We start from the raw sequence: 70007 nt of genomic DNA, 5'->3' as shown, positions 1-70007 counted from the left end.
TGGGGCACATCACACACACGCGCGAGCACACACACACACACACACACACACACACACGGGCGCACACGCACACGCACATCACACACACACACGCACACACACACACACGGGCGCACGCGCTCACGCACATCACACACTCACACACACGCGCACACACACTCTCTTCCTTCTGTCTGCCTTCATCCCTCTCCTCTTCCAGGTAGCTCTCCATTCTACCTTTCCATCCTACAGAAACGGTGTTTCAGCTGTGGGCAAAGTGAGACAAGGGGCCGCCTGTGGTGATTCCTGTCTCTTCTTTCATCTTCACGCTTCCATTTAAACTGCTCCTCATGTGCTTTTAGAGCTGTCTGTTGTGCTGGCGGTTTTCTCTTTTTTACCCAGAGCCTTCCTTGGTGGCTGTGTGTGTTTACCCTCTCGTATTGCTGCTGTCTGGGGTGTTTGCAAAGCAAGTAATCTGCCCAGAAATACTTTTCTTTTCAGGAATGCTTCAAAGGCCTCTTTTTAGTGGATGACTAGGCTCAGCTTTGTGGGGTATTTCACCCGGGGCTGCATCTTAAGCTCCTTTACTCTTTGGAACATAGTATTCCATTCCCTCCTATGGTTTCTGGTGGATGCAGAGTAATCTTGTGCTATTCAAATTTCCTTTCCTTTATATTTGATGGTCTACCCTCTGCAATGAAAGATACGTTTCTATTTATAAGCATCTGGGTTGCACAGTGGAAAGAGAGCTGGGCCCGGAGTCAGGAAAATGTGAGTTCAAATTTCAGCCTCAGACACTTACTAGCCGTGTGGCCCCGGGCAAATCACTTCATCTCCGTTTGCCTTAATCACGCTGATGTCCTTGGCAAGAGAGCCCCATGGACAATGTGGTCCTCAGGGCAATGAAGAGCCAGACACTACGGAAAGACCAAACAACAACATTTGTCTTTTTATTTTTTTTATCTTTTTTTAAAATTAAGATCAATCAGTTAATTAATTAATTAATTAAGAGTATTTTCCCATGGTTGCATGATTCGCATTCTTTCCCACCCCCTCCCATAGCTGATGCACCATTCCACTGGATTTTACATGTGTCATCGATTAAGACTTTTTTCCATATTGTTAATATTTGCACCAGGTTGATCATTTAGAGTCATCCTCAATCATGTCCCCATTGACTCATGGGATCAAGCAGTTGTTTTTCTTCGGTGTTTCTGCTCCCACTGTTCTTCCTCTGGATGTGAATAGCTTTCTTTCTCATAAGTCCCTCAGAATCGTCCTGGGTCATTGCATTGCTGCCAGTAGAGAAGTCCATTACATTTAATTGTACCACAGTGTATCCGTCTCTGTGTACAATTTTAATGGAGCAGAGAAGACTAAGAAGTAACAGAGCCCCTCATGGGCCCCTCCCGGGAGCCTAGCTGGGTTTTCACCCAACCTCTTATCTCACTTCCCTTCTGTCCACTTGCCTGACCCTCCCTGGTTGCTAACACATTTGATTCTGAGAAACTGCTTGCTTGCTTAAGGAATGTATATTTTTGAACACACCAATCCTATCCTTTGAAATGCACACCAAGGAAAGTTCCCACCAACTTATTTTTCTATACATGTTCTGTGCATACTTATAGGGGTGCAATTTTCTCTCATGTGAGGAGGACGCCCCAGTCAGCTGGTTATTAAAGGTCCCTAAAACTTCTAAACCTGAGTATTTGGCATTTTTCAGTAGGTGTCCCACTTCACAATGTTCTCCTGGTTCTGTTCCTTTTGCTCTGCATCACTTCCTGGAGGTCGTTCCAGTTCACATGGAATTCCTCCAGTTCATTATTCCTTTGAGCACAATAGGATTCCATCATCAGCAGATACCACAATTTGTTCAGCCATTCCCCAAATGAAGGGCAGTCCCTCATCTTCCAGTTTTTTGCCACCACAAAAAGCATGGCTGTAAATATTTTGTACAAGTCTTTTTCCTTATAATCTCTTTGGGGTACAAACTCAGCAATGCTAAGGCTGGATCAAAGGGGCAAACAGTTTTTTAAAGCCCTTTGGGCATAGTTCCAAATTGCCATCCAGGATGGTTGGATCAGTTCACAACTCCATCAGCAATGCATTAATGTCCCAATTTTGCCACAACCCCTCCAACGTTTATTACTTTCCTTTGCTGTCATATTAGCTAACCTGCTAGGTGTGAGGTGATACCTCAGAGTTGTTTTGATTTGCATTTCTCTAATTATTAGAGATTTAGAACACTTTCTCATGTGCTTATTGATAGTTTTGATTTCTTTATCTGAAAATTTCCTATTCATGTCCCTTGCCCATTTATCAATTGGGGATACAATTGATTTAGCCCTTTGTATATTTGAGTAAATAGAGTAGACCTTTGTCAGAGGCTTTTGTTATAAAGATTTACACCCAATTTGTTGCTTCCCTTCTAATGTTGGTTGCATTGTTTTTGTTTGTATGAAACCTTTTTAATTTAATGTAATCAGAATTATTCATTTTACTTTTTGTAATGTTCTCCATCTCTTGCTTGGTCTTAAATTCTTTCCTTTCCCAGAGATCTGACAGGCATAGTATTCTGTGTTCACCTAATTTATTTATAGTTTCCTTCTTTATATTCAAGTCATTCGCACACTCTGAGTTCATCTTGGTGAAGGGTGTGAGATGTGGATCTAAATCACCCACACTGTTTTCCAATTTTCCAGCAACATTTGTCTTTTTAAAAGCCCTCCTACCCTGGCCTTCTCCTCCCTTTCAGCCTTCTTGGCCCTCAGTGTCTCCTCATGTCCTTGGTGACTCGGTGACCCTGGCCTCCTGGCTGTTCCATGAACAAAATCTTCATCTCCTGACTCGGAGCGTTTTCTCTGACTCTTCTCCATGCCTGGAATGTTCTCTCCTCCTCTCTGTCTCCTGACTTCCTTCCAGGCCCCACTAAGTCTCACCTTCGTCGGGCAGCCTTCCTCAGTCTCCCTCCATTTTAGAGACTCCCCCTCTTTGTACCTAGCCTTTAGCATATAGTTTCCCTCACGAGAGTGAGGCCATTGGGGCAGGGCTTCCCTCCTTCCCCTGGGCAAGGTGGGGGGTGGGGATGGGGGCAGGGGCAGAGTTGAATTCTGTTGCAAACCTGCTTCCTGCTTTCCCTGGTGCACGGTGGTAGTGGGGCCAGAGATGGGTTTGTTTGGAGGCCCAGTGGGTCGGCTTTATGCAACCCCGTGAGGGTTGTGGCCTGTGGGGGAAGGGCTCCGGAGTGAGTTCTCTGCCGGGCCGTCACCTCCTTGGTGTTCTTGGCGTCCCAGAAAATCACGGAACTTGCTTTATCGCTTCGGCAAAAATGCCCAGTCTTCCGCCATGGTGGGCATAACAGAAAGGTGGGCTGAACCCAGGCTGTGATGGGCTTTAAATGCCAATAGTTTGCCAAGAGCAGTTTGGCGAGGGGGGGGGTGAAGGGAGAGAGGCGGAGACAGAGGTTTACCCCTGAGACTCGCACACCCGCAGGGACTTGGTACCTTCGATGCAGGAGTGGGTAAAACGAGGCTTATGCCGGGAAGTCTACTGGACAGTGTGGGAGCCATCAGAAGCCTCCCACCCCAAGGGGACCAGTGCCTTCTGAGAGGCCCTGGGCGTGATGAGCGAGGACAAAGAAACTCGTCTCTACACTAGGAGATGTGGGTTCCGATCTAGCTTGGCCACAGAAACGCCTCATCTTCCAATAAGGGTTGGACTGATGGCGTCAAAGGTTCCTGCCAGCGCCAGGGCTGTGGCGGAAGTTGATGATGAGGCCTTAATGGCCGAGGCCAGTGGCCTTTTCCCCTTGGGCTCTCGGCAGCCTTCGGCCCAGCGGATCCCTCTCCTCCGGGAGGATGCTCTTCTCTCTCTAGGTTTTCAGGACACGGGCCTCCCCTCTCTCCCGATTGCCCTCCTTCCCCTCTGACCTCTCCTTTGCTGGACCCTCCACGCCTCTTCCTCTAGCCGACTTCACTTGGGGACCTCTTTGGCTCTCATGGATTTGTTGAACGCCTCTGCACTGAGCACTCTCAGATCCACCCTCTCTGCCCATTTCCAGCTGCATCTCGTATCCTCAACTGCACGTCCAGAAGACATGTGGGATCTAAGCGTGCGCCAACCGTATGATCCTTCCCTACCACTGGCAAGGGCAGCAGCCTTCTCCTAGGTCCTCGGGCACACAACCTAGAGGACATCTTGGGTCCTCGTGCTCTCTCCCCTCTCCCCATCGAAGCTGGCACCAAGGCTCGCCAACTTCACCTTTGCCTCATCTCTCCGATACCCCCTTCCATCTTCTGACACTGTCGGCCCACCGTGTGAGCCCTCGTCACCTCCTGCCTGGACTATTGCAATAGCTGCTGGGGGCTGGGGGGGGGGCTGCCTGCCTCAAGCCTCTCCCCTCTCCAGTCCTTCCTCCATTAGACCTCCAAAGCACAGCCTGCCAGGCCATCCTTTCCCTCCCTCCTTGCCCTCTCCTCAATCAGCTCCATGGCTCCCTCCCAACTCCAGGATCAAATATAAAATCCTCCGGCTTTCATCCCTCGCCTCCCCACTCCCCCAACCCTCTGCCAACAGAGACGCTGGCCTCCTTCGTATTCCTCAGACGGGTGACCCTGCTGTTCTCCTCTGGAATGCCCCGACCCTGACACTGATCCTCATCCCTGCCTCCTGGCTCGCCTGGCTTTCTTCAGTTCTCAGTGAAAATCTCCTCTTCTGCCAGAACCCTTTCCCCAGCGCCCCTGTCTTGTTTGTCTCCAACTAATCCTACCCATAGCTTGTTTGACCCTGACTGTATGCTTGGCTCCCATCAGCCCGGGAGCTCAGGGTGCTGGCATGTAGCAGGCACTAAAATGCTTTCTGATGGACTGAAGGGTCACGAAGGCCCGACCGGTTATAGTTTAATAAGCAAGAAGACTGTAGCCCCCAGGGAGGGTGTCTGTGATCACAACTGGGAAAAACCAGAAGAATGAGGAGAAAAAGATGCAGCCAAGCAGACTTGGTGCAGAGAAAACCTAGTGGGGAAATTCCTTCCGCCCAAGCAGCTGGGCCACTGCTCCGTAACTTGTAGTATTCATGTCATAACAGAAATCGTCCTTTCTCTTCCACGATCATGCCCAGGGAGTCCTTTCCCTAGCCAGAGCGGTGGAGAAGGCTCCCCTCTCTTCGTTCGGGTTGTTTGTTTCCTTTTGTTTTTAGGGCCCGACCCTTTAGATTTAGGCCACACCCTCATGTGGAACTGGTGGCACATGGGGAGAGCTGCTCAGCTAACCTGCTTTCCAGACAGTTTCTGTCGAATCAGGAATTCTTAGCCCAGTGCTCCGTGTTCTAGCATTTTGATTTACACATTTAACTACTTCCTCAGCTGCGGTTCTCTGAATTTAACCTAAGAGATCATTCGCTTTTTGATGGCCTTTTCCAACGATTCATTGATAATAATAAACCGATAGTCCAGCTACACACACCCATGGACACAGACTTCGAGTCTAGCTGTCACCTTTTTCTGATGAACTCTTGGTTCATTTCCATTTTGCTCTGACTTTTTCAAACCCAGATGTAAGACTTTGTTTTTGTCTCTGTTCGTTTATCTCTTCTTTCGTTCGGTCTCACGTTCTGACCTATTAAAAGCTTCCTGGAGCTTGACTGCCTCCCTGCTGTATATTAACTGAAAGCTCGTTTGTGGTCCTCACTTGTCTGTTGGCAAAGATCACCTGGAAAAGCGATACCCCTGAGGAGTTGCTGCTACATCATGACAGACTTTTGTCCTCACCCGCCATTATTGCGTTTCTTCCATCTTCTCTGTATCTTTTAATTTACAAATTAAACATGAGGGGCATCTGGGGGGGCACAGTGGAGACAGTGCCAGACCTGGAATCAGGAGAACTTGGGTTCGAATTTTCTTCCTACTTGTGGGACCCAATTGCCTAGTTTAAAATGTTTTTTAACGGTTGGTTAGTTCCCTCTGCATACACGTTGGTTTCTTTAGATGATTTCATTGCAGTCGCTTCTTTTTTTTGTCTTCTTTCTTTCCTTTTTTGTGAATGTATCCCGCAGGAGCGCGGCCTCTAGGGATGTTAGGCAGAGAGAGAGAGAGGAGCCAGGGAGATGCCGTCCCTCTAATAGTCTTTGGCAGAGGACCCAGAGTGCCGTAGACTTTCAGGTTACAGGGGTTTGTGGGAAGAAAAAGAGGGAAAAGAAAGGCACAGGATGAAGGAAAATTCCAGAGGTGCTAGAGCTTCTGGGGGTCCTGAGAGAATGAGCGGAGCCCTGGTCTGAAGCTGGCAATGATGGGGATGATGAGAATGGTGGAGAGGGAGCCTCCAGGTGGAATTCCGGGCTAGGTAGGGAACAGTAGGATAGCGAGGGTGCACTCTTGGAGGGCTGCTAGCATTTCTTCACAGGCGAGGCTCCCCTCTACCCCCCCAAAAAAAAACCTTAGGCGGCCTAACGATCTCTTCTGGGTGAGCACCGAGGCCCCGTGGAATTGAGAAGAAAATGCCTCCCCGACTCCTAATGTTCTCTTAACGTGCCCCTTATGGGCAGAGAGTCCCAGGAGCCCCACTTGGCAGGGAGGCAGGCCTTTGGCCAAACAAAATGTGGGCTCGCTTCCAGACCAGAAGGTCAAGTCTATTTTTTTCTAGGTGTTGGGTTACCGGCTTTTATAGCTGGTGGTATCGGGGACTTGGCAGATGTCTAAGCAGGGGCCAATCCCGGGGATGCCTCCCAGAGCTTCGGTTTCTTCCTTTGGCTCGTTGCTTCCACCTGGAGTATTCCAAGAAAACCTCCAACTACATTCATGGTGCGCTTACATCTGGGTTTCTCCAAATGTGAGTAACAATAGCCCCAATTCCCTCGGAAGCTCTGAGGGTACTAGACGCAGTTTAGGTAAGGGACAGGCTTTTATTGCAGCCTCCCTCCCAGCTCCGACTCTGTTGGGGAGCTGAGCCAGGCCTCGGAGAGCTCATTAGACTACCCGAGGGAGGGAGATTCGAGAGTTGCCAAAAGAACAATCCCCTTCCCACTGACAGCCCAAGTGGTTGGTTCCCAGCAATATCAGGAAATGGTGCCTGAGCTCCAGCTAGCCTGGAACATGGCTCCCGTCCGTCCTCCAGATACAGGGACCAGTGACGGGCAGAGAATGACTTCTTCTGCTGGCCGTGGCCCCCAAGTGCTCCAAAGCAGACATTCTCCAAGAGGCGGCCTCCCCCTCCTCCCAAATGTGCCTCAGGCCATGTGCCCTGGCCTGGGGGTGCAGCACATCCTTCTCTAGAAGTCATCATGGGGGCAGCTGGGTAGCTCAGTGGATAGAGACGGGAGGTCCTAGGTTCAAATCTGGCCTCAGACACTACCCAGCTGTGTGTCCCTGGACAAGTCACTTGACCCCCATCGCCTAACCCTTACCGCTCCTCTGCCTTGGAGCCAATGCATAGTATTGACTCCAAGACGGAAGGTGAGGGTTTAAAAAAAAAAAGAGAGAAAGAAGTCATCATGAGCTTCCCCTGGATGGGTGCAGGGAGGAGGCAGAAATCTGCCCACCCTAACATAACCCTGCTGATGGCTCTCTGCGCTAAGGTATAGCACAAAGATGAGAAAGGCAAAGAGGAGGAAGAAAGATGGCAAAGGGCAGAAAAGAAGGAAAAAACGGAGAGAGGAAGGAGGGAGAGACTGAGATCAGGGAGGGACGAGTGGCATAGCTGGAGACTGGACGGGCCCAAGACAGAGGCCCTGACGTGGAAGACAAGGATGGCCCGCCGTGGCTCAGATGCCCACAGCGAGGCCCACAACCATGGAGTGGAGACGTTTGTTTTACTCAGGGTCTCTTAAATGAAGAATAAAGCATTCTTGTATGAGTCCAAACAAGACAATTGAGTTGCGCCAAGGCCTGAGCTGGGGCCGCCCCTTCCTGTCCCAACCTTTGAGCTGCAGAAGGCCCCAATAGAAATGCTCTTGCCTTTGACCCGCTTGTTCTCGAGCCTTCCCAGGGTGCCCTGGGGCAGCCCCTCTCCAGGCCGACAGCCTCTGCCTCTCCCCCCAACCCCCAGGGCCTTCTCCAGGCCTGACAGCCTGCTCCTCTTCAGGCCAACCCAAATTTCTAGCTCTTGTCTTCTGTCCAGACCGCCCTGTGCCATGCTTCAGCATGTTCCAGCCTGTGAGTCAGGCCTGCCAGACTGCTCAGGAATCCCCATCCCCATCCCTTTCCCACAGCGGGTTAGGGAGGGCCTTGAACAATCGAATCGCCTGCCTACCTCCATGGACCTCTCTGCCTGGACTCATTCCTAGTACCAGGCCTCATCATTTTACAAAACCCATCCCCACCCCCTCAGCCTCCTCCCTCATTTCAGTCCTCACCCCTGACCTGCGCGCCTGCTCCAGTGTGAACATCTGTCGAGATCTCTTTATCATCTCTGATAATCTGATAAGGACAGTTTAGTTGATAAGGAAATAAGGGACACTGAACATCTTTTACCTCATGCTTCCAGCTCTGGCTCCAGTAGCATGGAGTTTATTATATATATTTCAAGACTCATTTCACACAAAAGAACTCTTTCCCTCCCTCCCCCCCGAAACTTTGCAGATGCGCAGAAGTTACAAATTATGTCACATCAAAACACAAAACATTGGCTCCAGAACAGACCAAGGCCAAGGCTGAATTTTGACTGGCTTCTTATCAGGAAGCCAAGTTGGGGAATATTTTTCTCAGGGTTGAATTGGCCCTGCTAGGGTTTTGGCCTTGGCTATACCAGGCAGCTGCATTCCTGGAAAAAAGGGGAAAAGTGTTAACCCTTTAATTTCAGGTTTGCTAGGAACTTAAAGCTCTTCAATAACAATTTGCCGTGTAGAGGAGGGGGTTTCCCTATAAACGCTGGATAGAATTCATGATAGAGTGAAAAAGGTCCTGGCCTTGGAGACGAGAAGACCCGGGTTCCAATCGTGCCTCAGACCCTGGGCCTGTCACTCGGCCTCGGCTGCGTCTTCTGCCGAACCGGACGGCTGGACGAAACGTCTATTCTGAGACCCTCTGAATTTCCTTGTAGGTCTGCCCGGACGCTTGGGTCTTGTTGCTGGGCTGGGATTCATTTTTCTTCCGGAGGTTGGTTGCTCCCATCATGGGCTCTCGTGGTGCCGGCGTGTGTGTGCGTGTAGGATCGGGAGGGGGAAAGCCTGTGTCCGCCTTGGAAAGGTCAGGAGGGGCTGCGGACTGCCAAAGCCGCTGCATTTGCTCTGTCCTTCCGAGTGTATCCATCGGATGGCACTCGCTCCCCTCCCCAGCCCCGTTTTCCTGCAGAAGCCCCGGACACGGTGGGAGGCTGGCCCAGCGGGCCTCCCGAGGAGGCCCATCTGCTGTGCGGAGACTGCGGGGGGCCCGCGGTGAGGAGTTTGGGCAAAAGAGCGCGAGAGCACTACCTATGGTGGCTGAAAGGCTGAAAGAGCGGCTCCTCAGGATGGGGGGGGGGGCAGAGAGGACAAATGCTGGGGGGTGCAGGGGACTGAGAGTCAAGGGGTCCCGGGTTCCGATCTGGCCTCAGACCCTGCCTGGGTGACCCTGGGCCAGTCACTAGCCCCCATTGCCAGCTCTTGCCACTCTTCTGCCTCGGAGTCAATACATTGTATTGATTGGAAGATGGAAGGGGAGGGTCAGAAAGAGCAGATTCGCGTCTGTAGGGCGCGGCCTCCCAGGATAGGGGATCTCAGCCTCCCGGGGACACGTGGAAAGCTCCGCCCGTCGTCCTTTCCAGCATGGAGAATTCTCATTTGTCTTCTCTTAGGAAAGGGATCGAGCTAACGGGCGTCTTTTACTTACTTACTTACTTGTTTGGTTGGTTGTTTTTAAAAATAAACCCTCCCCTTCCGTCTGGAGTCCATTCTGTGTGTGGGCTCCGGGGCAGAAGAGTGGCCAGAGCTGGCAGTGGGGGTTAGTGACTGGCCCAGGGTCACACGGCTGGGAAGTGTGGGAGGCCCTCCCTCTCATCCATCAGCATCTCTGCTTGCTCAGTTCCGTTACAGCCTCGGCTCATTTTCCTTCTTTTTGCTGATGAGCCTGTAGAGGGACGGGTGGGCTTCCCTCCGCGCCGCCGGCTGCCCAGCACCCGTCTTGGTGGGTTATCTGAAGGGGCCGATTCCTCGTTTACCTTTCCTGGTTCTGTTGGATGCTTTTGTTGTTTCTGCATCTACTCTTACGTGGCCACGCCGAGGGATGGGGGTGCTCCTGGGGACGGCCCAGGCTTCTCATGCCTCCTCCTCTGGGCCTCTGTTAGACTCGTCTTTGTCCGAAAGAGGCCTATTGAAGGCCCAGCAAGGACTGTCTCACTGTCTTGGTCTCCCTCTGTAGCACCCGGAAGCCTCTTGCCCAGCGTCCAGAGGGCGGCCGCCCCTCCAGGCTGAAGGCATCGTGGGGGCTCCACCCTCCGCTGAAAGCCGGGCCCTTCCCTTCTGGGGCTCCCGAGGCGGCTCCCTGGTCGCCCCTCTTCTCCTCGCGCTCTCTTCCTCCCTCCTTGAGAAGAGGGACCTTTCGAAGGAAAATGGTGTCCCTGCTGCTTAGCCTGCGCCGGGCCTGTACACGATGAGCACTTCCGAGACGCCTTTTTGTTGTTGGGGGGGCCGCAGGACTCTCTTCCTGGCCCCGAGCTGCTCTCTTGCTCTTCTCAGGAGCCTTGAACGATTGTGATTCTTCCGTGAGTTTCTCTCTTCATCAGATAAATCCTGCTCTGAGTTTCTGGGCCTTTTCCAGGAAATGAGCAGCCGGCGGGCTGGCGGTCAGCCATGATCCCAGGCTTCTCCTCACGGGGGCTCTTTGGTTATCAGCCCTATCCCACGCCTCGGTGCCCTCCCTTCACTCCCTCCTCCTCCTCCTCCTGGGCCCACGTTAGTCCTGGGCACCTCCGGGGCATTTCCATGGGCCAGGGCACCGACATTTGGATGCATCTTTCAGGAGCGCCCACTTTGCTTCCCTGCCTGGGAGATCCCCATGATTCTCACTACGCAGCAGCCGCAGGAACGAGGCCCAAAGCGGCAGGTTTTACGTGTGTTTACAGGCTGTTTGGGGGAGGGGGTGGAGAAAGAGAACCAGAGAGAGCGAGACAGAGGAAGAGGGGGGCGAGTAAGAGCGAAACAGAGACGGAGACAGGGGCAGAGAGTTGGGCAGAAGGCGGGCCCCCTCCATGCCTTTTTGGAAGGTTATATTCTGTGGAGTCCAGACCAATTGGGGGACGAGCCCAAGGCCTCCCCTGGATTGGCAGGAGTTCCTCGTCCAGCGTAGAACTGAGGCGGGAGGTTTCCGAGGCCTATTCAACACTTCCAGTTCAGTGTTTCTGACTGAAGGCCCAGCAGACGCTTGCCAAGTCTCCTCCCTGTGCACCGTGAGGCTCTGCAGCTAAATCCATTTAATCTGGGGAACCCAAACCCAAGCACGGGGTGGCAGGGGGGCAGCGTTAAGCTGTCCTTACAGCCATCAGGCTTTGTTGGAGGTCTCGGAGGTTGGACCGACTCCATAGCAATCTTTCCGGTTTAGCCCATTTTTGAGCCACATAAAACTCTTTCGAACACCGAAAAAGGCCCCCCCCATCTCCGTGGGCTATTCTTCCCCGTGGCACCCTGCTTGTAGGAGAGAGCAGATTCTTCCCTCCCCTCCTCTTTCCTTCACTGGCCCTTGGAGACGAGGACACTCCAGAGTCTCTTCTTCCCCGTTCTGGACTTAACGCTTGTTTCCTTTTCTAAATCTTGTCAGGCTCCTGCTCTGGCCCTTTGAGAACGATTGCCAACCTTTTATTTTTTCCCGATTAAATGTAAACCCAGTTTGGGAGGGTTGTTTCCCTTCCCCGCTTCCCGGCCCCCTCCCTGAGATGGCGAGCAGTTTCATGTTGGTCCTGTGGATGACGTCACACAAAACCCATTTCCTAACGGAGACAAGCCCGTGGGAAGCGGTCCGCCTGGACCTGCTCGCACTCTCCCTCGGGTCTTCCCCCGGAGGCAGAGCGCAGCTCCCCTCCTGGGTCCTTCGGGACCGTCCCGGAGCTGCGCGTTGCTGAGAGCGTCCCCCGCCATTGCCGTCACTGGTTCTGCTCCCTTCGCTCGGCATCCGTTCAGGGCAGTCTTTCCAGCTTTCTTGTAGCCCGGCGGACGCTCTTCCATTAGGGTCCTGCACCACAGCGGATTCAGCCATTCCCCATGACGGGCATCCGCTCGCATGACGGGCATCCGCTCGCCTTGACGGCGCTTCTTTGCCGCCCAGAGAGGAGCCTGCCTCGCCCTTTGCAAACCTCTGCCTCGGGCCCAAGTTTGTACGCCGCCTCTTCTGGGAGCTTCTTCCCTGCTCGCCCTTGCAGAATGCTGAAGGCTGCCCTGGGAGCCTTCGGCTACATCCTCTTCAGAGTCTAGGCACGCGTTCTTGTCTTTCCTGGCTTCCAGTGGCTGCCCAGAGGTGCCAACGATGGAGTCGTGCTGGGAGGCCTGCCTCGGGGTCCCCCGGGGGTGGCTTCTTGATATCGCAGCCTGCTCACGGGGGTACCCAGCATGCACTTTGGGCTGTTTCAACTTGGTGCAAAGACTCGTCATTGGACTGGTGAAGCTCGGGGGGCCCTTCGCTAAGGTCCTCCAGCGCCTCCTCTATTTGGTGGCTCTCCTTAGAGCCTCCGGCCGAGGCCCCGGGCCGCGCTCTTGGTCTCTTCCTCCGGTTCTTCTGTAAGCCTTTCCTCAGCTCGGGGGTGGCACTTGGGTCCCCTCCCCGGCCAGGGCTGCTCCCTGCGGGGCCTGTCTGGGCCCCGCCACATCTTCTTCTCTCCAGTGAGCCACCACATTTAATTCCTGAGCTTCTCTTTGGGGAGCGGGAGCTAGGCAGAGGCCTGGAGGAGAGCAAGGGTAGACATTGGGGGATGGAGGGTGTGGGGGCGAGGCCCCAGGAACCAGCCTGTGGAAGTTGGCCGCTCGGCCTGGGCAGAGCGGGGCGCCCACAGGGAGGGACCAGGCGGGAGCCCTTTTCCTTCCTCTCATGGCACTTCCCTCTGGATCTTTTCTGGGTGGGGGGATGGGAAGTGGACCTCCCCTGCCCTTTGCTCTGATTTTCCTTCCTTTTGTTCCCAGCATAAGCCCAGTTTGAATGGATCCTCCCTGGGACGGAGGCCTCCGAGGCCCTCGGGCAGGGGCAGCCAGCGTGCGTGTGACTGACCTGGGCTGGCACGGGCGGCAGAACCCCAGGCCCCTGAGCAAGGAGGACGGAGGCCCCGAGGCGCTGATGGAGGAGTACCTGTCCCCCTCTAAGCTGGTGAGTCTGGTGGCCGTGGGGCTGCGTGGGCAGGCCTGGCCTGTGTCGGGCATCTCTGGCAGCTTCTCTTTCTGCCTCCGGCTGGATTATTGGGGAAGAGGCCAGTGGCTGTGCGGCCCCCAGGGGAGGGGCTCCCCCCCCCCTGCCATTCTAGAGATGCCTGGAGAAAAAGAAAGTCAGAGGCCTGGCAAGGGTCACTCGGGCTCAAAGGGAAGCAGAAGGAACAAAAGGGAGGCAGGCGGGCGGCGGGAGTCCTCCCTGTCGGGGTTCCCAGCTGCTCCTCCCCCTCCTGGCTTTTGCAGAAGGCTCTGGCCCAGGTGGAGGATCTCCAGGAGGTGACGGTGCTGGAGATGTGTGTGGACACCCGCGAGAACAGCTTGGGGAACTTCGGTAAGCAGAGCAGGCAGGGCTGCCTCCTCCCTGGCCCCATGATCTTCTTCTTAGCGCTTTGCTTTCTGCCTTGGAATCCACTCGGCGCCTCCGTTGAGGCCCAAGAGCGGTGAGGGCTGGGCCACGGGGGCTCCCGCAGGCCACGTTTGAACCCAGGACCGCCCAGCTCCGGGCTTCCTTCTCAATCCCCTGAGCCACCTAGCTGCCCCCCTCCCGTCCCACGATCCACTGGGCCTCGGCCCCGCCAGGGATCCATAGTGTGTACCAGCGAACATGTGTGCAAACCGGCACATAGCCCGGCTCTACCCGGCACAAGCCACGCAGCCGGACCACGGAGAGCCCCAGCCCTCCCCGTGGGGCCCCCTGCACAGGGGGATTCTGGGTTCGAATGGGCGGGGTTTTCCTGTCTGAGCTCCCCCCTCGGAAGGGCGGGGGAGGGCCTGGGGGAGGGGCCTCCGAGCCGGCTGTCCTCTCCTGTCCCCGCGCAGGTGTCCACGTGCCCAACCTGAGCCAGCTGAAACTCAACAACAGCCTGCTGACTTCCATCAGGTAGGCCCGAGGCAGGACTCCGCCCTTCCCTCGTCCCCGCCCCACCCCTGGCGCTTCGTGGCCGCGAGCCGCGAAATGGGGTGCCCCGGAGAACCTTCTCCTGCTGCCCGGCGAGTGCAGGCTCTGTTCCCCAGGCGGGCCCTCCGCTTCCCTCCCGAAGTGCTGCCACTCGCTCACGTGACGGCCCCAGTGGGAGTGGCGGGAGTGGGCGGAGCTCGGAAAATTCCAGATGCGAGTGCGCATGCGCCGCCTCCGGGCTGCCGGCGGCGGGCGGCCTTGGTTTGGTCCCCGGTGCTGGGTGTGGAGCTGGTGGCCCTTCTCTGGGCTCTGTTGGATCCCGGTGGCCGCCCGGGGGTGCTTCTCAGCCTCCTCCCTTCGCCCTTCCAGCCAGGAGCTGCCCGCGTCCTTTGTGCCCCATCGAGGCAGGCTTTTGGAGACTTTGCCTCCGAAGCTTTTAGCAGTGCGCTGGGCAGCGCCCCCCACCCCACCCCCACCCGCCACGGCCTCATCTTTGGAATGAACAGAAATCCTTCCCCAAAACCCCCAGAGCAGAGCAGAGCAGAGCAGAGCAGCCCTCCCTGCCTCCTTCCAGGCCTGCCTGGGCCTGGCTCTATCCACTGAGCCACCCAGCTGTGTACGTGGCCGTGAATCCGGGCGGCCTGGGGGGAGGGCTGGGGGGCAGCCCACACTGTGCTGTAAGGAATAAGGAGGGGCTGGGCTGGGGGGGGGCCACAGGGGGCCCCTGCAGGGAGCTGACTGGGGAGAACAAGAGCAGCTGCTGTCAGGGCACAGACGGGAAGCTTCGGTGCCAGAGGGCAGGACGGGCAGCTAGGTGGCACAGTGGGGAGGGCCTGGGTTCCAGTCTGGCCTCAGGCCAGATCTTGGCAAATGGTTGGATGTGGGCCGAAGCCAGCCATGCTGTGGCGAGCCTGGGTCACTGCTGCCCTCAGCAACAACGGGGAAGCGGGGAAGCTTTGGGGGTTCGAGCAGGCGTTCCGGCCGGGGCATCTCGAGCTGAGGACGGCTGCAGGAGGCCATCAGCAGGCGGCCGCCAGAAGAGAGGTTGGGGCTAGACAGAGATCTGGACGGGATCCTGCAGAGACGGTCACGGAACCCGAGAAGCCAGAGGGAAGAGGAGAGGGGGCAGCCCGGAGCCTTCAGGGTTCTTCCTGGGCAGCAGGTCCGGCCTGGCTGTCATTCCCCAAAGAAGATGGAGGAGGCACGGTCAGGCAGGCAGGAGCGCCTCAGTGGGCCGAGAGAAGAGGGCTGCCCAGAAGTCTAGGTAGAGGAGGCTCGCCAATAGACCTGACCATGAAAACCCCCAAGAACCCTGGAGGGGGGAGCGGAGGCCCCGAACGGACACGGCCTTCTCAAGGCCTGGAGCCAGGAAGGGAGGGCAGCCAGCAGCAGGGCGGGATGGAGGCCGAGGGGAGGCAGCCGGTGGCCAGGCTCAGAGTGTGGGAGCCAGAGGAGGAGATGGGACAGAATGGTGGTAGACACATCTGAGCGTTGGGAGAGGAGGCAGAGAGGAGCAGAAAGAGCTCGCGGCGAATGGCCTCCGTTTTTTTTCAGTGGAGTTGGAGGCAGCTTCTCAGCTGAGCTTTGGGAGCCATGGGCGGTTCCAGGAGGGATGAGAAGGTCTAGAAGAACTGCCTTGGGTGGGGCAAGTGAGAGGATAAGGGAGGCCTCAGAGGGCCACCTGGCCAAGGAACAAGTGCAAAATGCTGCTTTGGGGTCAACTTCTGAAGTGCAGGGGCGGTAGGGGAGACGACTGCATGGCCTGCTCCTTCCCCACCACACCACAGCTCACCCAGAGAGGATCCCCCCCTTGAGCCTGCCATCACCTGCAGGGCTCCACCTCTGCTCACACTCTGTTGTCGTCCCATCTCTCCCCTTGCCTTTTCTTCATCCTCGTGGCGACCTGCAAACCCTGGACCCTCTCAGGTCTTTCCCAGGCTATTCCCCTACCGAGAGGCACGCTGAGGCCTGCTCTCAGTTAGGAAAGGCTTCTTAACAATGAGAACTTCCCCTGAGGTGGCTGGTGATCCCCATCCGGGGAGGCCTGCAGGCACGGACGCCGCCAAGTAGCTTACTGAGAGGTTCCAGTTTTCCTGCATGAGTCGGACCAGAGGCCACTCTCCAAGCTCACAACCGTGCACCAGGGGTCGGTCCCTCATCTCTTACCAGTGACCTGTCGTGCCTCTGCTTTACTCTGTGGCCTATAAATCTCGAATTCAGACCCCCTCCTCCTACCACCGTTCACCTCCCAAATCTGCCTTCAATGTGCCACAGCAATAAAACACCCCCCCCACCCCCGCCCAGGTCCCCAGTGCCAAGTTCTCCTGCCCTGAACATGATCACCTCTGGCCAGGCTTACTCTGCCCCCTTTCCAAGATCACCGGAACCGCCCGAGCCCTGCAAAGTGGGCCACGTAAGAGGGGAAACTAGATGTTAAGGGTTGGTCGCCAGAAATCCATTAACTCGATTTCAAATTAGGCTAGAGCCAAGTCAGGATGACTTTTATGGTGGTTTATTTACAATTTAGGAAGGCCGAAGGTAGGGAAACAGAGAGAAACTCTGGGCCGGACCAGAGGCCCGAACCAGGGAGGACTTCAGAGGCCCCAGCAGAGGGGCGCAGAGGTGAATTCAACAAGGCTTCTCGCCAGAGAGGCCTCCCTGAGGCCGGAGCCTCCAGAAACGCCGAGGGAAGAGAGAGTCAGCCTGGCTTACCCACGTGACAGTTCTGAGGGAAGCCGGCTGAGGTCTCGCCAGAGATCCTTCTACACTACTGCCTCCACAGGAAGTTACCGTCCTATTTGAAAGGTAGCAGCTTTCGCCACTTCCTGCAAACACCTGCAGCATCACGTGGACAAATGGCAGCCTTCACTCTGTTTCCGACTGCCCAAAGGGCCGTCCCTTGTTCTTGATTTGTGCGGGTCCCAGAGCTCCCCCTCCCCACCTGATTCTAAGCTGGGTGGGGTGACATTATTCCTGGTGGCTAAAGTCTGAAGAATGAATGCGGGGGAGTTAATTCCATTTACACAGCTACAGCATTCCATTGAAGTAGGTTCTGGGAAGTTCTTGGGCCCTGCGGGCAGCAGGCGATCCCTGGGCATCCCTCTTCTTACAACCCTCTGGCCCTTCTTGGAGGCAGCTGGTGATAGACCTCTGGGCCAGGATTCAAAAGATCGGAGTTGTGGGCAGCCAGGTGGCTCATTGAATTGACAGCCAGATGTAGAGATGGGAGGTCCGGGGTTCAAATCCGGCCTCAGACACTTCCTAGCTGGGCGACCCTGGACAAGTCACTTGACCATCATTGCCTACCCTTACCACTCTTCTGCCTTGGAACCAATATGTAGTTTTGAGTCTAAGACGGAAGGTGAGGTTTAAAAAAATAAAAAGATCCGAGTTCAAATTTTGGCCAATCGCTAAACCTTTGTTTGCTTTCGTTTTCTCGCCTGTAAAATGGGTCGGTTACTCCCTTTGCTACTGGAGCCGACATTCGTTTAAGGGAAGCTGGAGGCTCTCAGAGGTGTCAGTGGACAGAGAGCTCTGGGTCGTCTGCTTCTGGAGGCTCAGAATTTGGGAGAGGAGGGCCTTCGCTCACTCACAGCAGTCTCTTCTCTGATCTCTCACAAGGGACCTGGGCACCTCCCTGGCTCACCTTCAGATCCTGTGGCTGATTCGCTGTGGCCTGGCAGATTTGGACGGGATCTGCACCCTTCACTCACTAAAGGTAGGTTGCTCTCTGCCTTCTTCGCCTTGTCCCCTGGTCTTAGTGAAACTCGGGCCCCTGGCCGCCCCAAGACCAGCTCTTCAGCCCTTTCGCTTGCGGCTCCCCCGAGTGTCCGGGAGTCTCTGTTCTCGCCCATGAGAAAGGGGGCGTGCCCGAATGGCAGTGCCGCGGGCACGGGTGCAGATCCGCACATTTTGTAGATCCCCTCCCCCTCGGTCGGGTACCCCGTGGTCCGGGCCAAACTCACAGTCTAGGCGCAGAGTCTGCCCAGTTAGAAAAGAACACGCTTCTGCCAAGGAGGGGGAAGCCACCACGTCCTCTGCTCCTAAAAGTCTGAGGAGATCCGGAGGTGGGAGAGCTCAATGGCTTCCTTGCAAGTCACTGGGCCTGTGGCAGCAACGAAATGGCCTTGAGGGCCTCTTCTGTAAGCGCAGACTGGTGGGGCCCAGGACGGACGCCCCCCTGAGAAGAACACCTTCGTTCTCTCTCCACACGCATGGAATAATCGGCGTCCACAGCCCTCTTCCAAAACTATAAGATCCAGGCCGGCCCCCTCCCCCCGCCCAGGATGAGCAGTTGGATCCGGGCCACACATGCACTATCCTGCAGAGCCTTGTAAGAGCGCCCCCTCCCCCCCAGACCAAACCCCAGTAAAGCCGTAAATACACACGGTGAAAGTCAGCTGCCCTGGCCAGTCCTTCCTCTGGAGCCTGAGGCCGACGGCCGGTTCTGCAGACTCCGCTCTGCATCAGTTCGGCAGATCATTGCCAGCTTCTTCCGAAATCGTCCCGTTCCTCGGTTCTGCTGGGACTCTCTGGAGGGCAGAGTTGGGCCGGGGGCTGGGCAGGGGCTGCCCGTGCAGGGTGTAGAGAAACCAAAAGTAGGCAAAAAGGCGAGAGGGGGCACGTGAGAGGACGGACTCGTGGCCACAGGAGCCAGCAGGAGCTCGGGCAGCCCTTCGGAAGCTGCCACTGCAGCAGAACTCGGTCTCCCCGCCCATGAGGGGCCCCCACCCCGCTTTGTCTCCCCAGGGCCCCCCGCGATTTGGCTGCCCCCCCCGGGTGGGGTTGGGGGGATTTTTTATTTTATACAAGTGCGGCTTTTGTTAGCCCGATTTTCCAGATCGTGTAACTCATGCTGAGAGACTGACGGTCAGGGCCAGCCGGCCAGTTCATGGCTCAGTCCTCCGGCACTCTAGGCTCCGCGCCGTCATCTTCCCGGGGGAGAAATCTCTGTCCCAAGCCCGAAATCCTGAGAGATCTCTGGGGTTGAGCTTTTCTAGAATCCCCTTCAGGGCCTTAACGCTGATCTCCTTATGTCCCGGCTCGGACTTCTAGGGAGAAAGGGGCGCCCAGAGAGCAGAGAGGCCTGCTCCTCCGTCCTCCCCGGGGCCCCCCTGTGCTCCCACTGGCTGGCTGCTGCAAGGCCCAGGTTCGTCCCAAAGCATCAGGAGCAGGGCAGACTGCGGGCGGCCTCTGGGCCCACCGAGGCTCACGGCCCCTTTGTCTCCCCAGGAGCTCTACATGTCCTACAACAACATTTCTGACCTGAGCCAGATGTCTCTGCTGGATCACCTGGAGGTTCTGGACCTGGAGGGCAACAATATCGAGAACATCGAGCAGGTCCGCTACCTGGGCCTCTGCAAGAAGCTGAGCATGCTCACTCTGGAGGGGAATCTGATCTGCCTGAGGCCCGACCCAGAAGCAGCTGAGGTGAAGTCTGGCCCTCTGGGAGCTCCGGGGGAGACAGGAAGTACTTGACCCTCCCCCTTCCCTTCCCCCCAATCCGCCAAGACCCTGGGGTGCTCTTCGTTTGTCTGGGTGCCCCGCCCCGCTCCCAGTCCGGGGCGAGGGGGCCAAGTAGGAGAGGGATCGGGTTTGGGCAGTTGGGAAGGGGGAGGCATGCTAACTTCCTGGCCTCCCTTTACTAAAGGGAGCAGATGGGATGAGGAGGAAGCAGGAGAGAGGCCTTAGTCTCTTGTGGATGCAAGTACACGTGCATTGTGTCTCTCACGCAGCAGGGCTCGTTCCCCAGAGAACAACTTCCTTAGGTGTGAAGGACTCCATAGAGTCACATCTCTGAAGGGAAAAACTGATGCCTTTCCCGAGCCCCCACTAACGTGTTTACCTTCAGTAGTCAGCCAGAGAACACAGTTAGCTCCTAATACAGGCACGCACTGAAATGGTATAATAAGGAACACAGCAGTCAGGCATTTCGCCCATAAGCCTGGCTCGTGCTCTCCCACAGATCTTCCTAGTTTCTGTAGCAAGAGTGACAATAAATAAATCCCATAGAGGTATGTGGGCTAATGCAGGCCTCTCACAATGCAGGGGCTCCAGAGCCTTTTTAAAACCTTTCCTTACAGAAACTCTGGGATGGCGCATGATTATCTCCCGTTTTACAAATAAATTGCAGCTCAGAGAGAGTCAGTGACTTGCCCAAGGGCAGAAAGTTAGCCTACAAGATACTTGAACCCAGGACTTCTGGATATATGAAAGCTACTAGCTCATTCCCCTCTCTGGAACAACAAAGAAAGAACTCTTTTTTTTCCTCTTTTACATCACTGGCCTTCTAAAGACCCCTGGCTTCTAGCATTAGCTCTGATGCTAGCTGTGCGCCCCTAATATGAGATGATCATGCACTAAAATGTCAACACTTTGTGTTGAGGTTTTGAAAAATATCTTTTTAAATGTGATTTCCCCCCAATTACATGTAAAAACAGCTTCTCACCTTTTTTAAAGAATATTGAGTCTCGAATTCTCTCCCTCCCTCCTTCCCCACCCTTCCAGTTCACCACCCCACCTCCCCACTGAAGTGATAGACCATTTCACTTAGGCTTTACGTGTGCAATCCTCGACCACGTTTTCCCATCGTAATCCTTTTGTGGAAGGAAACTAGAATTTAAACAATGAACGAAGGGAAAACAGTTGGCTTTGGTCTGGATTCAGAGCTTTCTCAGTTCTTCTCTGGAAACAGATGGCACTTTTTATCATGACTCCTTTAGGAGAGTTTTGGATCATTGTCTTGCTAGGAGTATTCTCCTGCTCCTTGCTTACTTCACTCTGCTTCAGTTCGTGTAAATCTTTCCAGGTTTTTCTGAGCTCCTCCTGCTTGTCATTTCTTACAGCAGATATTATAACCTAAGCCATTCCCTGCGGGAGTCTAATTCCCACAGGTCCAGGAAATCTCGGTGGCGGGACAGCGTCGACGTGTTAAGACGAATGAGAGACAGTCTGAACTTCCGCCAGGCAGGCATCATGAATACTGCCCTGCTCTGCCTTAAGTAAGGTTTATTTTTATACACTTTGAGGTCACACATAATGTTGGCGTGGAAATCCATTCTCATCCATTCTCATCATACATCTTTTCTTAGAGACAGTGTATTAAATCATACATTAACTTTGTTACAACTTTTCATTCTCCAGTAACTTTCAATATTTTTCAAGGTGTGTTTGACGAATCTCTTGGGCTACAGTGGTGGGAATGTGCAGGCCTTTTCATGGGAGACAATTTCTCCATTTATCGTCCATTGTTCTTTTATGTTAACATACCGTACCGAATCAGGGATCACGGAGGGGGGATCTTGGAGACTGTTCTGGCCTGTTTTTGCAGGCACCTGTGTATGTGAGTGAGAGATCTAAGTTAGGGTTTTTAAGTTTTTAACATTAACTCACTATTTGCTGGCTTGTTGTGAAGTGACTTCTAGGGGAATTTCTGTATTACTACATGTAAAGGTGGGAATTTCCTAAGAGTCTGTAGGGGGCCTGTGAGGGTTCTAGTAACAGCCTTTACTGTTCTTCTGATTTTCCCTGGGGCTGAGTAGGGATATTGATCACAATAATTCCAATAATAAGGAGTGTTAGTAAGAGAAGAATCACACAGGGATATTGAGTGAGGGGTTTCCATCCTTCCTGAGGCTGCCATGCACTTCTCAAGGTCCCCTCTGGGACCATGTCAGACAGGGTGGGTTTGATGGCCCCCAACAACTCCCCAGTGAATGGGGATTCCCTCACCTTCCCATTCTTGGCCCCCACATAAAGAGCTGCTTTACATATTTTTGTACATATAGGTCCTTCCCATTTTGATTTTTTATCTCTTTGGAACACAAACCTAGTAATGGCATTGCTGGGTCAAAGGATATTATAGTCTTTTGGATGGACATAGGTCCAGCATGCTCTCCCAAGTGATTGAATCCATTCACATTCCCCCAACAGTGCATTAATGTCTTAATTTCCCCACATCCTTTCCAAGTTTTGTCATTTCCCTTTTCTGGCACAGTAGCCAATCTGATAGATGCAAAGTCCGTTCAATTTGCATTTCTCTAATTAATGGTAATTTAGGGCATTTTTTTGGCATGACTATAGAGAGCTTTAATTACATTGAGAACTGCCTATTCCTCTCCTTTGGGATATGGGGAGTGACTTGGATACTTATACATTAAACTCATTTGTCTATGTATTTGAGAAATGAGACCTTTAGTAGAGATACTTGTAAAACAATTTTGCACCATTGTGATTGTGATGTGTTACTCTCCATCTAGTTTTATTTTCTGACCACCACCTCCCTCAATTTGCCCTTTTTGCTATTAGCTTGTCACCTTCTCCTATCCCTTTCTCCTCCTGCTGTCTTGTAGTAGGGTAAAATACCCAAACAATTGCATATGTTTCCTCTCTCATTGTGTCCAATTCAATGAATGTGCTCCCCTCGCCTATCTCCCCCTTCTTCCATTCCACAACAAAAGCTTTTTCATTCCTCTTTTATTTGAGATACTTTACCCCATTCTATTTTCCCCTTCCCCCTCCTCCCAATGCATTCCTCTTGCACAGTAATTTTATTTTGTAATTTGTAGCCTATCATATTTAACTTACATCCCACGCTCTGTCTACGTATACTCCTTATAGCCCTCAAAATGATAAAATTCTTTGAAGTTCCAAGAATCATTTCCCCATGTAGGTATGTAAGCAGTTTAACCTTATCGAGCATCTTTAGATTTCTCTTGCCTGTTTTCCTCTTGAGTCTTGTATTTTGAGAAGCAGATTTTCCATTGAGCCCTGGGCTTTTTATCAAGAATGTCTGAAAGTCCTCTATTTCATTTGAACACCCATTTTTTTTCCCCTGAAAGATTGTGCTCAGTTTTGCGGGGTAACTGATTCCTGATTGAGGTTCCAGCTCCTTTGCCCTCTGAAATATGCCATTCTAGGCCCTCAGATCTTTTAATGTAGAAGCTTCTAAATCTTTTGGTATCCCGACTGTGGCTCCATGATATTTGAATTGTTTCTTTTTGGCTTGTAATAGTTTTTCCTTGCCCTGGGAGTCCTGGAATTTGGCTATAATCCACCTGGAAGTTATTCTTTTGGGAGCTCTTCTGGGAGGTGATCAGTGGATTCTTTCAATTTCTATTTTCCTCCTGGTTCTAGAATATCAGGGCAGTTTTCCTTGATAATTTTTTGAGAGATGCTGTCTAAGCTCTTTTTTTTTTGGTCAGGTGGAACAACAATTCTTAAATTTTCTCTCTTGGATTTATTTTCCAGGTCAGTTGTTTTTCCAATGAGATTTCACATTTTCTTCTTTTCTTCTTTTGACTTTGTTTGATTGTTTCTTGATATCTCGTGGAGTCATTAGCTTCTACTTGCCCAATTCTAATTTTTAAGTCATGATTTTCTTGAGTGAGCTATTGTACCTCTTTTTCCATTTGGCCAATTCTGTTTTGTAGAATCAGTGAATTTGTGCACCTCCGTTCTGTATAGCCAATCCTGCCTTTTAAAAAGTTCTTTTCTTCAGTGCATTTTTGTATCTTTTTCTATTTGTCCTATTCTGCTTTTTGAGAAGTTCTTCTCTTCGTTGGATTTTTGTGCCTCTTTTACCAATTGGCCTATTCTGTTTTTTTTATTGTAATTTCTTCTTTAGTTTTAAATTCTTATTAAGTTCTTCAGTATTTTTTGCCTCCTTTACCAAGCTGTTGACTATTTTTTAAATGATTTTCCTGTGCTATTGTTTCCCAATGTTTCTTCTTCTCTTTAAAAAAAATTTTTTTTTTAAAAACCCTCACCTTCCATCTTGGAGTCAATACTATGTATTGGCTCCAAAGCAGAAGACACATAAGGGTAGGCAATGGGGGTCAAGAGACTTGCCCAGGGTCACACAGCTGGGAAGTGTCTGAGGCCAGATTTGAACCTAGGACTCCTGCCTCTAGGCCTGGCTCTCGATCCCCTGAGCTACCCAGCTGCCTCCTCTTCTCCTTCTCTTAAGTGATTTTTAAAGTCCTTTTTGAGCTCTTCCATTACTTCTTTCTGGGCTTGAGAGCAATGAACATTTTTCTTGGAGGCTTTCGATGCAGCGATATTGCCTTTGTTTTCTTCTTCTGAGTGTGAGTCGGCCCCGTCACCAATATTAACGTTCTGTGTTGAGCTTCTTTTTTTGTCATTTGCTCAGTTTCCAGCCTTTTTCTTTTCTTTTGATTGAAATCACTGTTCAGATTGGGCTCTGTAGCTAGCTGAAGGCAGCACTGTTCTGAGCTGCCTTTAGAGCTGGCTCTGAGGATCTAGCTGCTTTTAGTTCTTCCAAGGGGGCATGCATGAAATAAGGAGAGGCGTATTTAATACTCCTTCCATCGGTGCTCTGGTCTGGGGTCACAACAGGCACTCTTACCCGAGGATCCCTTGCTCCCCTGCGGCTACAAGTCCTGGCGAATGCTGGTGCTCCCGCCTCCCTGCGACAGAGCCTCCAGGACTGTGACCTGGGTTCTGTGTATGGGCCACAAGACAGGGGTCTCGCACCCAGAGCCAGCAAAGGGACCCTTGTAGTCTCCTTCTGAGAAGTTAGTCTGATCCCCGCCCCCGCCCCCCCCCCCCACATCTACTGTCTATGGCTGAAAGCTCCAGGAGTCTTTGTTGCTGCTTCAGCTGTGCCCGGAGGCACATTATGGCAGTGTAGCCTGCTCTGCTGTCCCCCTCCACCCGGGTGCAGCCCATAAGCTGGCCTTCTCAGTTGTCACAGGCTGAAAAATGACTTCGCCCCATCTTTTTGTGGGCGATGCTGCTCCAGAATTCACGTTGGGGTGTCAGAGCAGTTTTTTCGAGGGTGATTTGGCAGAGATCAGATGGGTCTTTGGCCACCTTCGCGAACAATCGGGGCGCCACTTTGGCCCCTCGAGTCTTCCAGTGATGTGCCCCAAGTGTGGCCTCAGCCCCCTCTGCCACGTGGCACCCCATATTTTTGGCTGAGCTGGAATCCTTGGTAGTCCTTTCAAGGGAAGGATAAGGGTGGCCGCCCGCTCTTAGCTTGAAGGAAAAGAAAAAGACGTTTTCTGGTTCTTTTCGGAAAGTCACAACCCTTTGCCCAGGCCCTCCCCCAACAGCAACTTTCTCGTAGTTCTTCCTGGTTCCCTTCAGAGTCCTGGGTGGGAGAGTCGCACCGCCAGGCACCAGGCTCTTCAGAACAAAGCTCAGGGCCCTCTCCGCCACCTCACACCGCCAGATGTAGCCCCCTCTTGGACCCCGTTGTTCACCTCCGGAGGAGAGAGTGAAAACTGGGCGATGGTTATTCGCCCCAAAACATCCAACAACTCTGGGGTTCAGGCTTCCCTGGTCTTTTTGGAGTAAGCATTTATTTTTTTTTTTAATTTTTTTTTAAACCCTTCACTTCTGTGTATTGGCTCATAGATGGAAGAGTGGTCAGGGTGGGCCATGGGGGTCAAGTGACTTGCCCAGGGTCACACAGCTGGGAAGTGGCTGAGGCTGGATTTGAACCCAGGACCTCCCGTCTCTAGGCCTGACTCTCCATCCACTGAGCTACCCAGCTGCCCCCTTCCCCGGTCTTTTAACCGAGAGCCCCTTCCGTTCTCCCCTGAAGAGGCGTGGGTGAGGAAAGTCACCCGAGTCTGGGCGGCCCGGTGCTGGCCTCTTCTCCCAGCGAGGCCGGCTCTCTAGCTTTCCCCGTGCTGACGCCTTGGACGAGGTGGGAGAGAGCAGGTCTCGTTACCTCTGCTTGAAGGGGGATGAGACTGGCCTGAAGTCATGGCTGGGGAATGTGGGGAGCCCAGGTCTTGGAACTTTGAGGCCTGGGACCCTCTTTATGGGGGCCCCCAAGGGAGCCAGCTGCTCAATGGAGCGTGGGGGCCAACTTCCTTTTTCTGTTCTGGCTCTTCACGGAGGTTTCAGGGCCGGCTTTGAGAGGGAGTCAAGAGAGAAGCGGGCCCAAAGGCCGCCCCTCAGCCCGGGGGAGTCTCCCGATGCCCTGAGCCTCTGGTTTCCTCTTCTGTGAAAAATCACCCCAGGGTCGGTCGAGCCAGCCGCACCGACTGAGAGGAGCCCATCGGCTCGGGCCTCGACCGCCTCTCCCTGGAGAGGGCCGGCGAGGATGTGCGGAGGCCGTGTCTGCCTCGCTGAGGAGAGGTTTGATGGCTCGGGCTGTCGGGGGGGATCGGGCAGGACAGACCGGAAAGTCAACAGCCATTTGGTAGGCGTATTCTAGGTGCCAGGCGCGACGCTCAGCCCTGAGAGTACAGTGAAGAGCAGCAAACACAATCCCTGCCTTCTCGGAGTCGGAGGGGATGGACCGAGAGAGCCGAAAGGGCAAGGCCGGGGAAGGCCCCCTTGTAGAAGGGGGAACTTGAGCTGACATTAGAAGGCAAGCAGGAGGAGGAGGAAGGGGAGGAAGATGGGTCCAGGCAGCCAGCATACAAAGGTCTGGTGGGAGGAGATGAATAGCCAAGAGGCCGTGCCACTGGATCCCAGAGCACAGGGAAAAGCAGAAGGTGCCCGGTTGGGAAGACCCACCAAAGAATTTCCATTTAATCCTGAAGGTGCTGGGGAAAGCCTTCAGGGGCCGAGGGTAGCCCTGGGTGGCGTCGGCTCGGGAGACACAGACTCTCCCAAAGAGCCCAAGAGGCCGGGGGGGGGGGGCCTCGCAGTCAATTGTTCCCCCCCGGATGGAGGAGGAGAGATTCTGGGACGAGGCCGGGGAGGCCAGGACCTCTGGCTCTCACGTGGCTCTGGGGGAGAAGGTGCCCCGGAGCCTCCCGCTCTGAAGGTGGAGCTGAGCCAGTGAAGGGGTCGCCTGGACCCGTGAGCGAGCTCCACAGACACTTAGCAAGGGATTTTGTGCCAGGAGTGAGGGGGTCGTCTTGGGGAAGAGGAGGAGATCTCTGGTAGTCGGGCGGCGAGGCCTGAAAGAGGCCCAGAGAAGTTAGGGTGGCCTCGGGGCAGGTCTTTGGCGAATCCCCTGCTGTTGTCCAGTGGTGACCCCGAGTCCTGGGCAAGGGCCTGAGGCAGGACCAGCCCGGAACAACAGGGAAAGTCGGCAGGATCGGGATGCAGTGACCTCTTTGACAGGCCAGAGGAAGGGGAGCCCAAGGGATCTTCCTTCCTTCTGAAGGTGCTTTGGGTGATGCTCCTGGTGACCATGAGGAAGTCCCCGCCCCCACCCCCACCCCTGTGGGGCCCTTCAGCAAGAAGAGACTGATGAAGAAGCAAACAAAACATGTTCTATCCCCCTCAGGATGAACTGTACCTTGAAAAATGTGAAGATCATCTCAGTAAGCTGTCTTTTATGCCCACTATCTCTGCTAGAGCAGGCTAGGGGGCACCGCAGTGGTAGGGCTAAAGTCAAGAAGCCCCGAGTTCAAATTCAGCCACCAGCACGTGCTAACTTGCATGACCCTGAGCAAGTCACTTAACCCTGTTTACTTCAGTTTCTTCATCTGTAAAATCATTGGGACTCACCGTTCTTTAGGATAAGGTTACTTAGTTTACAATTCGTTTTTGCTCTTTGTTTTTGCAGCTGCATCGTGGTCTGAAAAGGGCGCATTTAACATTTTGGCTCTTTGGGGTCTGAGTATGAGGCGTTTATGCCGTTACGTGGTCGGTTTTTGTGAAGGTGCCGTGGACTGCTGAGAAAAAGTATATTCTTCTCTTCTCCCATCGAATCTTCTTATGAAATTAGCCGGACACAGAAATGGCAGAGTCCGACAGGTGTCAGCAATGGAAACAGCCAGAGGGGAGAGGCCTGAACTGAGGAGAATCCCCAGGGATTTCCCCCTTAGAGAAAAGGCCAAATGAAGACAAATCTGGTCATCTGCCTAAGCAAGAAGGCCCAGCCCAGTTTTAATGGAGATTTGTAGAAGAACGATTTGGATTTGACTGACTCTTTGGAAAGGAGGCCACAGGAAGCCAGTCCTCAGTCCGGTAATGTAGACGTGGCCAGCCTGAAGGGAAGATCTGGAAACAAAGCAGATGGCTAGAATTTGGGGCATTGTGTGAAGGTGCCAGGCTTTCTGCAAACCAAGGAGAGGTTTGAGTAACAAGCCAGGTTCCACTGAAAAAGGGGAGCAGTTGCTCAGAGGCCTCTAATTGGTTAAAGGTTCAGGGAGTGGAAATCAAGAGAATCCCACAGACCAGGAGGTTCTGGCTGGTACACCGGGGAACAGAAAACAAGGAGTGGTACAAGGCACTCGTCCCTGACCCAGGTGTGGATTGGTGACCAGGCGGGAAGCCTCTGATCTTTGCTGCCTCAAAGGTATGGGCAGTTAGATGGCACAGTGGATAGAGCACTGAGCCTGGATTCAAGAAGACCTGAATTCAAATGTGGCTCCTCTTTTTACTACATGATTCTGGAAAAGTCATCTGACCTCTCTATTTGCCTCCATTTCCTCATCTGTAAAATTGGGATAATAACAGCCCCCCACTCAGAGGGCTGCTCTGAGGATCAGAGAGTCCCTCCTGATGAAGTGCTGCATCTTGGAAACTAGCCTGGATGTCCTGGATAGTGTGCTAACAGGCACCTCTTTAGGTCTCCCATTTTGATCTTGAAAAATTCAGCATTGCCTTTCTGTAGCCCTGAGACTCACCTCAAACCGGCTCTTTTTTTTTCGGTTTTCTTCTTTTAGAACCTGCTGCATCTTGAGGCTTCTGGAAAGCCAGAGGTCAGGGTTGATCAGTAACACCCAAAAGCCTCTTGTCGAAAGGTCCCTTAGGAGCAGAGCCAGGAGAATGTTGTACACAGAGACGGATACACTGTGGTACAATCGAACATAACGGACTTCTCTACTAGCAGCAATGCAAGGATCCCGAGCAAGGCTGAGGGACTCGGGAGAAAGAAAACCAGCCACATCCAGGGGAAGAACTGTGGGAACGGAAACAAAGGTAAAACAACTGCTTGATCACATGGGCTGATGGAGATATTATTGGGGATGAAGATACTGAACGATAACTCTAGTCCAACTGTCAATAATATGGAATTAGGTCTTGATCCATGATACATGTAAAACCCCGTGGAATTGTGTGGCGGCTAAGGGAGGATGGGGAGGTTTGGGGGAAGGAAAGAACATGAAACATGGAACTATGGGAAAATATTCAAAATTTAAATTAAAAAAAAAGAAAGAAAGGTCCCTTAGGAGACAAGGCATTAAGGACCTTGCTGTCAAGAGGTGGAATGTGGTGGGAATAGTTGCATAACTCCCATCCTCATGGAAGTTAGGCTGTTTTTTCTGAAGATGCTGAATCGTTCTCCATGTTTGACTGGCTCAGGCACTACAGGCTCAGGAGGTCAACATCCTTTCTGAGTAGTCAGTATTTGAGCCTTCAGCAGGATGCTTGGCCAGGGATCATGGTCAGCAGCTCTGGTCAGACAGTCTTGCTCTGCTTGACCAGCTGGGGTGTCCTCAATACGTATTCTTGTCAAATGACCTTCTCTTCTGTAGCCAGGCAATTCTTTTGTTCCCTGTCCAATAACCTGCAGGTGTCTTATTTCATTTCAGTATATGAATGTAAACTGCTCGGGACTAACCTGGGGCAGGCCCAGTACAGAAAAGGGGTAAAGGTGAGAAGAGAATTCAGGAGATCAGGGTCAGTGTGGGAGGGGGGGGAAGCAAACTAGAAATAGGCCAACTTATGAAGAGTGTTAAAATGCCAAAGAAATAGATGGGTGATCCCAGAGGTACTAGGGAGCCACTGGAGTTTCTTTTGTCCAGCCATGTCAGGTCATAAGCTTTGCTTAAGCACTTACTCTGTGCCAGGCACTAGGCTAAGTAGGGGGGATTCAAAGAGACAAAAACAGGTCTCTGCCCTCAAGGAGCTCACAGTCTAATGGGGGAGATATACAAAGAAGATAAAAATGAGAGGACGTAAGCCCAGAAGGCAGTTCATGGTGAAGGGGAGGTAGTGGGAACCCTAGGAAAGGACTGTATGTTTGAGAAAGCAGGCTTTTTGTGGGTTCAAAGGAAGCCAGAAGTTGGAGATGAGAAGAAAGAGCTTTAGAGACATGAGATGGAATGTCTTTTGGGAAGAACAGCAGAGAGACCAGTGTCACTGACAAATGCATATTCTATATTCATTAACTCTGATATTCCCTTCACCCTCACCAACACCCTATATCCAAGCTGGTGGGCCTCAATTTCACCTTCAAAGCATCTCTTCCATTGGATTTCAGTGCTTCAGTATCACTTGTAGATTTCACATCTCCAACATGTCTTGTGGATTTCACTTCTTCAGTATCACTTGTAGATCTCACATCTCCAACATGTCTTGTGGATTTCACCTCTTCAATATCACTTGTAGATTTCACATCTCCAACATGTCTTGTGGATTTCACCTCTTCAATATCACTTGTAGATTTCACATCTCCAGCATCTCTTCTAGATTTCAGCTTCATACAATCTCTCCAAAACACCCATTTCCCTCCTCTTACACTCATACCTGGACTGCAATAGCCTGCTTGGGAGGGGGCAGGGTTTGCCTGGCCAAGTCTCTCCCTCCTCCATTTTATCCTTCATTCAACAGCTGAAGTGATTTTCCTGGAGTGGAGGTCCTATCATGTCACTCCCTACTCAATAAATTCCAGTGGCTCCCTTATTCCTCCAGGATCAAACACAAAATCCTTCAAAGCTCTCCCCAGTCTTACTACATCTCCAGTCCTGTTATACTTTACTCACCATCTTGTACTCTACAATCCAGGAACATCAGCCCCCTTACTCTTCTTCACACAAAACAGTTTGCAATTTAATTCCATGAGAATTAATTCACCAGTAAGCAAGGTGTTTGTAAAGTTTGGTCTGCAGTGTTTCCAGACTCTCTCCACTGTCTTGTCCATCTGACTTCTGTTTTCACTTTGTCTCTTCATATGCATTTAGAGAGAAATGCCTTAGTGATCTCTGTTTCATTGTCATCTTGTTGTAAATAGTTTTTGCCCTGAGTGGCTGTTTCTTTATCATTCTTGTATTTCTTTTGCCTGAGATATTTTGTTATGTTACCCTGGGCAAGTCACTTAACCCTAGTTGCCTAAGCCTTGCCACTCTTCTGCCTTTGAACCAGTACTTAGTATCAATTCTAAGATAAAAGCTAAGGGTTTGGTTTTTTTTGAGGAGGGGGGAACCTTATTTCAATAATCCAGGAAAGAGATGCTGAAGATCTTTTAGAGTGGAGCCCTGTGTTGAAGAGAAGAGCAAATATACAAGAGATACTGGGAAAGGAGAAATGTTAAAATATGGAAATGAGTTGAATATGTGAGAGAAAGTAAGGAAAAAAAAAAAAGGACCCAAAGATTGCAAGCCTCTTGGAGAAGGTACAGAAGCTCAAAAGAGGAGAAAGCTTAGAGAAGAGACAAGAAGTTCTACTGTGCACATAGAGAGTTTGAGATGCCCATGGGATGCCTAGTTTGAGATATCCGTGGATCACCTGTATATTTGTCAGGCTACTTAAAGCATCAGGGACAATATAATGGTCCCTATGGTCTCTGAGGTCCATGCAGTTTCTCCCTCTTTATTATTTTTTTTATTTTTACTGTCAAGCAAAATACACTTCCATGGGGGCAGCTGGGGGTAGCTCAGTGGATTGAGAGTCAGGCCTAGAGATGGAAGGTCCTGGGTTCAAATCCAGCCTCAGACACTTCCCAGCTGTGTGACTCTGGGCAAGTCACTTGACCCCCATTGCCCACCTTTACCACTCTTCCATCTATGAGCCAATACACAGAAGTTAAGGGTTTAAAAAAAAAGAAAAAAGAAAACACACTTCCATATTGATCATTGTTGTAAGAGCAAAGCCATACATTACCAAAACCTGAACATAAAACCAAGCATACACTGATGTGAAAGATGACACTAACAATTCTTTCTCTATAGGTGGATAGCATTCCCCATCATAAGTCTTTCAGGATTATCCCCAATCAGTACATTGCTGAGAGGAGCCAAGTTTTCACAGATAATCATCCAATGTTGCTGTTACTGTGTACAACATTCTCCTCGTTCTGCTTATTTCACTCTGCATCAATTCCTGCAGATCTTTCCACCTCTTTTCTGAAATCATCTTGATTATCATTTCTTATAGCACAATAGTATTCCATCACCAACATTTGTAAGGGTTAAGATTAATGTTTGGACGATGATTATATGAAATTATGTGGTCGCCAGTATTTATTATATCTTGAGTCAGAAATTTATTTACAAATATTTACAAATAGAGAGGAAGCAATAAAGAAGAGAAATGTGAGGGGGATAGAGAAGTTATCTATCCTATCAGCCTAAATGTTTTGCTCTGGGTTTGCTTAATCCAGGCAAAGATTAATTAGCTCTTAATCAGGAAGGCTGGTAGTGAATAACCACGTGGCCTCCTCCAAGATGGAAGCTAGTCTCTCCAGAAGCTAGGAAAGGGGTTGGCCTTTTACTCCCCCAACAAAATAACCCAAGAGTCAGGATCCAAGTAGAAGCCAAGCTCCGAGTCCATGACTCAAGCCGTAGTCTCCAGCAAAGCTCTCTCAAAAACTATCTAAGACTATCTCCAGAAGACAATCTCTTCAGACTGTCTTCTCAAAGAAAATCTGCCCTGAAGGAGAGTTCAGAGCTTGCTTTTAATGGTGACTTCTTGTCCCTTCCTCTCTTCATAGGGGCCAACCAGTTTCCAAATTATCTAGCACTGTCCAGGGGGCAGTGTCTGTAGGAGTGACTTCTAACCTTCTGAAGGTTAAGTTCTCATCAAAAAGATTCATAGATTTCCAGCTGATTGAATTTCTAAAGTTGTGAATTCTCCAAGTACCTTGCTAGCTTCTCACCTAGTACTAAGTAGGGTGTTTAATCTTTTGTTGATTCAATTCAAAAGCAGATAAAGGAGAGTTAATCCTATCTTCAGTCTAGGGAGGTACTAAGTAGGTGTACTTAAGTTAGTGTTAACTCAGGATAAACAATAGAGTAAAGAATTCTCTTTCACACATGTACCACAATTTGTTCAGCCACTCCCCAATTGGTGGACATTCCCTCGATTTCCAATTCTTTGCCACTACAAAAAGAACAACTATAAATATTTTTGTATAAGTAGGTCCTTTCCCTTTTTTTTTTTATCTCTTTGGGGTACAGACCCAGTATGGTATTACTGGATCAGAGGGTACGCACAGTTTTATAGCCTCTTGGGCATAGTTCCAAACTGCTTTCCAGAATGGTTGGATCCATTCACAACTCCACCAACAATGCATTAGTGTCCCAACATTTACCACTTTCCTTTACTGCCATATTGGCCAATCTGATAGCTGTGAAGTGGTACCTCAGTGTTGTTTTAAGCTGTATTTCTCTAATCAGGAAGGATTTTGAGCATTTTTTTATATGATTATTAATGGCTTTGATTTCTTCATCTGAAAATTGCTTGTTCATATCTTTTGACCATTTGTCAATTGGGAAATGGTTTATATTCTTATAAATTTGTGTATTAGTTCTCTATAAATTTGAGAAATTAGACCTTTATTAGAGACATTTGTTATAAAAATTTTCCCCAGTTTGTTGTTTCCCTTCTAATCTTAGTTATATTAGTTTTGTTTGTACAGAAGCTTTTAAATTTAATGTAATCAGTTATTCATTTTACACATATGATACTTCCTATCTCTCGTTGGGTCATAAATTCTTCCCTTCTCCAAAGATGTTCCACGTAAACTATTTTGTGTTCCCTTAATTTAGTTATGGCATCACTCTTCATATCTAAATCATATAACCATTTTGATTTTATCTTGGTATAGAGTGTGAGATATTGGTCTATACCTAGGTGTTACTATACTGTTTTCCAATTTCCCAGTGGTTTTTGTTAAAGAGTGAGTTCTTATTCCAAAAGCTGGGATCTTTGGGTCTATGGAACACTAGGTAGCTAAGGTCATTCGCCCCCATATATTATTTATCTAATCTACTCTATCGATTTACCATTCTATTCCTAAGCCAATACCAAACTGTTTTGATGGTTGCTGCTTTATGGAACAATTTAAGATCTGGTGCTGCTAGGCCACCATCCTTCACTTTTTTTCCATTAGTTCCCTTGATATTCTTGACCTTTTGTTCTTCCAGATGAATTTTGTTATTATTTTTTCTAGTTCTATAAAATAATTATTTGGTAGTTTGATTGGTATGACAATAAGTACATAAATTAATTTAAACAGAATCGTCATGTTATTATATTAGCTCAACCTACCCATGAGCAATTTATATTTTTCCAATTATTTAGATACGACTTTATTTGTGTGAAATTTATAATTGTGTTCAGATAGTTCCTGCGTTTGCCTTGGCGAGTCGATTCCCGGGTATTTTATATTTTCTAGAATGATTTTAAGTGGAATTTCTCTTCCTAACTCTTGCTGCTGGACTTTGTTAGTAATATATAGAAATGCTGCTGACTTTGTATCCTGCAACTTTGTTATTATTTCAACTAGTTTTTAGTCGATTTTTCAAATAGTTGATTTTATGTGATTATGGATAATTTTAATGAGTTAAGAAATGGATTTTTCTTAGCTTTATCTTTATTTTATTTTAATAACGAATTTCCAACGTAAGTGTTCCAAAGTTACATGATCCATATCGTCTTCCTTTCTTCCCTTTCTCGTCCTGGAGCTGACAAGCAATTCAATCTGGGTTGTTCGTATATTGTCACACAAAATGTATTTATTTGGTTTTATGAGATTACAATGAATAATATGAAAATTTTATTTCGAAAAAAAAGTATTATGAAAAAATATTATTCATTTTTAAGTGAATAATCTCATAAAACCAAACCTCCACAACATATCTCCAAATAAACAAGTGATAAATCATATGTTTCCACCTGCTTTCCTACTCCCACAGTTCTTTTTCTGGAGGTGGAGAACATTCTTTATCCCAACTCCCTTAGAATTGTCCTGGATCATATACTGCTGTTAGTAGAAAAGCCTATCATCTGCTGACAACTCTGGGTAGCCTCTCTTTCTGCCGTCAGCAAGGGGTCTCAGAGCCCCAAAGTCCCAAGATTCCCCTCTCCTTTGAGGCTTCTGTCTCTCAGATGAGAAAAGCTCTACGTCCCACAAGCCCCCTTGCTGTTAAGGGGCTCCATGAGGAAGAACATTGCCAAGCTGGAGAGTTGCTTCCTTCTAAAGGAAGGCATGCAGGATGGCAAAGGCCTTTGAGGCTCAGTGCAAGGTCCTGGGCCTGTTTCGTGTGGAGAAGAAGAGGAGGACGTGATGGCTCTTTGGGCCCCGGAAGGCCGGGACAGGCTCTGTTTGGCCCAGCGTGGCTCTGTTATTACTGAAGACAATTTGGTTGGAAGTCTCGGCGCCTCTTCCGCCTTTCCTCCGTGCGTTCTCCTCTTTCCACTTTCATCCTTAAGAGCCCTCCGGAGATCTCGGCTTCATTTTTCCCTTGAGAAGCTTCCTTGGAACCATCGAATCAGGTGACCCAGGCCCTACCCCGACATCCCACCACAGGGAAAGATCTTCCAGGGAGGCTGCTCGAAGGCCTCATTGCCTGTGGCCGCCTCAGCTCTTGACTCAGCCTCAATCAGCAAGCGTTTACGAATCGTCTTCTGTGCTGTGTTGGGTCCCCAACAGGTCATGCCTTTAAGGAGTCGACTCTCCATTGGAGTGAACGGCTAATAAATGTGCCTACTATGGGCTGGGGAGACAATGCAGGCGAAGAAAGGCAGCCCCTACCCTCAGGGAGCTTACAGTCTAATGAGGCGGAAAAAGAAGTGTAACGATGAAAAAAATGAAGAAAAATAATACTTTCGTTCCCATGGCCCTGTCGGTAAAACATATAAGACCACGCCTGACTCTTCCCATATTGTCTGTGGAGTCAGCAAAGGGGAAGTCAAAACCGACTTCCCAATATTTAAAGCTGGGCCACGTCGCCACGTCCAAAACAGGAAACCCATCGCATCACGGAAAATGTAGTCTCAAAGTCCCCCACATGTCCACAGGAAGTTTGTCAAATACTTTTAAATGGAAGCCCCAGAATTCCCAATAACACAGAAGCAGAGGGAGGGGAGCCCTGGCCCGGGGTGTGGTGGACAGAGTCAGTCAGAAAAGTCCCCAGTTAAGAAATGACAACGTCCTCTTCCTCCTCCTCCTCTTCACCATCATCATCATCATCATCACCCAACACTTTCAGGTTTCCAAGGGGTCTCACAAGTCATTTCTTAATCTGTCCTCACAACAGCTCTCAAAGGTAGGAACTATTAGGATGATCCTCATTTTACAGATGACAAAACTGAGGCAGAGCTGCTGCTGTGACTTGCCCAGGGGCACACAGCCAGTAAGCATCTGAGTCTGGATTTGAACTCAGGGCTTCCTTCAAATAATAGATATAAGTGTGTTGGGGGAGGGAGAAGTCAGCTAGAGGAGGTCAGAAAAGGGTTCATACAGAAAACAGAGCTTGAGCTGAGGAGTTTGGGAGAAGACAAGAGATTCTAAGGCCAAGATAAGGGATGGAGGCATTCCAGACCTGGGAATGAGCCAGGGCCAGGGGGGTGGAATGTTGTGTGAGAGGAGGAACTCCTAATGACTAAGGCCTGCAGGCCTGCCAAGGGAAACACAGTAGGGGAAGTAATATATAATAATGTGGCTGGAGAGTCCAAGGGGGTCCTCAAGTCATGGAGTCATAGAAAATCCTGGAGGCAATAGGGAGCTATGGGGGTTACCTGGGGAAGGTGGGGGAGGGATGCGTACTTTAGGAAAATCCCTGAGTGGGAGGTGGAAACTTTAACTCCATAAACCATCAGATACCTCATTAGCACAGTGAAACATGCCACACCTCCCCCTCTACTCTACAACTTCCCCCATTAGAGCATGAGCTCCAGGACCGAGACGAAGCTTGCTTCCACGTGGAGGCAGGGCGGATGGCCACAGAATGTGTCTGCCTGTGGCTCCCGGGAGGGAAGAACAGTTCTTTCTAGAATCTTGCCTGCCTTTCTCCAAGGGAGACACGCTGCCCTTTCCTGCTCTTTCCCGACCTCGGCCTGACCACACTGCTCCCCTCTGAGAGAGGAGGCTGCCAGACCAGAACGACACGTAGGCGTCACCCCGCCCCCCCCCCAACATTGGGGCGCCTGAGCTTACTTCCTGAGCCGGATCCTCCTCACCCAGCGCCAGGCCAGAGAAGATCCCAGTGACCGAGGGCCTTCCACTAGGAGTGAGAGAGCTCGGCTCAGTCAAGAGAGGCCAAGTGGACCTCAGCCACAGGTCGAGAGCCGTCCTCCTCCCTCGTCCCCTCCACAGACTCTTCTCTTGAAGTTAGGCGTGGAGGAAGGTCTCCCCTGCTTCTGCGCATCGTGGCAGCCTTCTCCTCTGCATGTGCTTCAAGGCCAAATGGGGGCTCGACGTCTTCGCGAGGCATCGGAAGGGTTCTTCTCCTCATTGGTTCTCTTACCAAGCTGGGTTCCGGGATGCGGGATGGCAGGGACTCGCCCCCTGCACAGGAGGGAGGACTCTCCATCAGCGACTTCACGCAGCGGCTCGTTGGCCCTGTGCTCACAATCCAAGCTAGGCCGGATGGGGAGCTCCCAGCAGGTTGGCCACAAGAATTCAGATCCGGACGCCTCCTGGAGCATCGATGGGTTCGGGGAACAGACCTTTGGCTCGGGAACCCCCCGATTCCTCGAAGAGGGACGCGATCTCCCTTCGAAGAGGGCGGCTGGCCAGGCGAGCCCTCAGTCCAGGCAGCCTTTCCAGCTGGAGCCCGGACGCTCTTCGCGCTCATTCACCAGCCTTCCCGGCCCCCTTGCTTGCCTCCATCCCAAGCCAGAACTTAGCATCGGCTCCTTAGCCACGCCCAGGGACAGGAAGGACTTCAGGGTCGCATCCCATTGGGACGGGGCTCCTCCCAAGCACAGGACTGTGACCCCACCGCGGGGAGCTTGTGTCTGCGAGCTCCGGCCTAGACCCTGGCCAGGCTGCTGGCCACTAGGCTCATCGCATAGGCTCGGGCTGGGCTCTGAGCCGGTTCTCCTGGGAGCAAGGCAGGCCCGTGGGGCTCTCCAGAGCATTTCCTCACAAGCCACAGAAGAGCCGAGTGGCCCCGACAGCCCCTGTTTTGTCTTTCCAGGCCCCAGACTATAACTACAGGGCTGAGGTGAAGAAGCTCATTCCCCACCTCCAGTTCTTAGATGAGGTGCCTGCCAGCCAGACCTCTCTCCAGGCCTCTCGAAAGCTGGACAAGGACTGGCTCATCGTCAAGGAGTCCATCAAAGAAGGCAACGTGGTACAGAATGGCGCTCGGTTTGGTACATGGCTCATTCAGCCCTTCGCCTAATGGGGAATGGGGTGAGGGACCCCTGGCGACCCCCTCGTTTGGCAGAGAAGGAAACTGGGGCTCACAGGAGGAGGAGGACATGGAGAGTGAGGTTGAAAAGGCTTTGAGGAGGCAGCTGGGTGGCTCAGTGCACAGAGCCAGGCCTGGGGTCAGGAGGTTCTGGGTTCAAATCTGGTCTCAGACCCTTACTAGCTGTGTGACCCTGGGTAAGTCACTTGACCCCCAATGCAAGGCCCTTCCTGCTCTTCTGCCTTGGAACCATTACACGGTATTGATTCTAAGACAGAAGGTAAGGGGTTAAAAAAGGAAGGAAAAGAAGAGAGAGAAAGAAAGAAGGAAGGAAGGAAGGAAAGAGAGAAAGAGAGAAAGAAAGAGACAGGGGAGAGAGACAGAGAGAGCGTTTGATTAGCAGCGAGGAAGAGCCCCGGCAGCTTTCTGAAGCAGCCTGGGTGGGCCACTCCCAGGCCAGAGTCAGAAGCAGGGGCAGGCTTGGCCCTGTTTGAGACCCACCCCAGAGTCCAGCATCTTCTCGCCCAGTGTGGCTGCTCTGATGCTGGGGTGGCTTAGCACACGCAGGCCCGGAGCCCAGAGAGAAGCCGCTTCATAGCATCGGAGAGATCCGCGGCCTGCCCACCGGCCTGCCCGGGGCTCTGCCCACCGTGCTGGAGGCCTCCCCCTGGCTCTTGGCACCTCCTCGCTCCCTGTGGCTTCTGAGAAGACAGCTTGAGGCCGAGGCAGGCCCCGGGCCCCGCCTGACCCCACTTCTCTCTGGCTGCCTCTCCCGCAGGCCCGGTGGCAGGGCAGAGGCTCAGCCCCAGCCTGAGGCTGTCCAGGAGCCCCCTCCCCCCCGCCTCCCGGCTGTGGCCCCTCCACATGGGCCGGCTGCCCTGGACATCCTCGCTGGCATCTCCTGGCAGCCCCTTTCTGGAAGCCTTAACCCCCGAGGAGCTGGCCTCTGACTCCGACTCCAGTGACCTGACCCATGGTGAGCGTCCCTCGTGGGCAGGTGGCCGGGCGGGCACGGCGCCCCCCAGACTCCGCTCCCTTCCTTTGCCCATCGCCGCTCCCTTCCTTCTAGGCGTCAGCCGTGTCCTCTGCGGAAACCCCATCAAAGGCCTGCAGGAGCGCCGGCAAAAGCTTCATGTAGGTTTCTGGGGCCCCTTTGGCGCCCGCCCGGGCATGCCATGGCCCCGACACCCCCTAAAGGCCCCCCGAAGAGCCCTGAGCTTGGGGGAAGCCAAGGAAGGAGCCGAGATCTGGGTGATGGGGGGGGGGAAGGGCCCGAGCTTGCCAGGGGAATCACGGGGGCCCAAGGGGGCCCTTCTGGCACGGAGGCTCATTCCCCAGGTGAGCGCCGTAGGTAGCACTGCTTCCTCGTGGCTGGGGCCTGCTCCACACATGCCTTCCTCCCCAACACCCATCAGCCTGTGGGGCCAGAGCCCACCCGGCTGCTGCTCCCTGGGGGTCACACTGCAGAGCAGGCCCAGGAGGCGCCAGGCCTGAGGGCACCCCAAGGCCCGCCAGACTCCAGCCAGCCTCTGTCGGCCTCCCTCTGGAATCCCAGGCCAAGGAGGGAGCACAGCCCGAAGCTCCCAGATCCCGCTCTGTGTGGGCTCCAGCAGGCCCCCCCAGCCCCAAAGGACTCTAACGGCGCCTTCTTTGTTCCGCGGCTTGTGCCCCCAGGAAGGTCAGCCGGCCCCTGGTTCTTCCACCACTGGGTCCCAACCAAGGCCACCTTCTGCTGCCCCTCAGGATCCCAGTGGACTCTCCACTCCCCAGGCTTTAGCCCTGGGATCTGGGAAGTCACCCAAGCAGGGCCTCGAGCCCTCTGGGAGGGAAGAGGAAGGCCCGGCCTGGCCCCCAAACCTCTGGGCAGAGATCAAAGCTTGGAAGGAGCAGCAGCAGCAGCAGCGGTGAGTTGGGGGGGGCCTCGCCCCTTCATGGGCCGCCTAGTGCTGGAGGCCCGGAGGCTGGCTGTGGGCCCAGGGCAGCTCCCCAAAGGCCGAAGGCCAGGCTTCGGTCCTCCCTTCGTGCAGGAAGGAGCTATCGGTGCCACGGACCGATAGCAGAGAGATGGCGAGGGTTCGGGAAGAGATTGCCGGACCCTGTCCCAGGGCCCAGAGGGAGGCAGAGGGGAGCAGCCACGAGCCCCAGGACCACAGAGGCCGTCGGGGCTCATCGCTTCTCCCTTCCCGCACGCTAAACGGGCCCTCCGCTGCCTGCCTCCTCGCCCTCCACCTCTAACGCAGCCTTTCCTCCCCGGGCCTCCCGAGGGGGGCACCAGGCAAGGGGACCGCTAGCAGGCACTTTGGGGAACCAGGCAGGAAGCCTCTTGGCCTTGTGGGAGTTGGCGCTCATGCTGTGGCTCCCATGGCCCGGGGCCTACTCTTCCCGTGTTCTCCAGCAGCCGGGAGGGCCTTGAGGGATGGCGAGGTTCAGCCCTAGGAGGATCCCCTGCCCTTGGCTGCCCTGCACCGCTCGCTCTCATGGGAGGAGGGGGGAAGCCTGGCCCAGTTCCCACACGGCCTCCCCGCCAGGCCTTCTGGCTTCTCGAGGCTCCCTCTGGGTGGGCGGCCCTTCCCTCGGCCCCAGATCGGTGCCTGGTGCCAGAGCTCTGGGTGAACAGGGCCTTCGCCCCGGACACCGCGGCAGAGAGCACGAGGGACCCAGGTAGCCCACGGGGAGAGCAGAGCGTTGTCTCCCAGTCCCGGGTCCCCGTGGGGTCGTTCCCGGGGCCTCCCCAAAGCTCTGCCTGACTGATCCAGGCCAGCAGAGTACAGGGGCGAGTCCTGCCCCAGTTCCTCCCCCAACATCTCCGCCTGCCTGGATCCCCGTTCCCCCCCCGCCCCCGGGGCTCCGCAGGGCTCCAGGACGCTCCCTGAGCGGGCCGCTTGGCCCCTTCTCCCAGAGGGAGGCCGTCTCCGGCCTCGAACCTCCCCTGCCCCCCTGGCCAGCACCTCCTCCTCCAGCTTCTCTCACCCAGACCTGGCTCTCCTAGTGTGGGCCCCAGCAGCCTCCTTTTGGCCCCTGCCAGGCTTCTGGCTCAATGCCAGAGGGCGGGTGTTTCTGGGGAGAGGGGGGTGGCCACCTCGGAGGGGGAGGTTGAATATGCTGCTGGTGGGGAGAAGCTCGCAGGCCTCCCAGCTGTGCTCCCAGGAGGAAGAGGACGGCTCCGTCCAGCTGAACGACCAGGAGGAAGAGGAGAAGGCCAAGGCCAGGAGTCCCCTCAGGTCTTGCCCAGGCTCCCCAAGCTCCACCGCAGGTAACTTTGTGCCTCACCCTTCTCCTCCTTTTCCTTCCTTGACCACTACTGGTTTCCCTTCTCGGTCAGCCTCCTGCACCCGAAGGCCCGGCTTCGTTCCTTCTTCCCTCCTTGGGCCCCTCGACCTCTTCTCCAGTAAGGGCCGCGCTTTAGCACAGAAGCTGTGGGTAGAGGGGGGGGCGCACGTGTTGTGGAGATCCCGCCCGGGGGCTCGCCGGGTCTTGTGCTGGGGAAAACGGACAGGTCAGACCAAGGGGCGATGGATAAGGAATAGACAAGGAACCCTGGAGGTCCTCTGACCCAATCCCTGCTTTTAATATTGAAGGAGGACACGGACCAGGGAAGGGAAGGGAAGGGACTCGCCTGAAGTCCCAAAGCCCCATCCCTCCAGGGTCTGTGCTCTCTCCCCTGCACCCGCTCCCAGCTCAGACCTCCAGAGCTTACAATCTGAGAGGAGGGGGCCGGGGGCAGGGGGGGGCCCTCTGGGCTTCAGGAAGCACTCGCACCCACCACACCTAGTGAGCAGGCCCGCTGTACCTTCCGTCTGGGCCACTGACTTTTCTTTGCTTGTGATCCCGCCTTCTCTAACCCTCTTCCTCTTTCTCTGCCACCTGCTCCTTCTTTCTGGTCTCAGATAAAGAAGGGACGCTTTCCCGGGACAAAGTAAACCCGCATGAGTCGTCCTAGTGCCTGGCACGTAGAAGGTGCTCAATAAATGCTCGTTCGCTTCTCTTCTCTTCTCTTCCCACCATCTTCCCGAGCGCAGTGCCTGCCCCCTCTTCCATCTCCACACTCTCACCAATCTCCGGTGTTTCCCTGCCGCTACAAATACACCATCACCTCCCGGCCTTCCAAAACCTCCTTGATCTGCCTGACCCACAAGCTCTTCTCTGTTTCCTGGGTAAACTCCCTGAGGAGGCCATCTACAGTTGGAGCCCCATTTCGTCTATAATCTCTGCCATCCGGCTTCTGAAGTCACCGGACGGCCAACTCTGCCCGCTCCAAAGTGACTGTCCCTGCCATCCCATACCCCCAGGCCGACTCCCTGTAGCACCTGGACCTGCAGGCCCCAAACTGGGGACAAACAACCCAGAGTCGCCCTTCAGGCCCATTTCAGAAGCTGGGGTTAAAGAGAGGATCCTTCTCTCTCCTGGTTCAGTCTGTGGCTTCCACCATGGGCAAAGCACGGAGAAGTCACCAAAAAAGGAACCAGTTGGCCAATTAAAGAGGGGAGGGGGTACAGCGGCCTCCATGTGAGGCAAACTGGGCATGCTCAGAAATTCATGTCCATGTTGGAACCGAGTGTGCCTAGAGAAGCCTGGTTCACACACTGCTAAGCTGCAGATTGAAGGAGGGCCAAAGACAGTTACAGTTCCTGCCCTCCAGAAGCCTCCAGTCTAATGGGAAAGGTAGCAGGCCACCAACTATGTACAAACAAGCTGTAGGCAGGACCAGGTAGGGGTGATTCCGGAGGAAAGACATGAAGATTAAGGAGGCTTAGAAAAGGGTTCTGGGATTTGAGCTGCGATTTGAAGGAAGCCAGGAGGCAGGGATGGGGAGGGAGAGAAGGCCGGGCCTAGGGGGCGACCAGAGAAAATGCCCAGAGGCTGGAGAAGAGCCTCCAGGAGGCTGAGCAGGAGGGAGGTGGAAGAAGCTGGAGAGCAAGAGGGGCCCCATGTCAGAAGGATGTGAGAAGCCAACCAGAAGACTCTCTATTAGCGCTAGCAGAGCCACTGGAGCTCGAGCGAGGCGACATGGTCAGCCCCGCTCTTTGGGAAGAACACATTGGCCGAATGAAAGATGAACCAGAGAGGGCAGACACTGGAGGCAGGCAGAGCCCCCCAACAGCTCCTACCACAGTCTGGGCATGAGGTGACGAGAGCCTGCACCGGTGTCCGAGAAGAGAAGGGGGCATGTTCAAGAGATGGCAGGAAGGGAGAATCGGCAGACCTTGGCAACAGATTGGATGGAGGGGATGAGAGAAAGTCGAGGATTCCAGCAAGGTTGGCAGCCTGCGGGACCGAGGTGGGCGGCGATGCCCTGGCAAGAGAACTTGGGACGAGGGGAGTGCGGGCAAAGGGACCAAGTTCAGTTTTGGACGTGGCGCGTCCAAGTGCCTTTGGCACATCCAATTTGAGGTGTGAGAGGGGCCCCTTGCCGGGAGCTTGGGGCCGAATCATGGATTCGAGAGTCGTCTGCAGAGAGGCCTGGGTCCATGAGAGTTGGTGAGATCACATAAAACCGTAGGGAGGGAGGAGAGAAAAGGGCTCAGAGAGAGCCCTGCAGGACACCCCGATGGCGCGTGGGCGTGACCTGGTCAGATAGCCAGGCCCAAGGGAGGCCCCTAAGACCAAAGAGCGGAGAATATGCAGGGGGAGGGCCCTTGAGTTTGGCCCCTGAGAGATGGAGGGAACAGTTTCAACTGAACAAGGAGCTCAAACTTGGGAAAGGCAGGAAAAGAAGTGGAGGCTCTGCTTCTCCAGGCAGTTTAGTCGGGGACGGGGAGGGAATTGCTCTCGGGGGTCGTGGAGGGGAGACCGCAGAAGCAGCCGAGGCGGGGACCCAGCGAGATCACGTGTGCGTACAGGGGAGCCGCCCTTGCAGAGGACGAGCCAAGGAGGAGATTGCGGCAGAGGGTGGCGAGCCGAGGGAGCTCCCCGCCAACGGCCAGTCTTTCCAGTGAGGCTGCAGACCAGGGGCTCGCCTGGGAGGGTAGCGAGGGAGGCTTGGGCAAGTTTTAAGAAGGTTCGAGAAGGGATAAGAAACTAGAAGAGCTGCCACGGAGGCTAGGAGCGAGTCCACCAAGGATGGCCTGGCAGCAGTGAGGGCCCTTTGAGATCCCATTGGGCAGAGTTTCATGGTCTTCTCCAGCCTTGTTCAGCAGCCCGTGTGTAAGAGTGGGGGCACCAGCGGGTGGCAGGGATCCAAGGCCGAAGCGTGGCTGGGCCACGCGGCTGTTATGCTAAGAGGACAAGGGGCAGAATAGAGCTCAGCCAGCTCACCGGGGCATCACCAGGGGGCTAGGAAGGGGGTGTCGTCGTCCACAGGACACCGCCTGGTGGAGAAGCGCGAGAGGGAGGAATTGGAGCGGCCAGAGGACGAAGGACGTGGCGTAGGGCAAAGGCAGAGGGCGCCCCGGCGGGATGGCAGCAGACGGGCCAGGTGGCGCACTGTGATGGCAAGGCCTGGCCCTCTCTGTAGAAGGCCGAGGTGGCCGGAGGAGGAGGTCGTCCTGGGAAGCAAACTCGGCACCCCAGAGACGAGGAGGCTTGAAGCAGTGTCAGGACTAATGGGCGCGTTTCCTCCCAAGGGCTGGGGAGGAGAGACCGAAGCAGGCCCCGAGCTCATTGAGGAAGGGGGACCTTCCAGAAGGTGGGACGGCACGGACTGAGGGAACCCCAGAGGAGGGTGGGCTACTGAGTCACAGGGGCAGGAAGCAAGCCGGGGAGTGGCAATGGGGGCCGTGGAGGACTCCAGCTGCAGTTCAGGGGAAGGAGGAAAGACATCGCCAGTTGGCCAAGGCGGTTGGAGAGAGCCAAAGGGAGGGTTTAAGGTGAAAGCGAAGGAGCAGCCAGTCCGGAGAGCGCTGGGGGGGGGGGGGAGCGATCTGGAGTAGAACTTGGGGCCCTAGAGAGGTCCTAGGGAGGGAGCTGGGAGTAAGGGAGCCAGGCAGTGGAGGTGGCCAGTGCAGTGATGGCCGAGGGCTCGGGATCCCCAGAATGGAAAAGGCGTGAATACTGACTAAGCATGGAGGAACGGGCTCCGGTCGATTCTTAGTGCCTGGGTCCCTGGAGGCCTAGGCAGGGGCACCCTTCATGGAGGTCACCCATTCAAGAGCTTCCCTCCAGGTCCCGCTTCAGCACAGGAAGTCATGCTGAGTGAGGTCCGGGAGGTCCAACTCAGTAGACGGAAGCAGAATAGCTTGGGGGAGTCTGGCAATGTGAGGTCTGCTCGGGACCCCGGAGAAGATTCAGGGGGGCAGAGGCCACAGCCTGGTGCCTCCCATCAGGGCCTCGTCTCTTGAAGGCCTCCTCGCAAGTCTTCTGGGTCTATCATCCTCTTCTCTTGGATCCCTCCTCCTGTGGCCACTCCTCTGTCTTCACTGTGGGATCTTCCTCCAGGTCACGCCTTCTCACTGTGGCTGTCCTGGATCCTCTCTCTCATCCCTCTGGACCAAACAGCCTTAACTCTGCGTCAGGGATCCAACCCTTTTGACAGGCTGGTAAACAAAGCTGTCGACCCCTTCTCGGCATAACTCGAAAGGAAATAAATTCGATTGAAATGCGCTTACCAAAATCTTTCATGAACCCCCTAAAATCGATTCGTGGACCCCAGATGAGGAGCCTCGGCCTTCTCCTCTTTCTGTCCGGCAGACGACGCGGCCCCTGTGAGTTTTGTTGTCATCTTTCTGCAGAAGCTTCCCACGTGCAGCCAGCCGGCCCTAATCTTTCTCCCGGGCTCCGGGCTCACATTTCCAACTTGAACTGAATATCCTCGCACCCCTTTTATCCACCCGCAGGCCCTCCACTCTTGCTAACTTGCCCGCTGCCTCTCTTAGTGCCTGTCCCCCCCATCTTGGCACTCAGGGGCCAAGTTTTGGCATTTGAACCTTCCCAACATCTCTGATATACGCCTTTCTCTCCTCCAACGTGGCGCCCACCCCTCGGGCCCAGCCTCCACTAGACGTCCAAAGGGCAGGTCTGACCACATCCCCCCAGACTCGATGTTTAGGAAAGCCTCCCTTTCAAAGCCTTCAAAGGCACCCTGAGCCCCTCTTCCCTTTCCGGGCTTCTTGCACCTTCCCTCTCCCCTACCCCATCCCAGAAGCCAGTTTACCGGCCTCTTTGCTGTTCCACACACCCCGCCCTCCATGTCCAGACTCCAGGCCTTTCCCCTGGCTGTCCCCCATGCCTGCCACTCTCTCTTCTCCGTCTGCTGGCTTCCTTGGCTTCGTGGCTCTTCAGGAGGACTTTGCCCTCTACCTGTTCTCCACACGCACTCTTGCACGTGCGTACCCCTGCTGCCTTTTCCCTCCAATGTTACCTCTGTTTACCCTTTATGCCTTGTTTGTTCTCCCGTCAGACCGGAAACTCCTTGAAGGCAGGCTTGTCTTTTGCCTTTCTTTGTCTCTTCACTGCTTCAGCTTCACACGGTGCGGTGCGGTGCGGTGCGGGCTGGTGAGAAGGGAACAGGCCAGCTGCGGGGCTGGCATCACAGTCTTGACCCCGTGGGCTGCTGGTCTTTGCTTGGGAGGCTCTCCGGGGTTCCTTGGAGCCAAGAACCCCCAGTGCCTCAGCCGAGACCCCTGGCCATGGGCTGGAGGTCGGCCCGCTTGGCCCTGGGACACCTGGAGGTATGGGGTTCTTCCCCCAGGGAGCACCTTAAGCCAGAGGAGGGCAAGGACCCGGCGCCCAGATTGCGCCCCCAAGAGTGTGAAAGGGCATCGGGCCTCTCGGTCTTCCCCCTGCTGAGCCCGTGTCCTCCATTGCTTTCCAGATCCTCCCAAAGTCCTGAGCGGCAGCAGATGGCTAGCCGGGCCCAGCTACCCCCTGGCCCCTTCGGCCCTCAAGCACCCCTCCCCTCCCCCATTGCCCAGCCCCAGCAGACGCTCCAGGTCAGAGCTCCGGGGCAGGCGCCTGAACCTCAACCTCACCGTCAGCCCACTGGCCGGCTCGGAGTCGGGGGCCCATCTAGGGGAGAGGCTGGCCATGCTGACTCCCTTCAGGTGCCTCACGGCCCTGAGAAGCCCAGGAACCCAGAGCCACCCGGACGCTCGAGGGCTCGGAGCGCCTGTGCGACCTGCAGCCATAGAGCCCAAGTAGGGTGTTTTTCTCCCCCTCCCCCCCCCAGGCCCCGCCCGCTCAGCCTGCTCCTCTCTCCTCGCCTTCTATGTCTGTGTCTATGTCGGTCTTTATGTCTTTGGGCCCCGGCCTCTGGGGGTGGCTCCCTCTCCGTCCCCCCCAGCCCCCAGCAGCATCCTCTCCTGGCAGGAAGGGAGAGCCCGGGGCCCTGGGATGACTGAGGGGCCCCGACCTCCCGGGAGGAGGCCAGAGGGGGGAGCGCCCCGAGCTTCCTGGCAGGCCGGGACCCCCAGGCTTGAGCTGCTTCTTCCTCCTTCAGGCACAGCCCGAGGGCCCTCAGGCAGGTGGGGGCCCTGGTCCAGCCGCCTGTGTCTTTTGTCCCCCACACACCCTCCTCCCCACTGGAGCCAGCCTTCTCCCTCTTCAGACATCGGGCCGAGAGAAATGTGCCCAAGGTGCCAGGCTGCAGGCAGCCCATCCTCCACCCGGCAGCCAAGCCCCCAGAGAAGATGTCCTTGCCGGCCCCTGGCCGGCCCTTCACCGGCAGCATCAACACCCTACATAGGCTTGCCAGCCTGCCTGGAGTGGGACCTCCCATTGCCTCGCCTCCGACACCCCCAACACACCTCCAGAGGAATTCCAAGTCCTAACGGGAAAAAGGCAGCCCGGCCCCCCGCGGCAGGCACGTTGGCACCTGCCCGCAGAGGCCCCATTCGCCCAGGAAGACCTCGGAGGCCTGCCAGTGCCGCTCCTCGGCCTCTGCGCTGATGCCCAGCGCCCCCCCCCATGGGCAGGATCTGTGGCTGCGTGCCCAGCAGAAGCTGGCCGGCCGGGAGGGGCCGCAAGGCGGGGGCTGGGATCCCTCGAGGCTGGCAATCATTCTCTACTCGCGGCTGGCCAGAAACTGGGTTTATTTTCAGGTAACACTGGTCAATAGAGAAATTATGCAGCCAAGCTCTGGGGCGGCACCGTGTCTTCCTTCTGCTCCTGCCCCCCAGGGGACCCCCGGACGCCCTCACAGGCGCCCCCACACGCCCGGCCCCCGGCCCAAGTCGCCCTTTCAGTCGCACGGAGCCTCTGCACCAGTGGCTGCTCAGCTACTCAAGGGCATATGTATTGGGATACACGTCTGGCCCCCCACATCCCTCCCCCGCACAGGGAATTCCTCGGCTACTTGGTGATGGGGGGGTAGTTCAAGTGCTTCAGCCCGAAGCGGCTCTCTGCAGTCTTCTGCACACTCAGGGCCACCATCGGACATTCCACATCCACATACTTCCTGCAGATCCCAGGCGGCACGAACTGGTTTGTGTTCTGAGAAAGGGCGGGAGGGCCGGCCGTGGGCACACACACACACACACACACACACTCATTCCCAAGAAGCCCCAGACGCCCGGGCACCGCACGGGGCCACTCACAAAAATGCACTTCTGTATCTTCTTGCCAATGGCCGGTAGCTGGGAGAGCTCTGTGGAGGGGCACAAAAGGCCGGCACCGGGGTGAGCACCCCACCCCCCCCCCCGGCCTGGGGAGCAGCCTAGCTGGGGGGAAGGGCAAAGCACCTGGAATGCTGGGGAGTGGCACCATGGCCCCATGATAAGACTCCTGCTGGCCTATCCCAGCCTCCTTGGCCTCCGACTGGCTCACGGTCTTGTTGGCGTGGATGCTGGGGATGACGCGAAGGGACCTGTGTGGGGCAGCAGACGGGGGTGAGCTGGGGGGGGGCTCGGGGCCCTGAGAGCATTGCTCCCTCAAGGGGGGAGGGGGAAGTGAGACAAAACAGGGATTGGGGTGCTAATCCCACTGCCCACCTGCTCCTGTAGGGCCTAGCCTGGCCTTCTAGGCTCTGGGGAGGGCCCGGGATCTTGGGCTTCTTTCGGGACTGGGAATGCCTCCGGTGGCTCTTGGTCCTAAGGCCCACAGCCTCCTGGGGCTTCCTGTCCTGGGCCTCATGGAGCGGATAGCAGTCGATGGACATGTCCGTATAATCAGTGAAGGCCTTGGAGGCCTCTGTCACACAGTGTGGCGCCTGGTATTGGCTCATCACCTGGGAAACTCGCTGGTCACCTCCTCCCCCCCAGAAGAGGAGCCGGAGCCTGCCCTGCCCAGGGTAGCGTCCCCACCTCCCAGGGGCCAGAACCTTCCCTCCCGTGGGACCCCGGGGCCCCTCAGCAGCCCCTGCCACTCACCTCCCCCGCGGGGTTCAGTAAGAGGGTGACACAGCCAGGGTGGGTGTAGAAATGTATCAGCTCCTTTTGTAGCGCCTTGGGCATGCGCTTCCTCGTCAGGCTGACCCCCTCGCCCCACACCTGCCCCAAGAGTCCTGTCAGGCCCATCTCCCCTTAGGCACCACTTAAGGAGATGGTCTGAGGGGACAGTCGAGGCCCAGGTCTGTGTGGAGGGATCCAATCCCACGACTGCCCAGCCCAGCCCTGACCAGAGCCAAGCAGCACCCGGAAAGAGGCTCGGAACGAGGCTGGGGTTAGGCTTTTCCAGAAGGCGCCCCCCCCCCCCGGGAAAGGGGGTGGGTTCTGCAATGCCCACGCCTATTTAACAGTGTCGTTCTTGCCAAAGCCAAACATGGTGACACCCATACAGAGTCTGAGAGAAGGGAGGAGAGCATCTGGGCAGCAGCAAAGGAAAGTGACTGAAGGCCCAGACGATGAGATGTGGTGGCCAGCAGTGGTCACGGGGAGCTGTCATGGTGTCTGTGTGCAGCTGGAGCCAGGAGCCCCCCCCCCCACCCCCAGCCTCATACACACACACTGGCTAGAAGAAACAGGCCTGTTGTGTTGGAGAGATGGGCAGCTGCCTACAGAGGGGGCCGACCCCAGGAACTGTGCAGACCTGACAGAGCAGCCAGAGTGCTTCCCCTTCGCAGCTTGGCCTGCGCTATTTGCTGTACGTTGCTTTAGGAGGAAGGTGGGGGCTTTGGTCCTCCTCACAGCCCAGGAGGGCATAACCTGATGTTAAGAAGACAACCCACCCAGTGATCCTGCTTCTCGGGATTCCACTGGTTGGCTGAGGGCTGCCGTACAGCTGCAGGCTCCAGCTGTCCCTAGGGCTCTCTACAGTTCAAACAGGAGCCAACAGTCAGGGAAGGGCCCGACGCTTCACTTCTAGGAGAGGAGGAAGGGATTCTCTCTCCTGCCCCATCAAGTGGGGCATCTAGCAATGAAGCCGCTCACTCAGGAAATGCCCAACCCAGCCATAGCGCGAGCGTTCCTTGGCATAAGAGCCAGCCACCAACCAGTCTCGTGTGTGCTCTCAGCCCTATATAGACACCTGAGGTCGAAAGCCGTTTGGCACATGGCAGCAGAAGCCCAAGAGCGAGCCAAGCAAACTTCAGAGAGAAGATCCTGCGTGCGAGCCCCCGAGAGCCTTGCTGATGAATGGGGCAACCAGCAGCCCCAGAGCCCAAATGGGGAGCCTGCCCACCCAGGGTTATCTCCTCATGAGTTGCCTTAACTGTGTGTCTCACACATGCTTGCTTTAAGTCCGTGGCTGGCTCTTCCCAGGATGTGAGAAGTGCGTGGAGGGGAGAGGGGGGAAGAGCAGGATTTTGGTAACTTCTCACTATGTCTTAGAAAATGCCAATGCTAAGAGAGAATTGCATCTACTGGCTGAATGTTAAAGAGAGACACACCAGAGGGGGCTTGGGTGGGGCTTGTATCCAAAGTGGTGCCCTTGAATACAAAGTAGCAGCCACTCCGGGGCGGGGCCAGAAGAGGCTGTGGCCCAAGAGGGGCTGTTACATAAGCAAATGTCCTTTACCTGACTGATGCCTTAGCAGTGGAAAAAGCACAGAGATGATAGACTTGAAGGGGTTCAGAGGGTAGAACCTTGATGAAGTCCATGTTCTTTCTCTACACCTGCTCATCCCCAGATTGCTCAAGCGACCTCAGGACATCCGAGGAGCTTTTCCTTTGGGTAGGCAATTAGCTTTTATGAAGTGTCTGCCATGTACATGCGGGGCACGGTGCTGAGGGAGTACAAAGATGTCCGGGCACAGAATGGGAATACAAAGAAAGGGAAAGGCCAGTCCCTACCCCTGAGGAGCTCCTAGTCTAATGAGGTAGACAACAGGCAGACAGTGTACAAGCAAAAAGAACCAGGATAAATAATAGGCAAATAAATGATTAGTAAAAGGTGAAATCCACCAGTTACTGAAGAGGTGAAATCTACAGAAAAGGCTGGAGAGGTGAAACCTATAAATGATTTGTAAGAGGTGAAATCCACCAGTTATTGAAGAGGTGAAATCTACAAAGAAGACTGCAAGGTGAAATTGACAGGCCTTAGTACCATTTTGAATATAGAGGGTGGGAGACAGTGAGAAGTACAAGATGACTCCTTTTGGGGTTTTTGGGGGGGCGAGGTGCTGGGAGGATGGGGTTAGTAATAAGCAGTAATAAGAAGTTAGAAAGAGGGAAGGCTTTGAGGAGAAAGGAGTTCAGTTTTGCACATGGTGAGTTAATAGGCAAATTAGAGAGGGAAAAGGAGGTTAAAAGGGAGGATAGGGCTGTACAAGTAGATCTGAGTCATCTGTATTAGGGGGAAGAAGGGGAAAAGAATGAAATAAGCATTTATTAGCACCTGTATGCCAGGCACTGCACTAAGTACTTCTTGCAAATCACTTGTTTGCTCCTTAAACTACCCTAAGAGGGAGGTGCTATTATTATCTTCATTTTGCAGTTGAAGAAACTGAGGCAAAAGAGATTCAGTGATTTGCCCAGGGTCACACAGCTAGTGTCTGAGGCCAAATTTGAACCCAGGTCTTCTAGACTCCTAGATGCCTATGAAAGAGATGATGATTGAAACCACTGGAGTTGATGAGATTGTCAAGTGATAGAGGGAGACAATAACTCAAGATAGAGCCTTGGGGGACCCCCAGAATTCCTATTTAAGTCTGTCATTGATGTTCAAAAGGTTTCATTTCTTTCCACTGGAAATTTTACTGAGTAGATGAAGTTTCAACAGTAATAATCATCACTAGTATTCCATATTGCTTTAAGATTTGCTTACAAATATTATGTCATTAGTAATACCACTACTAGGGCTGTATCCCAAAAAGATGAGAGAGAGAGAGAGAGAGAGAGAGAGAGAGAGAGAGAGAGAGAGAGAGAGAGAGATTGATTGATTNAGAGAGAGAGAGAGAGAGAGAGAGAGAGAGAGAGAGAGAGAGAGAGATTGATTGATTTCTCCTGTCTAGCAGCCCTTTTTGGAGTGGCAAAGAGCTGGAAAATGAGGTAATGCCCATCAATTGAGGGGGGGGGGTTGAACAAGTTGTGGTATATGATGATGGGGGAGGGAATACAGTTGTGCTGTAAGGAATGATGAAGAGGATGATTTCGGAAAGAGCTGGAAAGATATACATGAACTGATGCAGAGTGAAATAAGCAGAACCAGGAAAACATTATACACAGTAACAGTAATATTGGGGAATGATCAACTATGATAGCCTAAGCTACTCTCAGCAATACAATGATCCAAGACAATCCAGAAGGACTTAGGACAAAGAATGCTATCCCCCTCCAGAGAAAGAGTTGATGGTGTCTGAATGCAGATCGAAACTGATTGTTTTTCACTTTATTACATTTGTGTGCTTACTTTTGGGTTTTGATTTTCTGTGTGTATTCTCTTATAATGTGGCCAATATGTTCTACATGATCCTACATGTATAACCCAGTTCAGATTGCTTACCAATTATGCACAAAGGGCTTTAAAAGACTGCCTGCCTTTGATCCAGCCATGCCACTGTTGGGTTTGTACCCCAAAGAGATAATAGGGAAAAAGACTTGTACTTATTCACAGCTGGGCTCTTTATGGTGGCAAAAAACTGGAAAACAAGGATATGCCCTTCAATTGGGGAATGGCTGAACACATTGTGGTATCTGCTGGTGATGGAATACTATTGTGCTCAAAGGAATGATGAACTGGAGGAATTTCATGTGAACTGGAACGACCTCCAGGAACTGATGCAGAGTGAAAGGAGCAGAACCAGGAGAACATTGTACACAGAGACGGATACATTGTAGCATCATCGAATGTAACTGACTTTGCTACTAGTAACAATGCAATAACCCGGGACAATTCTGAGGGACTTAGGAGAAAGAATGCTCTCACATCCAGAGAAAGAACTGTGGGAGCAGAAATGCAGCAGAAAAACATATGATTGACCATGTGGTGTGATGGGGATGTGATTAGGGTATTAATATTAAAGAATCACTCTACTGCAAAAATGAATAACACAGAAACAGGTTTTGAACAATGATACATGTATAACCCAGTGGAACTGCTTGTTGGCTTTGGGAGTGGGGAGGAGAAAGCTGGGGGTGGGGGGATCATGAATCATGTAACCATGGAAAAATATTCTAAATAAAAATAAAACAAAAAAATAAAATAAAATAAAACAAATAAAATAAAACAAAAAAAAATAAAACAAACAAACAAAACGACAACAACAACAATTGCTTACCACTTCTAGGAAGAGGGAGGAAGCAATTCAAATATTATAATTTCAGAAAATGTATGTTAAAATTATTATTACATGCAATTGGGAAAATAAAATGATAAAAAACAACAAATATTACCTTATTTGGTCTTTACAACTGCTCCAGGAGGCTGGTGTTATTAGAAGTGTCATTTTACAGGAGAGGGGGTTGGGGCACAAAGAGTGATTTGCCTAGGGCCACATAACTTCTAAATGACTGAGGCAGGATTTGAACTAAGGACTTCTCAAGAGCACTACCTCCTCTCTGCCTCTGACCTTCCTTCCTTTGTGTCCCAGAGCTCACGATACACTGGCCTGCTGTGGATTTTGCTGAGGAGATAATGGGTGCCCCAGAACAACCTCTTGGAGGTAGGGGTGGGGTGGGGGGGCGTGGTGGCTACTTCCTGACTATGTCTTAGGAGGACAGTGTTGAACAGGAGAAATGACTAATACAAGATTTTAATGGCTGGGAGCCATAGCACAGCCCAAAATTCCCAGAGACAGCAAAGAAAAGGGCTCCCAGGGAACTATTACTGCCCCACATATCTGCTGAGTAGGGAAGCCTGGGACACCCCAGTATCTGAGGCTGGCAGGGGGAAGCAGGCTCCAGCCAGCTGGACTCCAGACTAAGAGTTCACCAAAGAAATCCTCTGGGACCTTGGCAAGCCACCTCAGTGAAAGCAAAAAGAAGGGCCAGAACCCTGGCCGGGGGGGGGGGTGCAAGAAAAGGAGGAGGAAGAGAGAAAGCTACCAGGGGCCAGCACACCCACAAGCTCCCCTGCTGATGGCAGGAAGAGGGTTCCCAGAACTTCAGCACCCTTTAGTGATGGGGGGACAGGAAGGCTCTCCAGAGGCTGGAAGTCACTAGAACAAAGCCTGGAGCAGATCCTGGACATAATCCCACAAATCCAAGGAGGGGCACACAGAACCTGGCATGAATTGAACAGTTAACTCATGTCAACATGGATGCCTTGTGCAGTCAGGCCAGATGAGGAATGAACCTGAGGGCAACCAACCTGGTAGCCCAGCGAGCATCAGAAGTCACTGAGTTGCTAAGCTCAGGCTGCTAGAAGGAGGCCCATCTTGGGCAGAGCCTGAAGGCCAAAGTCGAGGCAGCCCTATTCTGCACCAGAACCAGATACCAGATACGGAACTACATTTTCCAACAGCTGTGTCCAGGCTGGACATACCCGAGTAAAAAGATGCTCACTGTACTGGCACCGAAATGGGGGACGGACCAAAGAGGGCCGTCTCTGGCCCAGAGGCCCAAGTCTCTTTCCTGGGTCTCCCCCCAGGCCTGATATCCTCAGCCCACAGCAGTGATGGGCATGTGTCCCACTGGGGTGGACAAAAGGCCCCAAAAGATCATTTTCTTTGTGACTTCTTACTTCATTAACAAAGCCCATGAGAGCTCTGCAAGGTGCTATCTCAAAGGCGCTAGGATCACTCTCGCTGGAGGTCCCCAAGCCAAGGCTGAATGGCCACCAGTGGAATGGCAGACAAGGAATTCATGCTTAAGTGTGAGCTGACCTCTGCCACCCCTTTCAACTCTGAGGTTCTGGGGTGATTGGGTGGGATCATACACATGGCAAGATTAAGACAAACCTAACCACTGGCCGGCAAACCATGGGCTGGTCACTTGGACTGAAATTTTCTAAAATGTGTGAAAAAGAGGGATGGTTAGTGAGTATTCAGAAAGGGAAGCAGCAATCACCAAGAGACCCCACCTTTATCAAGGATACATCATCGAGGATGCAGAGTCAAGATGGTGGCTTACAAGTGGCAGAAGCTAAAACCTCTCTGAATATCCTTCCACACCAATCTTTAAAAAGTGCTTCAACATAACAGACTTCTCTACTAGCAGCCATGCAGGGATCCAGAGCAAGGCTGAGGGACTTCTGAGAAAGAAAACCAGCCACACTCAGAGGAAGAACTGAGGGAGGAGAAACACAGAGGGAAAACAACTGCTTGAACACATGGGCTGATGGGGATATTATTGGGGATGAAGACATTAAACGATAACTCTAGTCCAACTATCAATAATGTGGAATTAGGTCTTGATCAATGATACATGTAGAAGCCAGTGGAATTGTGCATCAGCTAAGGGTGCTTGGGGGATGGGGGTTGGGTGAGAGGGAAAGAACATGAAACATGTAACTAGGGGAAAATATTCAAAATAAAAATTAAAAAAATAAAATAAAAAGTGCTTCAAAAAAGACAGAAATCCAAACCCAAACACAAGATGGAGCTAGAGGACTCTCCTGTTGGCCACAACTTGAAAGGTAGGCAGAGAGAGTCAATTCCCACAGTATAAGGGAGAGACCCAACACTCATTCCCCACCTACTGTGCAGACCTGCCATTAGATTCAGGATGACTATGGGACTCCAGGGCAAAGGCTGCAGCCACACAGTATACCACCGTGCAAAGCTCAGGGTTCTGACTGAGGCTGGCAGGGAGGAATGAGGGAGAGCCAGCTGCTTGGGCACACTCAGCCTCTTTGGCAGCTGGTGAAGATTTGACCTCAGATTAGCTCAGCAGGTCAGCTCAACTGATCTAATCCAGCATATATATTAGCAGAGCAGAGAGAACACCTAAGATTCCCTTTAGAGCAGAATAGCTCAAACACCCACCCAGGTCTAATAAACAAACAGAGGAGGGGGAAAATATGAGTATACAACAGAAGGGAAAAAAAAGGAATTTATGATTGAAATCTTCTATGGAGCTAAAGAACAAAGGAGAGAACTGTAATAGGAAATAGGCTTTAAAAGCAGATTTAGAAATTTAGCCAGGCTTTAAATGCCTATTTCCTATTACAGAACCAACAGAGGATGGGACCCAAAGAACATCAAGCAAAACCTCAAAAAATCCAGGGGATTGGACTCAGGTTCTGGAAGAGTTCATACAAGAATTCACAAATCAAATAAGACAGGTTAAAGAACAGTGGGAAGAGGAGAAACAAAATAGATCATCAGGAAATGGAGGCTGATGTTTTCTTGAAAACAAAAAAATAGTGTCTTAAAAACCAGAATTGAAATTGGAATTTGAGAGAAATTGGAAATTTGGAAAATGAGAAGAAAAAGTTAAAAGATGAAAAGAATGCCCTGAAAATAATAGATCAAAAGAAAAAAGAGTATCAAACTTTAAAAATCAGAATTGGTCAATTAGAAGCTAATGACTTCATGAGACATCAAGAAACTATAAAATAAAATCAAAAGAATGAAAGAATAGAAGAAAGTAGGAACTACCTCATTGAAAAAAAAACAACTGACCTGGAAAATAGACTTAGGTGAGACAATTTAAGATTTATTGGACTACCCAAAAGTCGTGACCAAAAAAAAAAAAAAAAAAGCCTAGACATCATACTATAGGAAATTATCCAAGAAAACTGCCCTGACATCCTTGAACAAGAGGGTAAAATAGAGATTGAAAGAAACCACAAATCACCTCCTACATTAAATCCCCAAATGACAACTCCCAGGAACATTACATTTATATATATATTATATATATATACATATACATATATATTATATATTATATATTCAAGAGCTCCCAAGCCAAGAGGAAAATATTACATGTATCTAGAAAGACACAATTCAGATATCACAAAGCCCCAGTCAGGATCACACAGAACCTGGCAGCCTCTACACTGAAAAATCAGAAGGCATGGAATATGATATTCCAGAAGGCAGGGGAACTGGGTCTACAATCAGGAATTAACTACTCATCAAAATTGACTATATTCTTTCAGAGGAAAATATGGTCATTAAAAAAAAAGATGTCCAAGCATTCCTAAAGAAAAGACCAGATTTAAACAGAAAATGTAAGGCCCAAATGCAAAATCTAAGAGAAGAATAAAAAGGTAAATAAGAAAGAGAACAAAATTTAAGGGCTTCAATAAGGTCAAAAGGCTTATATTCCTATATGGAAAGATGATACCTTTAACTCTTAAAAATTGTTATCATTGGGGCAGCTGGGTAGCTCAGTGGATTGAGAGCCAGGCTTAGAGACGGGAGGTCCTAGGTTCAAATCTGGCCTCAGACACTTCCCAGCTGTGTGACCCTGGGCAAGTCACTTGACCCCCATTGCCTACCCTTACCACTCTTCCACCTATAAGTCAATACACAGAAGTTAAGGGTTTAAAATAAAAAAAATTGTTATCATTATCATAGTAGTTAGAAGAAGTATACATAGAGGGGATGATAGCAAGCTATTTAGGATAATATGTCAAATACCAGGGTTGAAAAAGAGGATAATACTAATAGAAATGGGAAAAGAGAAGTAAAATGGGGCAAAACATATCACATAAAGAAGCACAGGAGTCCCCACTGGGGGGCAGAGAAGACCAATATAATGGAAGAGAAGAAGAGGTTGGGTGACCAGTAAGATTTAAACTGTACTCTCATTGGAATTGACTCAGAGAGAAAAGAAAAGATAAACTCATTGGGGTTTAGAATTGTATCTTACCCTATAGAGAAGCAGAAGGGGAATAAGAAACAGGCTAGTAGGAAAGGGAGTAATGTAAGAGAGGGAAAGGTTGGGGGTGGGGGTGACCAAAGGGTCCTTTTGAAAAGAGGGGAATAAGAAGGGATGTGGTAGTAAGGGGAGTAATATAAGGGAGGGGGAAAAGAGGGAGACTGACTAAAAGCAGAACAGTGGAGGAAAGAAAAGAATGAAAAGGGAAAGATCAGGATTAAGGAAGGAAGTCAAAATGGAGGGGAATACACAGATAGTAATCATTCCTGGGAATGGGAATGGGAATGGGATGAACTCACCCATAAAATGGAAGCAGAAAGCAGAGTGAATTAAAAACCATAATCCTCCCATATGTTGTCTATTAAGAAACACACTTGAAGCAAGTAGACACACACAGGGTAAAGGGAGAGAGACTGGAACTGAATCTATTGGGCTACAACTGAGACAAAGAAGGCAGGAGTAGCAATCATGATCTCAGACAAAGCTAAATTAAAAACAGATGTGATTACAAGAGACAAGGAAGGTAATTACGTCTTGATAAAAGTATAAATAATGAAGAAATATCGAAGAAATATCAGTACTCAACATATATGCATCAAATGGTACAGCTTCCAGGTTTTTAAAGGAGAAACTAAAGGAACTTAAGGAGAAAAATGATAGTAAAACCATACTAGTGGGAGATCTCAATCTTCCCCTATCAGGACTAGACAAATCAAACCAAAAAATAAATAAGAGGTAAGGGAAGGAGGGGGCAGCTGGGTGGCTCAGTGGATTGAGAGCCAGGCCTAGAGATGGGAGGTCCTGGGTTCAAATCAGGTCTCAGATACTGCTAGCTGTGTGACCCTGGGCAAGTCTCTTAACCCCCATGGCCTAGCCCTTAGTGCTCTTCTGCCTTGGAACCAATACACAGTATTGATTCTAAGATGGAAGGTATGGGTTTAAAAAAAAGAAGTAAGGGAAATAAATGAAATGTTAGGAAAAGTAGAATTAATAGATATCTGGAGAAAATTGAATAGGGATAAAAAGGAATAGAGCTTCTTTTCAATAGTACATTATACATATACAAAGATTGACCATGTACTAGGACATTGCAAACAAATATAGAAAAGCAGGAATAATAAATGCAATTTTTTCAGATCATAATGCAATGAAAAAAATTACTAAGGATTCATGGAGAGGCAAATTTAAAATTAATTGGAAACTAAATAATCTAATTCTTTGAAACTGGTGGGTCAAATCAAAGAAACAATTACTGATTTCATTGAAGAAGATGACCATGAGAAGACAACATAGCAAAATCTATGGGATGCAGCCAAAGCAGTACTCAGAGGAAAAGGTATAGCCCTGAGTGCCTATATCAACAAAATAAAGAGAGAGGAGATCAATGAATTGGGCATACAACTTTAAAAAAAAAACTAGAAAAAGAACAAATTTTAAAACCCCAGATAAAAACTAAATTAAAAATATTAAAAATCAAAGAAGAAATTAATAAAATTGAAAGTAAAATAACTACAGAACTAATAAATAAAACTAGGAGCTGGTTGTTTGAAAAAATATATAAAATAGATAAAATATTGGTTAATCTAATTTTTAAAAGAAAGAAGAGAATCAAATTAACGGTATCAAAAATGAAAAGGTGATTTCACCTGTAATGAAGAGGAAATTAAGGCAATTATTAAGAGCTATTTTGCCCAATTATATGACAAGAAATATGGCAATCTAGATGAAATGGATGAATATTGCCTAGATTAACAAAAGAGGAAATAGAATACTTAAACAATCAGAAAAAGAAATTAAACAAGGCATCAAGGAACACCCTAAGAAAAAATTGCCAAGGCCAAATGGACTCACAAGTGATTCTATCAAACATTTAAAGGACAATTAATCCCAATACTATACAAACTATTTGACAAAATAAGCAAAGAAGGAGTCTTACCAAATTCTTTTTATGACACAAATATGGTGCCGATATGTATGTCAAGAAGACCAAAATACAGAAAAAGAAAACTACAGGCCAATGAAAACTACAGACCTAAAGAGAGCCCCTTTCACTCATGTATTTATGCCCTCACCCTCCATTTAGTAACACCTGGTATATGTACCAACCTGTCCTCAAGCTAGTCAAATAGAGACCAGAAAAGGGCTGGCCTTGTGCCTGGGTCCTGCCTGCCCTGCTCCTCCCTGCCCTGTTGCCAACATCCCAGTGCCTCACTGTGAAGGTCCGGGTTTTTCCCTTCCCCAAATTTTGGCAAGTCTTGGGTCAGACATGTTCTTCCCAGGCCAGGAGCCCATCGGGAGGCACAAGTCAGAACCACAAAGTCTGCTCTCGCTCGTAATTTTCAGCAGTGGGCGACTCCTCGTGACCAGAAATGGAAGAAATTAAAACCCTTCTTGGGCTCCTCCTGGGCTCCTTCTCCACCCAGGATTTGCCGAGAGTCCCGGACTTCCTGGGCAGTGACACAGAGGCCTGCCAGGGACAATGGATGCGAGCAGGTCAGGCCTCTCCTTGCCCCACTGTCAGCCGGGTCACTTTTTGCCCGCTCTCTCCTTCCCTCCCTGGTTGTCCGTCACAGGGGCCGCCATCACCGAGTTACAAAGACTTACCCACCAGGTTAGACTCATCTCATGCTTCAGCAAATGGGGGCCCGGGCAGGACACCAAATCCCAAGTAGCTGGGCCCCCCCCCATCCGGTGCCCCCAGTCTAGGAGGGGTGCTCAGTGCCAAGGGCCTGCCAGATTGGAGATGGAGCCCCACTTGTCACAGGGCCTCAGAAGGAAGAGACGGAACGATGCCAGGGTGGATTGAGGAGCCCCCCCAGCCCCCCCACCCCCCAGCTGCTCCCAGGTCTTCTACCTCTGAACCTGTCTGGCAGCCAAGTCGCAGTCCATCCCGGACTCTCTCCCAGGATTCCCTGGCCTCTCTGTACAGCCTGGGCAGGGGCGGGCGGTGGAAGGGAAGGGGACCAGCCGGGGCTGGGGGAGGAACAGACCGTGACGTGGTGCTGTGGGGCCAGCAGCGTGTCCTTGGGGAAGCGGTAAATGCACACGGGGTAGTGCTGGATGAGCTGCTGGAGCACAAAGCCGCTGATGTCCACACTCTCCTCCAGAGACTCGTTCAGAACTTGGATGAATTTGCCATGTTTGTCGATCTTCACAATCTTCAGGGAGGAGTTCAAGTCCTTCTTCCTGGGGAGACGAGAGTGGGGGCGGGGCGGGGGGGCTCCCGCAGCTGCCCTCCCTGAACACCCCAGCCTCGGACAGAGGGACGGAAAGCTCCACTCACCAGCTGGGAGGGCCCTGGAGGGAGCTGGAGAGAGAGCTCTGCCTGGAGAGGCCTATGCCGACCACGGCTGCCCCCACGCTATCCCTGTCCAGGCACGACTTGGGCCTCCGGACTTCCAGGGCAGTGCGGGGCCCTGTTGGGGAGCAAGAGGGAGTCAGAGGCGGCCCGTCCCCCGGCCAAGGGCTGAAAGGCCGGGGCCCGCGGGGGCTCACCGGAGCTGCTGGCCTCCTCCTCCTGGACGGGCAAGATGAGCGAGGGGCTCGTCTCCAGGCCCCCGGCCGTGCTCAGGCTGTTGGAGCCCCCAGAGCTCCCCTCCACGGCCATGACCGTGGAGCTGACGGACTTCTGAGGCAGCGGCAGACTCCAGTCCACACTCTTGAAGCGGAACTGCTCGGGCCTCTCCCGCTGGGTCCCGAGAGAGTCTGGGGAGTCCAGGACATGGACAGAGGTGGGCCTGAGGGGGAGGGTCCCAGTCACCCTCGAGGGGCAGATGGGGGGACGAGGGCTCAACCCGAGCAGACCAGGGGCCGGCCGTACCTGTGCTTGATTTTATAAATGTCGTCAAACAGGTTGGGGTAACGTTGAGCCACACTGTTCCAGTCTACGTCCTCCAGGCGGAAGTGACGGCCCTTGAGAGACCCAGAGGTGGGGTCGGGGCCTGGCGTGTGCGTGTGCATGTACGTGTGTGTGCGTGCGTGTGCATGTACGTGTGTGTGCGTGTGTGTGTGTACCCCGAGGCCTCGAGCCTCCCCACCCACCAGCCTTACCTCTGAAGAGTTCAGGGACTCCTCGCTCACGTCCATCATCAGGGCCTCTGCGGTCACCACCTGGCCAGAAAGGGGAGGGTGGGCACAGCTGGCCCACCTGCCTCCCCACACCTGCTGCTGGCTGCTGTGGGCCCCCCACGACCGCTGGGGGGGAGGGTTAGGTCTGGGGGAGCCCCCGGCTGGGGAGCAGGTCGGAGAAGTTTGGTGGCAGCGTCTGCCAGGGAATAAGCTTGGAGGCGGCACCTGCCTAGTGCCAAGCTCTGGACCCAAAGCCAAGAACTCACAAACATGATCCCGAATGGTCCTCCCAACACCTCCATACCCCCGTTTTACCACTGAGGAAACTGAGGCAGGCAGCGGTCACAGAGAAAGAAGCTGCCTTTGAACTCGGGCCTGGCAGGCTCTCCACTGTGCCACCACTTGTCTCAGTTCCCCGGTTAGAGCCACGTAATAGAGGGGGATCTCCCAAACAGGCAAAGTTTCATTTTATCCTTTATCCTTGGAGGCCACGGGGAGCCACTGAAAGTCTCTGAGAGGAGGAGGATTTTTGTCAGCTGTGCGAGGCCCCTGGGAGCGCCAGAGTGCTGGGAGACCCGAGTTCAAATCCGGCCCCAGCCACTTACCAGAGGTGGAACCCTGGGCAAGTCACTGAACCTCTGCCTGCCCCTTATCCCACGTGTAGTAGAGACTGGAAACGCCAATGAGAAAAGCAGCCGGGAGGCTCGAGGCTCCGAGGGCAGAGGAGTGAGGGTGGCCCCGAGGACGAGGCGGACACAGTCGCCGGACGCGGTCGGCCGGTCGACAGGCATGGATTGAGGCCTGCTGTGGGCCAGGCGCTGGGCTAACTAAGCCCCGCGCACCCGTCCCGGCCCCGGAGGAGCCCCCTCTCTGCCACAAGGCAGACGGCCCGGAAATGCCTCCGACGGAAGGAGGTGCCGCCCCGGCTCGGAGGCCCCCACGGCCCCGAGTTCGGCTTTGTCCACGCTGGGTCTGATGCTCCTCCGGCATGTCCACCAGGCAGCCAGCGACGAGCCTCAGGGGCGAGGCGAGGGCTGCCTAGAGGGGTGTGAGCGTCGCCGCCCCCGGGAAGTGGGCATCGCCCGGAGAAGCTTCCCCCAGAGGAGTCTGAGGAGAGAACCTCCAGGGAAGAGGCCGAGGGAGGCCGACAAGAAGCCACTGGGCTTGGCGCTTTGGGGAGAATCCGGTGGAAGAAGAGTGAGGAGAGATGGGGGGAAACAAGGGCGCCGATTCTGCAGGGCCTTTTCACGCGAGGACGAGGACTGTGAGAAGAAGGCCAGGGCGGGTGGCTTTTTGCAGGATGAGGGACACCCGGGCCGCGGGGGGAGAGCCGCCACCGAGGGGGCCACAAGAGGGCCGGCGGCCGGACTCCAGAGAGATGAGGAGAAAAGGCCCCGGGCTCGGCCTTCTCGAAATGCGTGGCGGCAGGGGGAGAAGGGAAAGCTTGAGGGGCCCACGGGACCACGGGAAGGGACCAGGGCCAGAGACAGCGAGTGGCCCTCGGAGGAGGCGGGCCCCGGGGCCGATGGGGCAGCCGGCTCACCTCTACGCTGCCGGTCTGGGAGCGCAGGACTCGGCCGGCCCAGGAAGTCCGGGCCAAATGCAGGAGGCAGGAGCGCTGGAAGGACAGCAGCTCGTCCTCCAGCTGCTGCATGTTTGCCTTGGCCTCCTTCAGCTGCGTCTCCAGCTCCAGCTTCTCCTACAAGGAGAGCCGAGGAGGGGCTGCGGGCAGGGAGCCGCCAGCCCCGGGCTTTGAAGCCAAGCCGGGGCCCCTGCCGTGGGGCCCGCGGCCCGCGGGGAGGCTCACCTGGTCGGCTCTCTCCTTCTGGCCCTTCAGTTCCTCCGTCATCTTCTCGATCTGCTGCTGGAGGTTTTTGAGCTGGTCCTGGGGGACCCTGTAGGGAATGTGGTCACGGCAGGGGCGGGGGCACGGGGGGAGCCCGGGAGGGCGGCCGGGGCGGGAGGCTCCTCACCGTTCCGGCTTGGCATCCGTCAGCACTCGGAGGATGTAGTTCATCCGTTTCCCGGCGGGACACCGAGCAGCCTCGCGAAGGCTCTGGATTTCCAGCTCCCTCTGGGCCAGCAGCAGCTTCAGGGCCCTCGGATCCAGGTGCTCCGGATGGAACCTGCAACGGTGCGCACGCTCGGCCCCGGGTGCCTTCCGTGCCCAGCGTGCGGCGCCCCTGGGCCCCGGGGGGGGGGGGGCTTACCGCAGGCTATTGCCGGGAGACATGAGGAAGGAGGCCGAGGACTGCAGGCCATCGGAGCCTTCCAAGGTCATGGCGGAGTCCGTGTTGTCCAGGACGCCATCGCTCAGTATGGAGGGCCACGAGATGGTCCAGGATGGGTAATGGACCCTCAGCTCCTGCCCCCCATCGCTGCCCAGCTGCTCCAAGCTGAGGTTCTCGTCCCACGGCTCCACAGGCTGCCCAGCCATCCTTGGTGTTCCTGGAGGGAGCGGGCCTGGGAGAGAGCGGAGCCCACCTGTAGAGGGGAGGCGGCTGGCAGAGCGAGCTCCGGCTCGCCTCTTCCTGCAGAGCCCGCCCGGCCAGCCCACTCTGACCACAGACACCGGCTGGCTGCCTGCCACTGGGGCTAATGGTTCCTCATCCCCGCCACCCTGTGGATTCCTTGGCCCCATTTTACAGAGGAGGAAACTGCCTTCCAAAGTTTGGGGGTTCCCCTTGACCCCCTAAGCCAGAGGCTGGGGGGGTGCCTCCTGCCCCTCCCCCCTCACCTGGGGCAGACTGTGAGCTCAGGGACCCTGGCCAAGGCTTTGTGGCTGTTTCCATGGTTACGAGCAGGGGGGGCTGTTTGTTCTGAGGGTTCTGGGTCAGTCAGGTGTCTCTCGAGGTCCAGCATTGATTTCATGAGTTTCCGCAGGGGTGAAAAAATTCCCTTTCAGCTGCCTGCCTGGAGGAAGACTTAACCTGGACTAGAGGCCCTCCCCCCTCACCGAGGAGCACCCCGAGACGATGCCCCAGGAGAGCCCCCAGACACGGCCAATCGGCTTGGTTCGCTGAGCTCAGGAGAGCCCTCTCCATGCCAAGACTCTCGAACCCTGGACCCAGGAAGGAATGCTGCCTCCTTATCAGAGGTGGCCATGGAGGATCGGATGAGGGAAGGAGCCAGGAGCCCTCTGTGAGGATGGGAAAGGCTGAGGGCCTGCAGGGTCCAGGGAGCCTTCTCCGGGGATCTTCTGGGCCTCCAGCCTGCTGCTCTGGGCTCACCTTCTTGTTGGACGTCTCCTCCTCCCTGTGGCTTTCAGGGCGCCTCACCTCCACCCTTCCCTCAAGCTTTCAGTCTCCCTGGGAGCTGCCTGCTCACTCCTCGGGCTCTTGCAGGACCTGCCCCTAGGCCGACCTCCAACTGGGCATCACTCAGTCCTCCCGCAACCAAGAATCATTAAACAGGCCCAGGCCCAGGCCCAGGCCCGGTTCAGTTTTAGGAAATGAAGATACCAAAGTAAAGGTGAAAAGAGCCCCTAGCCTCAGGGTGCAGGAGGAAACCAGGCACCAAAGAGATCCAGGAGAAGCCCAGAAAAGAAAGACCAGGTGATGGCAGTGGGTAAGCCGAGACCTGCAGGTGGCCTGAGCTAGGCCTTCTAGGGAGCTCGGGATGCCGAGGGGCAGAGCATGCGTCATGGCATGGGGGACCCAGACATGGAAGACAAATGAACATGCAGCCAAACCAGAAAGTTCATTTCGATCCCGTACTGCCAGGCCCCCTCCTTCACACTTTTTTCATTAGTTCCCTGGATATTCCTGATCTTTTGTTCTTCCAAATGAACTTTGTTATCATTTGTTCTAATTCAGTAAAAAAAAGTTTCTTGGTAGTTTGGTAGGTACGGCACTGAATAAGTAAATGAGTTTGGGCAGAATGGCCATTTTTAGTATGTTGGCTCGTCCTACCCATGAGCACTCAATGTTTTTCCAGTTGTTTAGATCTAGTTTTAATTGTGTGGAAAGTGTTTTATAGTTGTGCTCGTACCATTCTTGTGTTTGTCTTGGCAGATAGACTCATAAATATGTCATATCATGTAGGGTGGTTTTAAATGGTGTTTCTCTTTCTAATTCTTGCTGCCAGGATGTGTTGGAAAATTTATAGAAGTGCTGGGGGAAGCTGAATGGATTGAGAGCCAGGCCTAGAGACTGGAGGTCCTAGGTTCAAATCTGGACTCAGACACTTCCCAGCTGTGTGACCCTGGGCAAGTCACTTGACCCCCATGGCCCACCCTGACCACTCTTCTGCCTTGGAGCCAATACACAGTATTGATTCCAAGATGGAAGGTGAGAGTTTTATTTTTAAAAATGAAAGAAATGCTGATGATTTCTGTGCATTTATTTTGTACCCTGAAACTTTGCTAAAGTTGTTGATAATTTCCACTAGCTTTTTAGTTGATTCTCTGGGATTCTTTAACTAGATCCATCATATCACCTGCAGAGAGCGACAGCTTAGTCTCCTCATTGCCTACTTTAATCCCTTCAATTTCTTTTTCTTCTCTAATTGCTATTGCTAGTGTTTCCAGAACAATATTAAATAATAGAGGTGATCATGGGCAGCCTTGCTTCACCCCTGATCTTATTGGGAAGGCTTCTAGCTTGTCCCCATTGCAGATGATATTTGCTGATGGTTTTAGATATCTACTGCTTATTGTTTTTAGGAAAGGCCCTCCCATTCCTATACTTTCTAGTGTTTTCAGTAGGAGTGGGTGCTGTATTTTGTCAAAGGCTTTTTCAGCATCTATGGAGATAATCATGTGATTCCTGTTGGTCTGATTATTGATATGGTCAATTATGTGGATGGTTTTCCTAATATTAAACCATCCTGCATTCTTGGTATAAATCCTACCTGGTCATAGTGAATAAGCCTCAGAAAGTTCAATTAGAGACATCAAGGATGATCAGCTAGAAAGTTAACCCATCAGGCCCTGGTGGAGAAGTCAAGTTGACAAGTGTTTCTCATGCGCCAGGCACTGTGTGTGCTAAGATAGTCCCTACCCTCAAGGAAGCTCAGACAACGTACAAATAATGAACTGTGGACAAGAAAAAGTGAAGGCCTGCCCAAAGGGCCACCCAAAAAGGCTTTATGCCCAAAGGGGGATTTCTGTAGAGACTTAAAGGAAGTCAGCCAGGGAAGCCCAAGATGCAAAGGGGAGCCAGAATACTGGATGCTTGTAAACATGAGCTGCTCAGTGTCCCTGGATCCTGAAGAGGGGTGTGCAAGGGAGGCAAGGGGAAGAGGATCAGGACACTGGCCCATCACCAGCCTGGGAAAGACTTTCAAGGCCAAACAGAGGATTCCATATTTAGTCCTTGAGGTGAGAGGGAGGGAGCAGAAGGTGAAAAGACCAGAAGGATGAGGGACAAGAAAAGGCTATCAGGTTTGGTCATTAGGAGATCATTGGGAACTTCCGAGAGAGCAGATTTAAATTGAATGGTAAGAACAGAAGAAGGAGAGGGGAAGTAGGAGTTCTTGTGGTAGTTTAGTTATAAAAAGGAACAGGTTGGGTTGGGATCACTAGGTCAAGTGAGAGATGGGAGAGATATAGATGTGCCTGTGGGCTTCCAAGAAAGGAGCCCAAGACAGGGAGTGAAAGATTCCACAGCCATCATGACTCTGGGCAATCTGGAGAAGATGAGATCAGGTCTGCCCACAAAGGGCTTGGCCATGGCAAAGACAAGGGCGACAACTTGAGGGGAGATGGGAGGAGACAGCAGCAGGTGTTGGGTTAGAATGAACCTACGTGGAGACCATCTCCAATAGAGAGTTTACTGAAAAGAGGAAAATAGGGTCATTCAACTTCTAAGCATAAAGATGACCTACGGAAGAGACTACCAGAGAAACCCACAATGGTACTCACTTATTCACAAAATGGAGTGTAACTGAAAATAACCCATGTAATACAACTGTTTCTTTTACTCTTCTTGGTTTGTTTGTTTTTAGACTAAGTGTCATTTCAATTTGTCTGACATTTTGTGATCCATGTTCTGTCCCACCTTCCAAAAATGATCTAGATTGTACATGTGTTATCATGTGTGGGAGGCCATTAAGAGAAACGGAGTCTCAAACAGATATTTTTATCTGGACCCCATCAAAAGGTCGATGCAGCCCGGCAGACCCACGTGTTAATCTTTCTGTTCTATAAATTTAGAACAAGACTGGATTGGGTTATCTAAGATAAAAATATGAGATTCCTCTTTTGATTCCTTTTCTGATCCACATCTTTTCATATTAGAAAATCATTACAGTCTTATTGGAAAGCTTTAAGTTCTTAGCAAACCAGCAGTCAAGAGGTTAACATTCTCTCCCTTGGTCAGAAATACAGCTGCTTGGCAGCCAAGATCAAAACCTCAGTTTAGCAGGGGCATTTTGCCCCTGAGAAAAGTATTCCCAGACTTAGCTTAGTGATAATAAGGCAGCTGAAAGTTCAGCCTAGTTCTTATCTACACCTTGAAGTTTCTGAAGCCTCTTTGTATTGTTTATATTGAAACTGCAATTCTGTGCAGCTGTGAAAACTTCCCCTGTGCTTTTGGCTGAAAGGGAACTTTAATTTCATATATAATAAACTTGTGACTCCACTGTACCTTGAGCAACTATGAGCTGAAGGAAATCCAGAGTCTCCTTGTCTTTCTTTATCAACTAAGCCATCTTTATCAGAATCCAGGAGCAGTTAGATAGCTTTCAGCAATCATGCAATATATATTTCCTTATTCATCATGTTGGGAAAGAAGACACAAATTGCTTACACTAGAGAAAAATAAGTGAAGAATGGCATGCTTCAATCTGCATTCAGACTCTGTTCCTTCTAAGGTGGTAGCTAGCCTTTTTTTGTCCCGAATCCTTGGAGTTGTCCTGGATCCTTGTGGCTGATAGTAGGTTTTTTTCTGCTTTCTTTGATTGCGAGGGCCATCAAGTTCACAACAGATGACAAGGTCATGTGTGGACCCTGAAATCTGCAAGGCAAGATTTACAGGAGGATGGATTCCCACCCAGGCCTCCTTGTATGACTCTTTTCTTACCAACATTCCCTATTTAGTGATTAATATCCACACTAAGTCCCAGGGAAATACAGAAGAACACTACAGGCTATTACTACAAACTCCTAGGAAAAGCCCTACCTTTATATGTAATAATATAGAAATCCCCCTAGAGTCTCCCTATAACAAACCAGTAAATAGTGAGTTAATGTTAAAGATTTAAAACTCCTAACTTAGATACACAGGTGCCTGCAAAAACAGGCCAAGTTCCTGCCCCCCCCCAAAGGTTAATACGTCCCATTCCACTGACTGGACTGCTTTCTCCACCCCATAGCCAAGGAGACAAGTAAACACACCACAAGATTAATGTATGGCTTGTTCACTATACCCAAGAAAAAACTTATGTTGAATATGGAGTTTCTATGCCAACCTTATGTGTAATCTCAAAGTGTATAAAAATAAACCTCACACAAGGCAGAGCAGAGCAGTATTCATGATGCCTGCCTGG

General features: G+C 52.4%; 2 protein-coding genes across 2 annotated transcripts; one reads left to right on the top strand and one right to left on the bottom strand.

Moving 5' to 3' along the window:
* The first annotated feature begins 13069 nt into the window (after positions 1-13069).
* On the top strand, positions 13070-48137 carry LRRC56 (leucine rich repeat containing 56). The gene is given in 16 exon segments (XM_044682091.1): positions 13070-13234; positions 13537-13624; positions 14113-14173; positions 17813-17909; positions 19424-19621; positions 38218-38395; positions 39212-39409; positions 39503-39567; positions 40177-40341; positions 41581-41720; positions 41783-41821; positions 44090-44352; positions 45808-45908; positions 46830-46863; positions 47183-47411; positions 47807-48137. Coding segments are annotated over 16 exon segments (2352 nt in total).
* Positions 47813-64956, bottom strand: LMNTD2 (lamin tail domain containing 2). Its single transcript, XM_044680900.1, is given in 13 exon segments — positions 47813-48798; positions 48903-49013; positions 49015-49256; positions 49288-49531; positions 49674-49793; positions 61442-61637; positions 61735-61867; positions 61947-62188; positions 62272-62363; positions 62502-62561; positions 64063-64218; positions 64327-64645; positions 64730-64956. Coding segments are annotated over 13 exon segments (2283 nt in total). The 3' UTR covers positions 47813-48657.
* Positions 64957-70007: the final 5051 nt, after the last annotated feature.

This window comes from Gracilinanus agilis, chromosome 6, assembly GCF_016433145.1.
Source record: "Gracilinanus agilis isolate LMUSP501 chromosome 6, AgileGrace, whole genome shotgun sequence".
Classification (NCBI taxonomy): domain Eukaryota; kingdom Metazoa; phylum Chordata; class Mammalia; order Didelphimorphia; family Didelphidae; genus Gracilinanus; species Gracilinanus agilis.
Note: the sequence above shows the minus strand (reverse complement) of the source record. Positions and strands in the feature narration are given on the sequence as shown.